The sequence below is a fragment of the Pipistrellus hanaki genome (assembly GCF_964339955.1).
Source record: "Pipistrellus hanaki genome assembly, chromosome: 7".
Taxonomy (NCBI): Eukaryota; Metazoa; Chordata; class Mammalia; order Chiroptera; family Vespertilionidae; genus Pipistrellus; species Pipistrellus hanaki.
The window spans coordinates 11,054,176-11,115,123 of NC_140509.1; the positions used below are offsets into that span (position 1 = coordinate 11,054,176).

The window sequence follows — 60,948 nt, forward strand, 5'->3', positions numbered from 1 at the left end:
AGTTCTCACCGGGAGAGAAAAGAAACATCAATACGGAGAGGAAGAGCCCGTGGTGTTGGATTTAAATTGGAAGTCTCAAAGCCAATTAAAGATTTGCTTTTTTAAAGAAAGCATTTCCCAGCGCTGCCCACTGAAAGGCCTAAAACAACAATACCCCAACAATAATAAGCACACGGAGTCCCCAGGTCTTGGTTTTGTAAAAACCATCCACCATTCAAAAAAACCAGGCAGGGCTCCTTGGAGAAATGGCAGATTCAATTCTGCAGCAAAAGTACAAAGTGGGCCTAGAACATCAAGTTATACTAAAAATCAAAAAAAAATGCTTAGATTCTAATGAAGACATGTCAAAGGAACACAGGAGCCAACTTGAAGGGGCTCCCACTGGCAAAATTTAGGACAATTTGAGCTTTTATATGAGTGATAAATTATGACATATTGAATTTTTTAAAGTTCATGGTGATATTCAAAAGGATGGAGAGACTCCTTTTTTACAGAAGAAAATGTTATAAAGTAGGAAAAATAGTAGAATTGGGAAAATTACCATATTTCAATCTAATAATCTACTCAGCTGAGGATCATCAGTGTACTTACTCTCTTGCCACTGGGGTAGAGGTTGGTAAGATATTCATACAGTCAACATGTAATCCCCTGAGTTTACTTATTCAATAAAAGGATACAATACAATGGAAAAATATAGTGGACACTACTTAACTGAGTAATCAGCTTGGCATAACTAATAGTAGTACCAATGAAATGCAATGGCTCCCAATGGGCTGCATGGGAAGTGCACCCACCCGTGCAGTGTTCTGACCAGGGTTTAACCGAAGCTCAATCCAAGGAAGCAACCAGGGTGGCCCAGACTGTGGGACACCCCACAACAGAAGTAGCATGGATTCCTCCAAAATGGCAATGTTAAGAAAAGCCAAAATATTGGAGACAACTATTCTACAATAGATTCAAGGATTTAAAAAAAGAGCCATTTAATATAGGATTCTTGATTGGAGGAGGGTTGGGATGGGAGTTATAATTATAGGGCAATTTGAATATGGATGGTATGTTAAATAATATAATGTCAACATTCCATTTCTTGGGTATAACACTGTGTTGTAGTTATGTGGAGGGGTATCTTTAGAAGAGGCATGCTGAAGTATTTCCAGGGAAGTATTATGATATCTACAAATGAACTCAAATAATTCTGATTAAAATATATATTGAAACAGAAAGTGATTGACATTGTGTGGCAAATATACACAAAAGATACTAGGTGTTCATCACACTCTTCTTTCAACTTATCTATAGACTTGAATTTTTTCTAAATTAGAAGTTGAAGTAGAGGTGTCTGGCCCCCACCTCAACCATTAAATTAAAATCTCTAGTTCTCTAATAATGTCTGCAGAGCTAGCAATGAGAACCTCAACCTACATTATTCACGATGGCATCCTTCACCCACACCATCTGTCTCGGCCTCCCAGGGCTCCAGAAATAGGTCCTTAAAGGTCATGGGGGCCTCTCATCTCCAGTGGCCTCTGCAGCTTTGACTCAGAAGCTCGGGCAGAGGAGGAGAAAGAGCCCTTCTAGAAGCTTCTACCTTGCACAGGAAGCCTGACCACATTTAGACCCTTCAGGCTCCCTCTAGTGGAAGGCCTCTCTCATCAAGAAAACAACCCCTCCCCCACCCTCCCACTCCCTCATGCTGCCCCTAGGGCTGCCTTGCAGAACCCAAAGCCAGGGGTTGTGTCTTCCTCCCGCTGTGCTCACACTGCCTTGGCCAGGGTCTTGCCTGACACCCCTTCAGGAAACATGTACCTCACTCACACTGCATCCCCCATCCCCATGCAGGGGAGAGGTGAAAGGGTACATGTTCTAAATGGAAAGGTTTTACTTTGTTCAGAAAAGCCCAGAGGCAGAAGTTCAAAGAAGAAAAGAGAGAAAAGTGGGAGGGGAGAGAGACTTGTCCAGGGAGCAGTCCCCTCACTCCCACTGGGCCCTTTCCAAGTGCAGGCCCTGCAGTAGTGCTCTACTTGTGGTGTCACATGAAATCCACCCAAGGACCCAGCCTCATGAGGTAGATGCCACTGTCATCCTCACAAAAGGCCGCAAAAGATGAGTCTCAGAAATGTTAATTAACTTGTCCAGCATCACACAGCTTCAACCCTAGCAATCTGGGGCCAAAGCCTGCTGTTTTAACCACTATGCTATACCTTCCTGCCTATGCAGGGAGCTTTAAGGGAAGGGAAAGAAAGCAAGGAGCTAATCTTTATCAAGCACCTACTACGTCAGTATCCTGTTGAATTCCCTCTATAGCTCCATGAAGTTGCTCTTATCTTCTTTTGAGGAAGCTCAGCAAATGGACTGTGAGATGAAGTAGATAAAGTGATTCAATTCTGTCCTGTTGTGAGACTAAAAGGACCCACTGTTTGCATTGTGCTCTGTGTGAACAGCACCCAGAGTCTGTTATAGGACCAGACACCACCGGAATTGTGCAATGCAGGACCCAGAGCGACTTGTTGCCCAGGATTACACTGCCAATGACAGTCCCCGGATTTGAAACCAGGACCTCTGGGACCCCAGCCCCTTTCCACTATACTGCACCTGTCCTGGAAAAGTCCCATCCTTCCCCTCCCCACCCCACCCCCGGCTCCCGCCCCACCATCACCAAGTGCTATGTGTGGTCAGACATCTCTCTGCAAGGATCAGAGCCCCCTGTGTGCAGGAACTGTGTGTGCCCCAGAGAGGGTCTTCTACCCAGACCTCAGCATTAGAAGGGTGAGAACTTGGCCTTCTTGGGAGTAAGGAGGTGTGGGAGGGGTTGAGAAAGGAGAGGCAGAAAAGTCTGAGACATACCTCCCCCACCTCAGCACTCCATGGCTAGTGGTACAAATAGCTAGGGCAAGCCCGGGTCCCGTTGACCTAAGGTTTTCAGTGACAGTCCTACATCCTGGGAAACCCTCATTCCTGGCAAATGAAGGTGATCAATGTCTTAGCTCGGGCGGGCTTCCATAACAACAGTCAGGAACTTATTTCTCACAGTCTGGAGGCTGGGGCATCCAAGATCAAGATGCTGGCCAATGTGGTTTCTGGTGAGAACTCTTCCTGGCTTGCAGGGGGCTGCCTTCTTTCTGTGTGCTCACATGGCTCTTCCTTGCTGCATTCACACAGGGTAAGTGGCGGGTGGGGGATGTGGAGGTATCAGGGGGGAGGGGTGCACTCTGGTGTCTCTTCTTATAAGAACAACAATCCTTTCATGAGTTCATCTAACCCTAATCCCTAATTACGTCTTAAAGACCCCAGCTTCAGACAGTCACACTGAAGGTAAGACTTCAACACCTGAGTTTCAGGGGGGGTGGGAGGGACACAATTTAGTCCATAGCAGGTGAACTCTCTACCTTTAGCCAGGCCTCTCTGCTCACTCCCCCGCCTTCAAAATGCCCAGGGACAGGCTATCTATTCTATCAGATACCCCTTTCCCCAGCTTAGGCACCTACTGAAGAAGAGCCTCTCGCTGGAGTTTCCAGTCTTTGCCAGCTTCCAGGCCTGAGAAAAGGAGCTCCAAGTGGCCAGTGCCTGGCGGTGTTTTCCAAGGCAGGATCTACGAAGAGTGGGCTGGGCAGATAGGGTGGCCCTCAGAACTCCTGTAGCTATGGATGTTGCTCATCGGTACACAAGTGCACACAGCAAGAGCAGAGCAGATTTTTCAACACCTTTAACAATCCAATATGGAGTTACTGTCATCCATGACAGCTGTGTCAAGTGCTATGTCAAGGCTGAGGCAACAGTGGGTATCAGTAAATGGTAGCAATCTTGACTGCTCTCCTGACTTCCTATAGCTTCTCTTGCTCTCCCTCTTTTGTTCTTTCATCCATTCAGTAAGTATTTATTGCATCACTACTATATTTAGGCATTGGAGATGCAGAGTAAATAAAACAAAGTTTCTGCCTCCATGAAGTTTATGCTGTAGTCTGAGGGGGCAAAGAAAAAAAAAAAGACAGGCAAGAAAATATATTATAGCCACAAAATATTGTCAGAAGGTGACTGAGATTAGGAAGCAGCTGCATGGATGAGTCTGAAGTTCAGCCCAGAGAGAAAGGAGGGCAGGGATCATGAACTTGAGAAAGATGAACTTGAGAGTCAAGGTAGCCTTTAGATCCACAGGACTAGATGAGATCATTGATGGAGGAAATAAGGAGAAACCAGGCAAAGAAACTAAGAAAGGGCTGCCTCTATTAGGAAGGAAGTCCAGGGAGAGGGTGTTCTAGAAGCCTAGCTGGACAGGGCCCAAGAGAAAATGAGAAGAGAGGATTGGATATGAGTGCAGACAGCTCCCAGTGTTACGGTTGTTTACCTCCGCGAAGTATCCCAAATGCAATGAGAAGCCCCAAACGGCATGTTCATGGTTTATTTGTTTTTTGTCTCTGCGTCTCCCCAACACATAATGTGTTCTCAGCCAAAATCTATTGAATTGAAATCAGTTAAAATATTCTTCTGGATCTAGGAAGGCCATTCGGTACATGAAGAGATGCTCAATACCAGGAATCATTAGGGAAATACTCATTAAAGCCACTCCTGTTAGAATGGCCATCGTCAAAAACACAAGATGTAACAAATGCTGGAGAGGATGTGGAGGAAAGGGAACCCTTGTGCACTGTTGGTGGGAGCGTAAATTGGAACAGACACTGTGGAAAACAGTAGGGAGGTTCCTCAAAAAATTGAAAATATAACTCCCATATGATCCAGCAATTCCACTTCTGGGACTATATCCAAAGGAAACAAAAACACCAACTCTAAAAGAGATCTGCACCCTCATGTTCATTTCAGCATTGTTTCTAACAGCCAAGGCACAGAAACAACCTAAGTGACCGTAGATCAATACACACACACAGATCTTTAAGGCATGCTAAGTGAAGTAAGGCAGACACAGACAAAGATAATTTACTGTATATCTCTTATATGTGGAAGCTGGAAAATAAAAAAGCAAAACTTATAGGAAAAGAGATCAGACTTGTGGTTACCAGAGGAAGAGGGTAGGGGAGGAGAATTAGAGGAAGGTGGTCTAAAGGTACAAACTTCCAATTATGATTTAAGTAAGTACTAGGAGTGTGATGTACAACATGATGATTAGAGCTAATACTACAGTATGATAGGTAGAAAAGTGTTGCAAGTTCTCATGACAAGAGGAATTTTTTTTTCTTTTTTTTTTTCTTTTTTTTATCTGTATGAGATGATGGATGTTAGCTGAACCTATTGTGGTGATCATTTCACAATGGATGTAAATCTAACAATCATGTGTGCATGTCAATTATTTTCAGTGAAATTGGGGAGGGGGTCCTTTTTTTATGACGAGGGCCAGGGCTGGGTATTTCTCTGCTCCTTTAGCCCTGGCTGCAGCTCTAGAGGCTCCAGGGATAGTGACCACCATCCTCCCAGAGCCCTTCTCTCTTGGAAATGTCAGCACAAGTGACCAGTGAGGTTTATTCCAGGGAATTGTGGGCATTCCAGGACCCCTGGCTAACCAAAGGGAAGAAAAGAAGAACTGAATATTCATGAGTAGGGGAAGGACTTGGCTGAAATGGAAGAAAAAAAAATCAAAGTCATTGAACAAAATAATAGCAACAATAACAACCATTTATTGAGCTTTGGTCAGTACCAGGCACTGGGCCAAATGCAGTGCATGTGCTGACATTGTCTTAGCTCAGCTCAGCTCAGCTCCATTCATCCTAGTCATCCTGTGAGGTTGGCATGATAAACCCCACTTTGCAATGAGTAATCCTTCTGCCAAAGGTCACATAGTAAGTTCCAAGGCTCACCTTTCGCAACCACCATGCAATGCTTTTATGTTATCATTGAAAGGAGGAAAGGATGGGTGCAGGAATATTGGAGGATAAAGACAAAGCGACCCCTGGCGTCACTGTTTCTTCCCATGTCTGCAGCTCCATTGCCACCAAGCTGACCTGGGCTTTCCCCTCTGCCCGATATTCAGGCCAATGGGTTGAAGGTTGGGGCTAGCAACTAGAGCACATGTGTCAAACACAAGGCCCGCAGGCCAAATCCAGCCCACCAGGCCTTGCAATATGGCCCGCACCGCGCTGTCATCACTGCACTCCGCTGTCAGTTTATGACACATGTGTCAAACACAAGGCCCACGGGCCAAATCCAGCCCGCCAGGCCTTGCAATGTGGCCCGCACCGCGCTGTCATCACTGCACTCCGCTGTCAGTTTATGACATTGTCAGTTTATGACTGTTCAGTAAACCATTCGGCCCGTGATTTAGGCTGGATTTTAGATTTTGGCCCCTTCTCTGATTGAGTTCGACACCCCTAAACTAGAGTGTTCTTTCTTAGAGAGTAGGGGTCCAGTGCATGAAATTCATGCACTCGGGGGAGGGTGGAGTCCCTTAGCCCAGCCTGCACCCTCTTACAATCCAGGAACCCGACAATCGATCTCCCCACAGAGGAAGGCCCTGCCCACCTGCTGTAGCGCCACCACTCAGGTGGCTTAGGCCTCCCGCTTTGGGGTGATTGCTCACAGGGCTCCACAATCTACTGCCCCAAGGAAGGAGGCCTTGCCCACCTGGCCAGGGCTCCACAATGGATCATCCCCACAGAGGGAGGCCCTGCCCACTCACCACAGCCCACCTGTTGGTGGCCTGGGCCTCCCTCTGCAGGGTGATCATGGGATGATGGCTGGGCCCCCAACCAATCACTTTGCACCTGCCTTGGCTGGTTTGGCACCAGTGGGTGTCATAGTGCTGTCATCTGGACGGTCGTTCCACTGTTCAGCCACTCGGTCAATTTGCATATTATCCTTTTATTATTATAGATTGCTGCTGCAGAGGCTTCCAAACTAACTCCTGACCCTGTCACTAGCCCCTAAGCCAGCCTCCTAACAATAGTAGCTGCTTACACAGTGTGATTTAAGAGTCCAGGACACTGTCCTGAGATGGCATGATGCAGAGGAAGGGCCCTGGGGAAACGGAAATTGGTATAACCGCTACATACTGCAAAGTGCCAAGAACGCTCAGATTTTCAAATGCTCATTCCCCTTTGACCCCAAAATTTCTCTTCTGTGATTTTTAAAATAAATATGCTACAAATGTGCAGAATGAGGTAAGCTCAAGGTTATTCACTGCAGTATTGTTAGTTATGGAAGAGATTGAAAACAATCTAAATATCCATTATTTTGTTCAAGAAATTATGGTCTCTCCGGACAATGGAATATTATGCAACTGGCCTTGGTTTTCAGTGTGTAAAGAATGAGAATGCTACCTGTGTTTCAGGGTCGTTGTGAGCATTCTCAGAGATGTGTCAGGGGAAAAAATACCCCTGTGGAAGTGGATACAACAAAGACAGCTTTTCATAAATGTGATGAATCTGAATTTATTTGCTCTTTTGTTTAGTTATAATTTCATTAACTTTATTCTGGTAACCTTGGTTAATAATATTATATAAATTTCAAGTGTACAACTTAAGATCTGTATGTTGTATTGAATTTTTCTCACCTGAAGTCTAGTCTCCTATCACCTTGTATTTGACCCCATTTACCCTCATTGCCCTCCATGTCCCCCTTCCCCTCTGGTAACCCTCATTCTGTTGTCTGTAAGGTGCATTTGAATTTATTTTTTCCTACATGCAGGGTGAGGTTAGGGACTGGCAATGGATGGAATAAAAGAGAAGAAAAAGTACAAAGTATCTATCCTGCAAGTAGTGGAGGACAGCAGTTCCCTTCTGCATACGTGCTGTTCACAGTGCCATGGAATGCAGTGGGCGGTCCCTGTATCACAGGTCATTGGATCCTCACTAGGGATCCCGTGACATGAGCAGGACAGAGACACATAGCACCACTGAATAGATGACACTGTCCCCAGGAGCTGCCCTGGGCTTTCATGCTGTTAATCAAGCAGACATCAGTGGAGAGGTGGCATGTCCAAGTGCAGAGTGCATCTGATCCTGGGGAGAAAACAGACCAGGTCCTGGCTGGCTGTGCAACCAAATGGAGCCTCTGTTCCTGCATCATTATAATGCCCACTTTGCAAGACATTATATAAATTAGAGCTTTAAGAAATCAGACAAGGACCTGGGAGGGGCTCAGCCAATGAAAGCTATCATTATTTGTATGGGATTAGTTGAGGGGGTTAGCATCATGGGTATTCAGAAGTGACTCAACAACTCAAATAGAGACTCTTTGTCTTCAAAGAGCTCTCAGTCTAAGGAGCGATGTTGATATGAATACAGTAATCTCTCTCCAACCAAGTTCTCCTTAAATAAAATCCTGATTTGCACACGTGTATTTCTGTGTATTACAGTTTCATATGTGCAATTTGAGTTGCTCCCATTGGCCACCTTTTAAAAATAAGAAGGTGGGGGTAAGGAGTGAGGAAAGGTGATGAGGCAGATGCAAAACAGAGGTACAGTTTTACAAAGATCCTTGGGAAAATAAAGAAATGTGGGGAAGAGCCTAAGGAGGCCTCTGAGGAGCTTCCTTTTCATGGCATCTGTGAGGAGGAGCAGGATGTGACATGCATCACCCAGGCTGATGGCAGGGACCATGGCCTGGGGTTACCAGGGCGGGGAGACAAGTGTCTCTGGGAGGCATAACCCCGAGGTGCTGAGTACATCATATGCAGGTTCTCCCACTTTTTCTTTTTCTTATGAACCTTAATTATCTCCGATGCTGAGTCAACAACCCTGAGTCATAAGTCAAAAGGCACTGACCCCAGCTCCTGATAAAGCAGAGCACAGGGCTTGTCCTCTGCTGGGAACCATCTCGCCTAATATCCTGCCAGCCCAGAGAGCAGGTGCCGCTTTTATCACCCCCCTTCTCCAGGGGAAACCGGCTCAGAAAGATGCAGTTACCATTCTGTCCAAGGTCACGCGGCCACCCAGAGGAGAACAGAACTCAAACCCAGATCTGACTGAGGATGAAGCCCGTGCTCTTCTACACTGCATGGTCGGTGTTCAACACACTTGCTACTATTAAGCGAAAGGCATGGAGATGTAGGGGTGATAGAGGAATTCAGGAATGTGATAAAATGTCAGAATTATGCACAAAGACATAATAAACATGAGAACTTCCAAAAACGAGTGAGACCCCAGTGAGGTCTGTGGGTTGGTTGAGTGTACTTTGCGAATGTTAATTCTCTGGTTTGGTGATGTACTGTAGTTAGTCAGGTGCCTCCACTAGGGAGTGGGAGAAATCAGAGTGCTCTGGACTTGTTTTTTGTTTGTTTTTTTCTTTTTTTATTCCAGAGAGGAAGGAAGAGGGAGAGAGAGATAGAAACATCAATGATGAGAGAGAATTATTGATCATTTGCCTCTTGCACACCCCCTACTAGGGATAGAGCCTGCAACCTGGGCATGTGCCCTGATCAGGAATCAAAGAGTGACCTCCTGGTTCTTAGGTCGATGCTCAACCAATGAGCCACACCAGCTGGGCTGCTCTGGACTCTTTATGCAACTTCTTATGAATCTACAATTCCTTCAAAGTGAAAAAATAAAAAATAAAACAAACATAGAAATGCCCTATTGAAAATACAGGCCAGGGTTAGGGTGGGGAGATTCTGAATAGTTCCTAGCAAGTAAAAATTAGCACAAAACATTGATCATGCAGAGGAGCCCTCATTCCAAACATCTATAATAATAAAAGCATAATATGCTAATTAGACCGGACAGTGGAACAACCTTCTGGACATCCTTCCGGATGAAGCCGGACCTGTGAGGACCGAGACAAGCTGCCAAGGCTGCAAGGGCCAAGTCCCTTGCACGAATTTCATGCATCAGGCCCCTAGTAAGAAGTATAAGAGTTCATAGCTGCCCCTTGACTTTGTAAACTCTTTTATTTTAGGGTAACCCACATTTTCCAGCTGTACCTATCTGCAGAGGGCTCAGAATAACAGACATCAGTCATGTTTGCCCCTACTCACTATTGCAGAGCTCCTACTTCACCCCAAATCTCACCCCGTTATTACTGGGGACCTCTGGAGGCTTCTAGCACAAGCCCACCTATTGTCCGCTAAACTCTTCTGCTAGCTGCTGTCCTACCTGTGCATCTCCGTGTTCTCAGGCACTCCAGGGTTTTGCCTCACCCAGGTCCCTCTACTAGGCATGGAGGTCACTAGGGCATGGATTCAAAAAGCTCCTTTCTGAAGCAGAGTCCACTGGGCTCCCCTAGCCTGGAGCCTCTCAACATTCCATGCAGTAGGAGGGCAGATGCCCACTCCAGGCCATGCTTGGTCACCTGGGCTCAGGAGCAGCAGGCCAGGGCAGCCCATGTTCAACTCTTGTAAAAACTGCTCCTGAATTCTCCACTCAGAGACTCTGAGACGAATGCAGAGTTCTGATATACAAATAGAGCCATAATGAGAGCAAATATTTACTGAATATTTACTATGTGCCAGGCCCCATGCCAAGCAGTTCATGTGGGTAAATTCATCTAATTCTGACAGATAGGTAGGCTGCTCTCATAAAGAGACCCAACAATAACCCAATGGCTTAAAGAAGTTTGAAGTTCATTTGCCCCTCATGTAACACCTGAGGGAGTCTGCCTGGCCAGCAGACAGCTGTACTCCAGGCAGAGTCAGAGACCCAGGCTCTCTCCAGCTTGTCTCTCTGCCATCTCCGGAGATGTGGTCCTTGTCTTCATGGCAGATGTTCAGTCACTGCCATGTCTGTGTTCAGCCAGTGGGAAGCAGAAAAGGAACATGGAGGAGGCATGCTGATTGCCCCGAGGCACTGGGCCTGGAAGTCTCTTACATCACCCCACTCTCTCTTTTTTTTTTTTTTTTAATATATTTTATTGATTTTTTACAGAGAGGAAGAGAAAGGGATAGAGAGTTAGAAACATTGATGAGAGAGAATCATCGACCAGCTGCCTCTTGCACACCCCCTACTGGGGATGTGCCCACAGCCAAGGTACATGCCTTTGACTAGAATCGAACCTTGACTAGAATCGAATCTGGGACCTTTCAGTCCGCAGGCTGACGCTCTATCCACTGAGCCAAACCTGTCTTGGCATCACCCCACTCTCTTGATAAGAACTTCATCACATGGCCTCACCTAACTGCAGGGACTCTGGGAAATGCGTGCCCAATACAATGCTTCTACCCTGAGGAAGAGGGAAAGGTATTCTGGTGGACACTGTCAGCCTCCCCTCAGTCACACCCGAACGTGATCATCCTAGATAACAGCTACCTCATCTGACAATGTTAGCCATTGATGTAGGGCTGGATCCCCATCAGATAAGATGTGTGTGTTTTGCGTGTCTTATTAACAGGCATCTAATGGAGATGCAGGGCTTAGCTCTCTAAAAGGGGTGAGAATTTGGGCAGACTTTTCAAGAGGCATCATTGTCCAGGGTTCAGAACAGAGAGGCTTGGGTTTGGGACCAGGGCCTTCACTTGAGGAAAAAATATCACTAAACCTTTCTCACAGCCCTCAGTTCTCTGTAGAAGAGAATCCAGGAAAATAATGGCTGTGGCATGGACTATTAAACTGAGAAGTGTTGTCACATGTTGAAGAGATTATTTTTGGTCTGAGGGAACCTGCACAAATCTGTCCCTTGGAAAGGCCGCGGGTGGCGCTGTCCAAGGTCTGGGCTTCAGATGAGCAGGTTTCCGCAGGTAAGCATGGAGGAGCTTGGCAGGAGTGTGCGTGTGGGCTGTTCCGCCAGCTGGGCAGCTAATCATTTATCCACACGGATGACTTGATTTTTGATTGAGTTAACAAGTACTTATTGAACACAGTTTCCTGAAGGCCTGCAGTAAATTGGATGCTACACAGGAACCCTATAAATTTTTACAACCCCACATTCTTCAAAATTGGGATAGTATAAAAGACAACTGAGGGGGAAGGGGAGGGAAAGAGGGGTCATGAGGAGGTGGGTGAGATGAGAAGGAGGGGAGCTGATTGTCTTTTCTTATTTCTAAGCATCAAAGGGTATGTTCACCAATGAGAACAAACCAACCCATTGTTGAAAGTTACCAAAATACAAAATCTGGCCCAGTCTGAGCTAATATTCATGACAACACCTCACATTTGCTGAATGCATAATAAGTGCCAGACACTACGTTAATTGTTTTATATATGCTGTCTCATTTAACCCTGACAACCCTGAAGACTGACACCTTTGTTGTGGCACCATTGTTAGCCCCATTTTACAGACACAGAAATGGAGGCAGACAGATATATTAAGCAATTCACTCAAGGTCATAGGCAGGCTCAGGTTTTAAATGCAGGCCTATCTCTTTTCTGACCCTGTGCCCTTAATCTCTATGACTAACCAACACCTGTGAGTCATAGGTTTGTCTCATTTGTGAAGTGGGGTCCCTACATCCAGCCCTGCTTGCCCCATAGGGTTGTCCTGAGGATTTGCTGAGAAATGATTGCCCAGGAGTACTGCAAACTTTCAAAGCCTCCTGAAAAAGGCTACACAGCACTGCTCCAAGATTTGCTAAGAGGATCCTGCTTTAGGCAGCTGGAGAACAAAACAGTTTGGATTAACCAAGATTAAAATAAGCCTCCTCTGTGTAGAAACACTTTCAGAGGAAGAATGTTGTTGACTTGCCTGGCACAGAACAGTTCCAAGCCCCAGAGGTCACGGTTGTTTTTACCCATGACCACCTCATCAGAACATCGGGAGTCAACAACATAGCCACCATGCTGTAAAGGTCCTCAGGAAGTTTTACAAGAGCCCCATGTGCCGAGGAACTGAGACCCCTGCCCAACAACCTGCCTCAACCTCCCAGCCTTGTGAATGGGTCCCTGTGGATGTGGATCATCCAGCCCCAGCCAAACCTTCCCTTGACCCATAAAAACTGTGAGAGCTAATAAATGATGATTATTGTTGTTAAGCCACTAAATTTGTGGGTAATATGTTATACGGTGACAGAGAACTAATGCAGAGTCTAGGCTATTTCATAGCTTGAGTATAAGGTTAAGGGGGATTATACTGGGATCTTGGTTCCAAAAGAAACCAATGCCAGCAATATATGCCAACGGGAAGTTTCTGGGAGGGGTCCTGGCAACCTGGGCAACAGAGAGAGGCACACCCAGGTAGGCACACCTCGATGGCTCTGAAGAGCCACAACCATTCCACACACCCTGTTAGCTCAGGCTGCAATAATAGAATACCATAGACTGGGAGGCCAGGAGCATTGAATTCTTGCAGTTCTATGGGAAGCCCAAGATCAAGGTGCAAGAAATCTGGTGTCAGGTGAGAGCTCTCTTCCAGGTTTCATATGAGCGTCTTCTTACATCCTCACATGCAGAGAGCAGAACAGGGAGGGGGGAAGCTAAGACCCCTGATGTCTCTTCTCAGAAGGGCCCTACTCCCATTTATGAGAGTTCCACCCTCACGGCCTAATTCCTCAAAGGCCCCATTTCCTAATCCCTTCATATTGCATGTTCATATTTTAAATTATGAATTATAAACATCATAGCAAATCCTCAATATACTATCCCAGGATTCGGTGTCTGGAGTGACAATGACATGGAAGGAAAGAAAGACTACTCCCAGTGAAGAAAGATGATTCCTGAAAGGAAATTAGGGTGATATTGGAGAGAGGGATGGGATGTTCTACAGCCAAAATCAATACATGTCCAAGCCAGGGATCACTGCATATGTTAGAAAGAGAGATACTTCAAATGCTATTGAACCAGACCAACTGCAGGCAATGGGCTGAGTGTCTTACTTTCATGGTCTCATTTACCCTCACAACAGTCTGTCAAGGAGGGTGTTATTATCCCCATCACCCAGACAGGGAGATGGAACCTCACACACGTTAAGTAACTTGCCCAGGTCTTAATAAAAAGAGAAATTCTAGTCTGTGGAACTTCAGAGTCCTTACGTTATCCCATATAATCAGGCTTCCAAGACAGGACCTCAAAGGAATGTAATAACATTCTGCTTTGATGAAATCAAATAAAGTAAAAGGAGTTCATTAAGAGAAATAGACAAAGGCTGAAGTTAGAGAGTCACCTGCTCTGCTCCCTTGGGGAAATGTACCAGAGTCACATCTGACCAGCTTGTCCCAGAAAGAAGGGGTCATGGGCAAACAGAACAGCACAGACACACAAAGAAGGAGAGTTTCCAGAAATGGGGGCTTCCCAAGAGCTCAGACCATGTGCACTGAAAGTGATCCACTTCTGCCACCTAGCCATGGGTGGACTCTGCAGCCCAACTCAAGAAGCCCAACTTTGGGTAGATACACAATGAGATAAACAGATGTGAAGGTTTTCCTGATAGATCTCTGAGATGACTAATGCCACTGTCACACATGCTTCTTGTGTTTTTCTGGGATTCCCAGGGACAGGGCAGCCAGCTCCTCCTCAGATCAGATGTTAGGTCCTTCCCCATCCCATCTCTTCTCTACCCCACTAAAGAAGTTTTCTAAAATCCCATCTTCACCCACTTCAGCATTTCCTAAATATTATTCTTAATTTTTTCATTGCATCTTTCCTAGTTTATTTGAAAAACAAATCTATTCCTACCTGAAGGCTGCTAGCTAATATAAAACATATTCCTATCCTTGGGCTAATGTCTTTATGACACTAACCAGCTAGTATTGATGCTAGCTTTCTGTTGGCCAGGAGCCATAACATCCCCGCCAACAAGAAACCAGTATAGGCTAGAATTAAGACAGCATGAGAAAGATTATTTAAAGATAAGAAAATAAATGAGGGGACACCATGATTCTAAGCACATAATATTCAAATATATGCTGAGTAGATGAATAAACTTACTTGTGTAAGGCTTTATAAAAGATGAGTAAGGAAAGCAGATCTCATAAAAGAGTATTCTCAGGTTTTTATATTTTAAAGACCAATCATTGATTTTGGTTTTGAATTTGGGAAGGAGAAAGTCAACACAGGATTACTAATTTTTTATTTTATCCCATAAAAAACATTTTAATAAAACTGTCATCTCTAGATATATATATATATATATATATGCCTAAGCGACCATCGAAATTGAATGGATGACCAAACAGGCTTTGTGGAGTGATGAGGCCAGCAGAAGGATTAGGGAGGGGCAACCAAACCACCAAGCAGCGTGCTGTATGGAGCAACCAGGACCACAGGGAGGGGCAGTTGGGGGTGACCAGGATGGTGGGGAAGGGGGGACAGTTGGGGGTGACCAGGCTGGGGGGGGGGCAGTAAGCAGCAGGGGGGCAGTAAAGGGTGAACAGGCCAGCAGGGGCTCAGCTAGAGGCAATCAGGCAGGCAGGCAGGTGAACAGTTGGTTCCAGATTATGAGAGGGTGTGGCTGGGCTGAGGGCACCCCAACACACGCATGAATTTTGTGCACTGGGCCTCTAGTATGTTCATAAGATAATAGACCCTTTGACACCAACAAAGAAGGAAGAGTAGCCGAAACCGGTTTGGCTCAGTGGATAGAGCGTCAGCCTGTGGACTGAAGGGTCCTGGGTTCGATTCCGGTCAAGGGCATGTACCTTGGTTGCGGGCACATCCCCAGTAGGAGGTGTGCAAGAGGCAGCTGATCGATGACTCTCTCTCATCGATGTTTCTAACTCTCTATCTCTCTCCCTTCCTCTCTGTAAAAAAATCAATTTAAAAAAAAAAAGGAAGAGTATAAACATAGAATAAGAGACAGTCTTTTCAAAGAAAGAATTCAAGAATCCTGAGCACATTGGTTAGGGATCTTCATTGTACATTATAGAACACCCACTCTAGCTAGTTTAATCACAAAACACTATATTACGAAATGTAGATAGTTCATGGATACTTGGAAGGGCTGAAGGAACAGACTCTAAGCAAAACTTCCCCAAACCAAACCACAGAACCAGGGCACTGAGGAAGCTGCCATCTCTGGAAGATACTGCCACAGCTGCTGGCTCCTGGACTTCAGCTCCTTGAAGCAAGCACCAGTCTCATGCCCTGCTCAACCCCCACACTATGTAATGTCAAATCAAGGTCCTACATGAGTCCAGCTCAGCAGAACCTAAATAAATCTAGATCCCCAGGAGCCTGTGAATGTGGGTTTTCAGCCTCTGCAGTACAGGAAGGCATGTGGGGCTGGAGAAGGCACTGATCAAATCAGTTCACTGCTGTTGGTGAGCTTTCGCTGCACTGATCCTGCTGGATTGTACAGGGATCAAAGGGATGTCCTGAGGGATCTATGCAGTCATGCTTTATTGAGATGACTCTGAAGGTCATGGAATAACACTAACACCTGCTGATGTCATGGCTCTTTTTGTGAAGAGACTTTGCTGTGTGGGGCCGCAGCATTAACTACACCCGGGCTGTGGTGGAAATCTCATATTCGTGGCTGTCCACCAACTTTTGAATATGTTTCCATATTTGGGAATATTTGCATGTAATGAATCCTAGTCAGAATTCAAATTTCCAGACTCCTTTGCAGCTAGGATTTGGCATGCAATCAGGGAGCTGACAATCTGATGCCCATACTTGAGATGGATTCAGAAATAAATAGGGTGATGAAGTAGGCAGTACAGTGCTTGGAGTCCCCATGTTGGTTGACATAGATGGCAGCAGAGACCTTCGCTTTCAGAGGTGGTGGTGAGGTCTGGTTCCCAACTTGGAAGTGGCAGCCATAGAAACACCAGTTTCTTCCCCGTGAGCTAGTTGTACAGTTTAGGGCATCATCACTAGAAACTTTACCTCAGTTTTATTTCTCAGCCTTCCAAATTAATATTCGTCCTTCAGAGTAAAGTCTCCCAACTGCCTTAGCCAGGAAGAACGAATTGTGTTGTCAGCAACCAAGAACCCACCTGATGTGCTGGGTAAAGCAGGAACACCTGACCCAGTCCTTGGTCTCTCCATCCCACTGCAGTGGGAGCCATTCCTGCAGCAGAGAGGGTCTTCCTGGACCTCCTCCATGTCCTCCTTGAGTCAGGTTTGGAGAGGGATGGAGGAAAAGTGTCCTTCTCTCTGACTGCCACCATTCCAGGAGCTCCTATAGAACAGGGGTGCTTTTCTTCATTGAACTTTTATCACCCACACTTTGTGCAGGGTGGGTAGCAAGCAAGTATTGGATGGATGAATGAATGAATGGTCAAGCACACCATAAATTATGCCCAGTGGGATCCATAATCCACACCTGCGCTGTCCATCACAGTACCCACTAGCCATAGAGCTGCTGAACACTAGAAAGTAGCTAGTACAATTGAAGCACTTTTATTTTATTCCAACTGGTTGAAATTTTTAAGTGTATACCTAATTTTATTTTTGAAACACTTTTAGCATAACTTCTGTATGTAAATGTACTTTTTCCGCTATAAATTTTATGAAAGCTAAATACAGATCAAATATTTCCAATATAAATTTAGCACATTTTCAATATAAATTGTGTGTAAAATACACACAATTCCCAAATACTTTATGAAGAAAATAATTTAAAATATGCCATTAATAATTTTATATTGATTACATGTAGGAATTATAATACTCTGGATATATTAGATTAAATAAAATACATTATTAAAACTGACTTCACAAAAAAAAATAAACATGAATGATTTGTAAAAAACAAAACTGACTTTACCTGTTTCCCTTTACACTCTTTGATATGACTGCTAGAAAATATAGAATTAAATATGTGGCTTTATTCTATTTCTGTTGGACAGCATGGATCTGGACACTGGCATGCATGTCACTCAGCAGGCAGATGGGGTGCTGAGGACATGTTTCCCATGGATCCTCCCAGGGGTGGGGAATCTTTCTTTGCCAGGGGCTGTTTGGATATTTATAACATCACTCACGGGCCATAAAAATTATCGACTTAAAAGTTAGCGTGCTATATTTGGTCAAACATTTAATTAACTCACCCCTAATGCCTTGGCAGGGTCAGACCACATGATTTCATGGGCCTTAAGTGGGCTGGGTATTCCCACCCCTGAATCTAACCCTGCAGATCGAGACCTGGCCTCTCCTGCACATCCCCTCCCAGCTCTAACCCTAACTGGAAGACATTGAGGCACGCACGGGCTTCCACAGCAGGCTTAAAAGCAGAGACACAAATTTAGTGTTATTAGGGACCCAGCAGATAACTTACCAGTAAAAGGCTGGCGGTAAGGTAACAGGCAGTGACAAATTGTTCTATTTAAAGCCAATACACAGCCCTAGCCAGCTTGGCTCAGTAGATAGAGCATCAGTCTGGGTACCTAAGGTCCCGGGTTCATTCCTGTCAAGGACATATACCTCAGTTGCAGACTCCTCCCCGGCCTGGGCTCTAGTCTGGGTGTGTGCAGGAGGCAATCATTTCTCTCACATCCATATTTCTCTCTGTCTTTCTCTCTCTCTTCCACTCTCCCTAAAAATCAATGGAAAAATATCTTCGGTTGAGGATTAAAAAATAACTAATATAAAATAAATAAAGGCAATACACAAAGAAAATCCCCAAGGATATGTCGCTTAGGTCACCATCATGGAATCAAAAGAAGACACTTGGAGAGCCTGGGACATAGTTGCTCCATTCTAAGGGTAAATAGACTGAGGCCAAAGGGATGAGAGCTTTTCTAATAAGGGCTCCAGCCAGGGCTAATGCTGTCTCCATACGCTCCCAGAACGTCTCAGCTTTGGATGTCAGCAAATATTGTACATGCCAATTAGGTTTGACTTGGGAAAGGCAGGACCCACACTATAGGGATCAGGCAGCCTGCCACCTACCCCAAGATGCCCAAGCCTCCTTTGGGTCCATTCTGACTACCAGGACAGAGAGGAGGCAGAAGGCACTAACCCCGTCACAGAAACCCTCACCGCCTCTCTTCACATTTCCAGGCGGCTTGGAACTCTTCAAATGATCTGTTCCGGGGTACAGAGGAACACAAAATAAAGATGCTTTTTGGCTGGGGTGGAAAGCAAGGAAGAGCTGATAGGAGAAAATGGGAGGGGGGAAAATTGTGCTGGGGTTCCAGAGGAGAATGTTCTTATTAGACGGATCCCAAGCCAGGTACAAGGGAAGGAGGCTAAGGCATAGAGCTGGAATAGTGGCTCCCAGTGGGGTGGGAGGCCTAATGAGGAGGGTGGGAGAGGTTGGGTGGGGCGAAGGGAAGAGGGAGATGGTGGAAGGGCCCCACTTGCTTCTAACAAAAAGGGCCTGATCTACCATGCTGGACCCAGACAATTTTCACACTAGAAGCACACCATCTACAAAACGCTTCTTCTAACCTGCCCCCATTAGTATAAGTTTACCAATGAGAACCATGCATACCCACAACCAAATGTACCAATCTGAGCAAAATACAGTTAGTAACAAAGAAAGGCAATTTTCATATTTTATTATACAACATTGTTCATCGTGGAAAAAGGCTCAACTTTTTTTAATTAAATACAGAAGCAAACTGTTTCGTTTTGCCAGAGATTGTTCGCCTGCCCTTAAAAAATTAACACCTGTTTGCAATCAAAAGCATTGCCAGAGTCAAACCCTTTGTTCTCTTTTCAGAACCCAGCTGTTAATCTCTTGAACACATAGTAGGTACTGAATAAGCATTTGTTGGACTGGCGGAGGTGTTCTTTAATCCCTATCCTTTATTTCCTGACCCTAAACTGCATCTTGACTCATGAGGTAAAATCCCCACCCATCCATTCCTAGCATAGCCCAGTGTCTTTCAATCGCCTTTGATCTATAACACTGGTTTAGAGACACTTGCCTGAGGGGAGTGACCGAGGGTTTCAGAGAAAGAAACAAAGGCAGGCACAGCAATGAAGTAGAGACAAAAAGATGTTAATGCATAGAATATCAGGGATGGATAGTGACCGCAAAATGAAGTCACTTAACGCTACACAGTTCGAAATAAAGAGATAAAAAGGTTGGGCAAGAATGATAATCTTGAAGTTTCTGTTCAGTTTTGATGTTTTATAGCAGACGTAATGGCAAAGGGAGAGAGATAAGGTACGTATAAGAAGACAAAGGAAGGCGAAGGAGACAGATAGACAGCCAGGTAGGACTTGCCCACCTGTAGATCTGGCCTTGAACTCCTATGGACCCTCACCTCCCACCCATTAGGCCAGGCTGCTTAATGCCTCAGCACTCCACACTCACTCCTGGCTCCTCCTCTCCAGTCACTCCCCACCCCCATCCTTACCCCTACCCCTATCCCTACCCCTACCTAAACATGTCCCAACCACTCTGCACGTTCAAGTCTCTCTGCAGCATCCTCGCTGCACCAGCCCATGCTCAGCTCCCTCTCTTTTCCACTCCTGAAGCATACAGTTCACACCACACTCACATCCCTAACCACAGGAGATGCAGGGTGGGTGGAAGTCGGTTTACAGTTGTTCATATGGAAAATAATACAATAATTAATAAATAATACAAGAATAAACTCTGTTTCCCATGCTCACAACTATAGACCTACATTTGCCCACCCTTACCCACTGTTTTAGAGTTTGCCCTTTGCTCATATGAGTAATCTTGACTCCCACACGAGAACTGTATGCTTGTCAAGACTCCAAAATCCCCCATATGTTCTAGGATTCCGCATGATGCCCATTCCAGTGCTGGGTACCACCAAGTGCTCAGTGAATACTGTGGACTGACCAGTCCCCAAGATGTGCCAGCACAGCAACCTAACAGTCTTTTTGGTCTATGAAATAGCTTCTCAGAGGCCTAATATGCGGGTCCATCTCCTGGGCTCCTGCGCCCCCTGCCGTCCAGGAGGGGATCTGCAGGCAGAACAAAGCCAGTCACAAGGTAGTCCTGATCCCAGGCAGGCTGGCAATGGCAGCCCAGCCTCACAGTGGCCTGAGACATGGTCTGAGGGTTCTGATGAGGTCGGTGGGCACACCAAGGAACCTATGTTCCTCCTAGGTGTCCAGGCAAACCGCACTGCAGACCGTGCCCCACCCTGCCCCACTCCAGGGGGGACTCAGAGCTTCACGTCCAGCTCCAGCTCCAGGCCCTGGTTCTCCCAGGCGCCCATACGGATGGGGGCCGGGCTGCCCATGTAGTTCTGGATGGCAGAGGCGCAGTCCAGCCGCTCCATGAGGGTCATGAGGTAATGCAGCTCCTGCAGGCTGCCGTTCTGCTCCTCAAACAGCTCCAGGATGGCCGCAGCAGGGCTGCTCTGGCAGGACAGGAAGCTGGCCCACAGACATAGAGAGGAAGGGAGGAGAAGAAGGGGTGCTCGGTGAGAGCCCTACCCTCCCCAGCTCTGGTTCTCATCCTGCTCCTGTCTACCTTCAAGGCGGTGGGAGGGAGGCCCAAGACTTGGAAATCTGAGCTTGCTCTGGCTCAAAAGTCACTCCTCTCTAAGCCTCAGTTTCTCTCCTGACACCCAGGGCTTGGATGAGATTACCTCTAAGGTGATTATTGTCCCCTCTACACCCCTTCCCTTTCCCCACCTCCAACACACTATCCCCCTTCCCTCCTCTGTCCAGGTCACAACATCCTGCCTTCCACTGGGGAAACAGTTTTTCCTGCTCAGAAACCTTCCAGTGTCTCTTCTGCCTGTGAACCCAGCCCACGTCCCTGACTCTCTGCCTGGCCCTGTTTTGTTGTGTGTGTGTGTGTGTGTATGTGTGTGTGTGTGTGTAGTTTTTTTGTTTTTTGGTTTTTGGGTTTTTTTTATTTTGGGGGGTTGTTTTTTTTGTTTATTGATTTGTTTTTTGGTTTGTTTGGTTGTTTTGTTGTTGTTGTTGTTGTTGTTGTTGTTTCCAGAACTTTCCTTCCTGCTCCCATCCTGAGCCTTCCTTCTTCAGGCTATCCACTTACCACTGTGCACACAGCACACCCACACCCCTTGCTGCTCCCGCCAAACAGCATGGCGGGTCCCCCTTCCCTCCTCCCTGAAGCTGTGAGCAAGGAGACCATTCTGCACCCCACAGTTCAGACTTCTGATCATAACTTTCACAAGTCGTTATTATTCCTGCTTTAGCTATTTGGTGCCTCTGTTTTCAACTTGCTCTGAAATATAGGGCGCATGCATGAAGGCACAAGGAATTCTTGCCTTTATTCTGTTAAGCTCTTTGTATCCCTATTAGACTGTGAGCTCCTGGGGGCTGGGACCCTTCATCTTGTGTCCCAAAGCTGAGCACAGTTTCCCAGGACACAGCAGGCACCGGGCGAATGCTTACTGAATGGGTGATTTACAAAGCCACCCTGTCTTCAGCTGGGCCCCGCTCCAAGCCCATCTCCCGGGCGAAGGAAATCTTCCCTGAGCACTGCCCTCAGAGTCTGGGCTCCGGGGCTTAGCTCAGCCTGGTCCTCCCATTGGTTTCTCTGGACAGGGACCACGCCAGCATGGCCTCCTGACTGCCAACACTCATTAACACGTGCCAGGCACTCAGTACATGCTTCACACACATGACCTTATAGCCTGGGGCACAGGATGTCAGGCACTCAATGTGTAATCTACATGTTAGTTGGCTTCTTTTTTAGCATTGATGGAGGACCTACTTGGAGCCAGGCATCATTCTAGGTACTGACAATACCGTGGTAACTAGAAAGAGCTGCCCCTTTTATGGGCGATAGGGTGGGAGTAGCCATTCTCTCTCTTATCTGTGGTCTAAACCACCACCACCACCACCACCCCACCCCCCGCCTCCCCTGGGCAGATCTCATCCCTCTTACCGGATCTTCATGCCGCAGAGCCCAAGGTGGGAGGCCAGTCTCCGCCAGTCGTTGCCTGTGATGCTGTTCGGCTCCAGCAACATCTGCAGCTGCTTAAAGAGCTCGGGGGGCAGCCTGAGGCCAGGTGGGGGGAGATGGTACTCTCAGAGGGGAGGACCAGAGACCAGTCTGGTTGTACACACCCCAAATGCTGCCCTCATCTAGAGGCACTGGGGTGAATCCCGAACACCCCCCAGGCAACCTCCCAAGCAGCCCCACCTCACCTATTGCATGGGGGAGCCTGGGAGACAGGGGGCGGCGCGGCCCAGGCTTCTTCCTCTGAGGCCTGAAACCTGAGGATTTCCATGTACTTGGTCTCCAAGCCCTGTGCCAGCAGAGGGGCCAGAAACACACTTAGGGACAAAGAAGCCGGGGAACCGACCTCCGTTTCTTAAATCGTCCTCCAGCCTGACACGCAGAGCACGTTTCCAGGAGGTGCCGCCCTCCCCAACCCAGGGCCTCGATCCGCTGCTTCAGCCTTCAGCCTTCAGTTTGCCTGCTGAACTCTTTGGGACCTGGGACTTGAGGGTCAAACAGGGTGCTCCCTAAGACACTAGAAGTCCTGGGTACGTTCATCCAGAAATAGAGACGCTGAGCTCAGCCATACGTGTCCCCTTCCCTCCATTCCTGCTTTCCTAGGTTCCTTCCCCACTCACACCCCTGAGGGGCATCTGCCTTCTCTCCACTAGGAAGCCGCCATGGCTCCCCCAAGACTCTCAACCCTGCCTTCTTCACACCTTCCCTTGAGAGAGTGGGATATGTCGCTCCCACCCATGCACCAATGACCCCCCTGCTGGCCACACTCCATGCTGGAGAGGCTCAGCAGCATCTCTCGGGTGGAGACCATCAGCCTGGAAAGAAACCACTTCTCTTTGACGCCCACGTGCCCCTGGGCTGAGAGAAGGTTTGGTCTTTTTACTCTCCTACTAGATTCGTCCATGAACAGACAAGAGAGAGCCCGGGACGAAGGGTAACTCAGAGGCCAGGTGCCATCTTACCTGCTTGATCAGGTACTGGGCACCAGACCCCTCTCCCACTTTGCTAGCACTCCTCCCAGGCCCTGCCCCTGCCCCTGCCCTCAGCTGCCACTCACATCCTGGAAGGTGTGCATGGTGACGATGATCTCATTGGCTAGTGCTGAGCAGTCCTCGTTCTCATTGGCTACAAAAGGGAGCAGACAGGGCAGGTGAGAGAGGAAACGGCCCGGCATGAAAGAGCAGGAAATCTGAAGGACAATGAGGCTTTGGAAATCAGAAGCTGGGCAGGACCCTCCAGGTTTCCCTCTGCAAAGAGCGGGTGGCTCCTCGCCTTGAGCAGGCCTGGAGCATGGCCGGATGCAGAACGGCTGAGCTCCAGAGTGACCCGTGGGGAGGGGAGGGGAGGAGAGGGAAGAGGGAGGACAGGAAGTGGACCGGCGCCTGACTACCTGCTTTCCTCCGGAAGCAGAAGGAGCGGAAAGGGCACTTCCCATGCCAGATGTGGAGATGGGGAACCACCTGGCAACTGCTGTCATCCACGTTCTCCCAACCTGGGGAGGGGACCGAGAGCGGAGGCCTCAGAGAGCAGGGCCTCCCACAGTGTTTACGGAAACCGTACATGTGGCAGGTGCCATGCAGGGTGCGGTGAGGAGGGACCAGGAGCAGCAAAACCAAATGAGTGGGAGTCCCGGAGCCTGGGCAGGGGACCCTGTGAGTGGTCTTCCTTCGACCACCACACACAGCTCACAGATCCCTCGCTCTTATAACCTCCCACCCTCTCATCCACGACCCCCCGAAGCAGCCATGCATCTGTGCCCATACAAATGCCCTAGGTCCCAGGGGCAATTCCCAGAGCCCATGCCACCCAGGAAAGAGACCCAAGCAGAGAAGACGGGGACCCCACCCTCCACACCACTCCATCCAGGTGGAACAATGAAAGCCTCCCCATTGGGGGTGCCAGGCCTCTCCTCCCCTCCTCCCACCCTGCCTCACCCTGTCTTCCCAAGGAGGGACCAGGGCTGAGTGAGCCACAGACAAAGGAAGCGGGCAGAGCCTGGGGACCCTCAAGTTATCAGTGGAGACCAGAAGGCCCCCCTGGAGCCTGCCCAAGAGTCTCTGAAAGGAGCCTGAGGCCCCCCCATTTCCACCCCAGGGGAGACCCAAACCCCTTGCTCGAGTGGGGCTCCCTCCTGTCCTGTCCAGGCCTCACTCACCCTCAGAGATGTACTTGAGCTTGAGGCACTGGTCCCCGCGGGCCCCGGTGAAGTCAAAGAGCTGACAGGGCCCACGCAGGCGCCCGCCGTGGGGCTGCTCGTTGGTCAGGGCCCACTGCAGGGCGCAGGGCGTGTTGTTGAGGAAGTAGACACGCAGCTGCAGGTGGGTCTGCCCTGGCGCCAGCGGCGAGCAGAACACGGCCAGCTGCAGCCACTTGCGAGCTTCCTGGACTGTGGGTGCCTCCAGCACACACGTGTAGAGGCTGTGGAGTAGAGGGAGACGGTGCAGGGACTGGTGTAGGGGATTCTGGGATGCCAGCACACTAGCCACCCAGCTCCTGTGCCAGAGGCCTCCTTGGGGGCCTCCACAGAACCGAGAGAGCAGGCCAGGGTGTGCATAGAGAGGATGTGAGCAGGCAGAGTTGGTGGGAGGAGGAAAAGTGAGGCACGTGCAGTGACCATCACAGTGTGGAGAAGAGCCAGCAAATATCTCGGCATAGGACAGGGGGACACCGGGCTCAGGGCCGCCGTGCTTTGGAAGGGCCCACAGATGGCTGTTCCCATTCTGGTTAATGGTGGCAAGGAGAATGAGAGGAAGAAGGGCCTAAGATTCTAGAAAGACAGAGCTGCCCTAGCTGGGTGCTCCATGGTTAGAGAATTAGCCTGCTGACGGAATGATCCTGGGTTCGATTCCCATCAAAGGCATGTGCCTCGGTTGCAGGCTAGATCCCTGGCCCTGGTTGGAGCACATGCGGGAGGCAACCAATAGATGTATCTCTCTCTCACAGATGTTATTCTCTCTGTGTCTCTCCCTCTCCCTTCCACTCTTTAAAATAAACAAATAAACAAACAAACAAACAAATAAATAAATAAATAAAAATTCAATAGAAAACCTCGGGTGAGGATTAACCAAAAGAAAGACAGAACTAAGGACAGACAAGAGATGAGATAGTGCTTAGGGCATTAGAGGGGACAAACTTGCCTAGGCAGTTGGGGGACAGCCCTGAACACGGGCACAGACATAGACAATCTTAGAGAGGCAAAGGTGGGGACAGAACAGGGCCCCTCCAGAAAGAGGGTGGGGGAAGCCAGGCCTCCTAAACAGGCAGAGAGACCAGAGGGGATGTACAGTCCTGGACAGGGTTGGAGTGACACGAACTGTCCTAGACATTAGGACAGAGGAACCAAGAAGGGACACGGGGAAATAAGGGGTTTGCAGGCCACTGGAACTGATAAAGGAGCAGATCCATGCAGAGATGAGGATGGGGCAGGCAGAAAAGGGGGGGCAGAAAGGAGGGGCCGAGGGGCCGGTGCCCACCTGAAGTGGGAGAGCTGGATGCGACACTCGTCCAGGGAGGTGTGGACGTCCCGCTTCCCCAAGGGCTTCCAGTCTTTAGCGTCGAGCAGGTTGGTGTTGCTGCTGTAGGCGCGGGCGTGGCTGGGCACCTGGGCGCAGTGCTTGAAGGTGAGGGTGCAGGGCTTCAGGAAGGAGGCCCCATGGGGTCCGCATGCCACCACTGGGCTCACCAGCCCCTGGGCTCGGGACAATGACGGGCCATCCGACAGGTCCCACACCAGGACCAGTGACACCCGCTCCTGGCGGCCTAAGGCCACGGCGCCTGGGGAGACAGAGAGCTGGGATGGGCCGGACAAGCAGACACACCCTGCCCCAGGGGAGGCCAGGCCAGCCTGGGAGGGAGGTGGGGCAGGAGTCCAGGTGCCCACAGGGAAGGCAGTACGGATGGAGAGCAAGACAACTGAGCTGAGTGTGGTGTAACCCTGGGCCAGTCACCCTCAGAGCAGGGTGACCCTGGTCCATGCAGGGCCTGAGTGAATGTGCACAAAGAGCTCCTCCCCCACTTCCCGTTTCCTTTATTGGAGGGACTGTTCACTAGAGCAAGCACCTTAACCCCACCTGCTGGGAAGTTGTCTTTGAGGTCAATAAACCCATACTCAAAATGTGGACAATTTTCAGCATGGCTCTGTGGTTGAGCATCTAACTATGCACAGTTCAATTCCTGGTCAGGACACATGTCCAGGTTGTGGGCTCGATCCTCATTGGGTAAGGTGACCAGACGTCCCGCTTTTGGCGGGACAGTCCGATTTTTAACAATTTGTCCCGCATCCCGCGGCATTTTTAAAAAGTTCCGATTTTTGGAAAGAATCTGGAAAGGAAAGAATCATTCCAAAAATCGGGACTTTTTAAAAACACATTGGGTCTCAGAACAAATTGTTAAAAATCGGGACTGTCCCACCAAAATTGGGACATCTGGTCACCTAACCATTGGAGGGTGTGTAGGAGGCAGCCAATCAATGATTCTCTCTCATCATTGATGTTTTTATCTCTCTCTCTCCCTCTCTGATATCAATAAAAACGTATTTTTTTTAAATTTAAACAATTTTCAAAATTAGGAAGGTGTCTGACTGCTCCCTTCCATGAAGGACCCTGTGCAGCCCGCTGTCTGAGCAGCTGCACGCCGCAAAGTGAGCCCACGCTGTTACCTGGCGGGATGAGCAGCGAGATGCCCGTGTCCCGCAGGATCAGGCAGCCGCCGCGGTGATCCACCTCCCGAGCCGCAAACACCAGCAGCTTGTGCATCAGCAGCCGGGTGACGGTCTGGCCCTGGGTGGGCGTGTGCAGCTCCTGGTAGAAGGCGGCCATCTCCGACAGGGCGGCCGGCGGGCCCTGGTGTGGGGACTCATCTTCAGGGAGGGGAGTGGGATGGGGCACTGGCTCCGCTTGCCTGTCCGACTTCCAGCTGGCCCGCAGCCAGCGGGGACAGTGCCATCGCAGGCACTGGACCAGAAGGAGGACACTTGCCACCGGAATGCCCACTAGCAGCAGGAACGGGGCAGGTTGGAAGGAATTCTCACCGGAGCTCATCTGTCTGGTCACTGGATGATGCCAGCTCCCCTGCACCCCTGCAACAGCCAAGGCCAAGGGCAGGGGTTAAAGAAGTCAGTGCCAGGCTAACCCTCTGCAACATCGTAGAGGCCAAGACTCAACATCCAAATGCCTGCGGTGATAGAGCAGACTGTCTATATTCCAGCACCCCACACCCCTCAGTCACGGCAGTTCCTCTAACAGAACATCACCATCTCTCTTACTTAAGAGCCCACGGCAACTGAAACCGGTTTGGCTCAGTGTATAGACTCTATACTATAGAGTAGGGGTGTCGAACTCAATCAGAGAAGGGGCCAAAATCTAAAATCCAGCCTAAATCGCGGGCCGAATGGTTTACTGAACAGTCATAAACTGACAATGTCATAAACTGACAGCGGAGTGCAGTGATGACAGCGCGGTGAGGGCCACATTGCAAGTCCTGGCGGGCTGAATTTGGCCCGCGGGCCTTGTGTTTGACACATGTGCTATAGAGCATCAGTCTGCGGACTTAAAGATCCCAGGTTCGATTCCTGTCAAGAGCATGTACGTTGGTTGTGGGCACATCCCCAGTGGGAGGTGTGCAGGAGGCAGCTGGTCGATGTTTCTCTCTCATCGATGTTTCTAGCTCTCTGTCCCTCTCCCTTCCTCTCAGTAAAAAATCAATAAAATATATTTTTTAAAAAGAGCCCACGTCAGCTTCTCATGACCTACACTTCAAACTAAACTCCCCTGAGGCAGAGAGAGCTGGTCTTCAGGGCATGTGAGCTCAAATGCACATTGGTCCCTGGCTGAGAGCGCTTGTCATATTACTTAATGTGCCTTCATTTCCTCACCTATCAGAATGCCTACCTTGATCTACACGTGCTGATACAGAAAAAACCTTTGTGGAGAAAAGCAATTCCCAGGGAGGAGACACCCCCTGATTTCATTCTTGTAAATAACAAAACTATATAGAGGTGTAGATACATATTTATGAGTGTGTATACAGGAGTGGGCAAAAGCAGGTTTGCGTAATACGGTAACGAATAAATAACACAAGAATGAACTCCTTTGCGTACTCACAGCTGCACACCTCCTTTTGCCAAGCCCGAGTATGAATTGTAGAGGAAGGTCTGGAGCAGAGCTGTGCAATAAAAACGTAACGTGAGCCACGTATATAATTTTAAACATTTTAGTGGCTACAGTCAGAGAGCACAAAGAAACAGGAGAAATTAATTTTAATAATGGATTTCTCATCTTACCCACTATATTCAAAATAGTATCATGTTGGCAGGTAATCGATGTAAAATGATTAGGGCGACAGTTCACATCCTTCCTTCCCCATCAGTCTGTGTTCTCTGCGCCCAGTGCACATCACAGTCGGGGCTTGCTCTGTGTCGAGTGCTGGTGATTCTTGTCTTGGACGGGCAGATCTGGGAGGACACAACCTTCCCCGGGCAGTCACTGAAAGAGGAGAAATTGAGGGGTGGAAGGTGTGAACCAGGACTTTCAATTTCTTATAACTCTTTTTCCAGTTTCCTTTGAGTTTTTCACACCAGGCGTGGATTTTATATTAACTTTGCAGTCTCTTTAAAAGCCATTACAAGTGGGGGGTGACGGGGGGTGAAGGGAGAGAAGGGACAATTATTTCTCAGAGTGATTGCCAGGCCGGCCTGAGCTCATGTGGAAAGCATTCAGAGGTGATAAAGGACTATCCAAACATGCTTGTTTATTTATGCCCCTCCTTCCTACCCAAAAGGTCCTTCGGGAGTAACAAAAGTTAAAAGTGAAAACAAAAAGAGAAAGAAAAGCACAGGTGGGGCCTCCAGGGAGGCTGGAATGAGGCGGGGCTGGAGCCTGCACTGGCCCCCGGCTCACCAGGCGGCCGGCTGCCCAGCATGGCTACACCCCCTATGGCCAGGCTGCCATAGGCCACTCTGGCAGCAGGGCCTTGGATTGGAACCGCCTTCCAGCACCTCCTGCATAGACACCCACGATTCCGAGGCCCCCCAGAAGCCATGCCTCCCCATCCTCCTTTCCCTCTTCCTCCTTGATTTCCAACACTCTCCATTCCAGCCAGACTGCACTCCTCACACCTCGTTAATTCTCAGTTCTCGCCTCTGGCTTTTGCTCATGCTGTTGCCTTTCACCCCTCACCTCACCTGTGCTCCCCGCCTGCCTCTTCGTCCCACCTGGACCCCTCCCTTCCAGCTCAACTACCCTTCCAACCCCTGTCACTGGCCCTACATAGTCCTGTGCCTCCAAAATCTCCCTCTGCTGGTCTCCCCATTCAGATGAACATTTCGGAGGGCCAGCTGTGTACCAGGCACTGAGAGAAGCTGTCTTGGCAAAGATGGCATCATATTCAGCTCTCAAGTACCTTCTGGGGGAATGGGACTCATTCACTCCTCGGTTGACTCACTGGGGTCTGACCTCCATTCCTCCCCATTCCTGCACTCAAACCATCCACCTCGCTCCAGCCTCTGCTCCTTCACTGCCCACCTCTTCCTTCCTTCCACCTCGCCCTTAGAGCATAAGCCTCCTACCTACCTCCTCCGGACTGGAGGCAAAGCTCCTCTATCCTGAGCATTGAGGACTGGGCGGATCTCCCTGGGTTCTCCTTGTGGACCGGGCAGGAGGGTGGGGCACTGTTCCCTCTGCCTGAGGACCCAGCTGAGCAGCGAGCGCTGCAGGCCTCTCGCCGGGCACACAAGGGAGCCAGCCGTACCAAGCCAGTGGGAATGGGTCCTGGGCCGCAAGCTTCCCATGATGCCCCGCCCCTGCCTTTGGGGTCCTCTGCATCAGAGGTGATTGGAACTATCACCGCAGCAATAAGGGCTTCGCTCTGCACACGGCGTTAACGCGCTCTGCGTGGCCTCCTCGTCCGCAGCCTTACGAGCCAGTGTTATTTTTATTTCCCTCTCAGAGATGAGGAAGCCAACTTCTCTCCCCGTAGTGAGGACGATGGGAGATTATTGAGCCACAACTGGAGGCAGGAGGGAGGATGTGGGGGGATGACAGGACAGTGAGTTAACCAAGGAGTGAATGAGTCTCATTCCCCCAGAAGGTCCTCCAGAAACACTCCCTCTCTCTTCCCGCTCCTTGTGGTTCCCCAGCCTCTTTTCCATTTCTAGTAGAGATGACGTTGGAAGAGGAAGAAATGAAAATAAAGTACAGCTAACAGAAGACCTAAAGGCACATCCTCGGTTCCACCCCCGCACCCCTACCCATCGAGGTGCCAGTGGCAGGGGCTGGGCCGGCCAGAGTGGAAGAAAGGCGAGGCTCTGCTGTTTTATTTTATTTTTTAAATATATTTTATTCATTTTTTTACAGAGAGGCAGGGAAAAAGATAGAGAGTTAGAAACATCGATGAGAGAGAGTCATCAATCAGCTGCCTCTTGCATGTCCCCTACTGGGGGGACAACCAAGGTACATGCCCTTGGCCGGAATCGGACCTGGGACCCTTCAGTCTGCAGGCTGACGCTCTATCCACTGAGCCAAACCGGTTTCGGCAAGGCTCTCCTGTTTTATAGCAACCACCTTCCTGGGACCTCCAAAGACCAGAGTCCATGTCCTCTGCACCCCACTGCAGTGCAGCAGAGGCCTCCGCCTGGCCTCCCCACCTGGGGCAGGCAGTATGTACGGACCCCCAAGGCCCCTTGGGCTTCCCACATGGATCCCATGCACTGCCTGGCCCGGAGCGGGTGAACTCCTCCCCAGCTGAGCCCCCGTCTCCCAGGTGGACAGCTGTCTCCAGGCCTCGGCCCTCTCTCCATCCTCCTTGCCCCAGGAGGGTCCTGAATGGACAGCATGACAAACAGCTCCATGTAGCCTGGAGCTTCCCAGCCTCAAGCCTGACTCCTTATTACCCTGGCCTCCAGAGTCTAGCCCCAGACCCAGTTTCCCAAGACGAAGATCCTTGGAATGCTACCGTGGCCTGTCCCTAGGGAGTCACTCCTCCGGCGCAAAGATCTGGGCCCCTGCTGCAAAGCTTGCTCCTCTCCTCTGAGGAAACTCTCAGCCCATCTCGCACGGCACCCTGATAGATCTCAGTACTGAAGGACACACTGTTCCAACGGGGATGGGTCCAAGACTCAGTCATGGGCAGCATTCACCAGCAGAGCACACCTGTCCACAGCGCATAGCATCATCCCCGTGGTCCTCATACCCACTGGGCAGTGGCCATCTCCCAAGCCCCTCCATCCTCTCCTCCTCCGGCAGCGGGTCTCAACTCTGCAGGTTTGGCTGATTTGGCCTGACTCCTCCAGTGAGCCCTCAGGGGCCCCATTAAATGCCCACCCAACCCCAGCTGCCCCAGCGGGGTGCTCACCTTGCCAGGCAGGTGCGCCCAGAAGCTGCCAGCGTATCTGGGAACAGTAGATTCTTCTCTGAGAAAAGGAGAGGTCGGCCAGACCCTGTCACCATGCCAGGAGACCAGTGCGGTGGGCGGGGAATCAGGCAGGAGTGGCCCAGTGCTTCCCGGCAGAGGCCTCCCTCCCCGTCGCCCCCCCACCCCCCCGCCTTTGGAGTGTGGGAGCCTGTCCCTGTCTGTTGGCAAAGTCCAGCCGAGGTCAGGGAGTAGCCCAGGATCCGAGAAGTCAGGGGACTTGCCAGTTACGTCTGGATGGGAGGGGACAGAGAGGTGATAACCTGGGTGTAGGTGCAACCCTTGGTGCAGGAGAACGCCCTCCCTACAGTGCCCTCTGCTGGTGAGTGCCCTGCCCCAGCTAGAGGCTCTTGAAATGGCAGAGGATTAGAGGGGGGAACCTGAACCAGAGCCCCTCAAACTATAATGTGCACATGAACCACCTAAGGACCTTTTTTAAAATATATGTTTATTGATTTTTTTTTTAGAGATAGAGAAAGGGAGAGTGATAGAGAGATGGAAACATTAATGAGAGAGAAACATCAGTGGGCTGCCTCCTGTACACCCATTACTGGGAATCAAGGCTGCAATCCGGGCATGTGCCCTGACCAGGAATCGAACCTATGACATCTTGGTTCATGGGTTGATGCTCAACCATTGAGCCACACCAGCCAGGCCCACCTAGGGATCTTGTTAAAATTCAGGTTCTGGTCCCATAGGTTGGGGATAGGGGGGAGAGGGTGAGATTCTGCATCTCTAAGGAGCTCCCAGGTGCTGTCAGTGGGATGACAGAGAGAGAGGCACAGAGTGACAGCGGGGCACAGAAGGTTAGTGAATCGCAATTAGCTGGTGGCATTGGGGCAGACCCATATCTGCTCCCTAGTCAGTGCTGCTCTTCCCCCCGCCCCCATCCATCCACAGTCTGTGCTGGCAGGGACTCAGGGAGAGCGGAACCTCAGGCCGTTTGCCACCAGAGTCCTTCCTGAGAAACTCTGTCTAGGGAAGATGGTGCCACTGGAATGAAAGCTCCTGTGAAAAGGGATGTTTTTAAAGCTATTTGCTGCTGTATCCTCAGCTCCTGGTGCAGCCTGACCCCGAGCAAGTGTTGCATAAAGACCCCCTGGCTGAATGAGTGGACCAGCTAAGAGAAAAGATGCATTTTTGATCCAGACTGCCAACACCGAAGCCAGGTGACCCACCTGCCAGCTAGGTCATCGCAGGCCAGTAGCTCAACCTCTCTGAGCACCTTGTCTGTCAAATGCAGACAATGTCTCTCTTGTGAGGGATGATCATTGTCATTATTGAGCTAATAAATCTATAGCGCTCAGCACAAAGCGGGTGCTCGGTGAGTGGTAACTGTTATTGCCATGGCTTGGTCTCCTGCAGTTGAGGAACCATTGCAAACCTCCCCAAAACCACAGATATTATCTCCCCTAAAAAATAAGTAACTGCCACTGCTTTCACCTCAGTTAATGATTCTCTAGCTTCTGACTGCAACTCCACCCCTCTGCTGCCTTCCCTGGCAGGGTGGGGCGGGGGCTGGGAGGAGGGAGGTGAGAGCGTGGGATAAACAGCTCCCAGGGTCCCCCAAGTCGAGAGGTGGTCAAAGGAAGGTGGAGAGCGGCCAGCCTGGAAGGAGACCTCACGCCTAAAGCACAAGCAAGGGGCAGTGAGTGATCAGAACACTGTTGGGGATGGAGAGGGCAGGTGTCTGTCTTTCCCGGGAAGAGCTCTGTCTGAGCCACACGAAAGGCTGTCTTCTCCTTGGAGTCACAAAGCTCTAGGGGCTTGTGGATGACTGGTCAAGCTTGACGTCCAAGCCAGGAAAAGTTCTGCCGACCAACAGCTACAGCCAGGGTGCCGTGTCCATGCATCATGAATTCATTTCCAAAAAGAATCCTTGAGGTCAATGTCAGTTACAGGAAGGTTCTAGAGACATCTGAGGGTCCCTTCCACCCCTGTGGACCCAGAGCTGGTTCTCGGGATGCAGCTTGGGACCGATCTGTCTCAGGAGATCGGGCTCTCACAAAGCCAAAGCTTCAATCACCCACAAGGGGCCCCTCCAGAGGCCTCAGCCAAGCAGATCAGGGGCCCCCGGTCTGAGAGAGCCCTTCAGGGCCATGCAGGCTGCAACCTGGGCTCCTCAGCCAAAACCGCCACCCTTGTCACTGGAGAAAGGCGGGCCACTGGGAGCCCTACTCTGCCCTTTTCCCCTCCCCCACCCGCCTCTGCCTCTCACACATCATACATCATCGGGTACCCAGCCTGGGAGGTGCTGCCTGAGGTAAGGGGAACACAGGCCTGAGAATGAGGGTGCACTGGGAATGGTGGAGAGCAGGAGAAAAGAGGATGGGGGTGGGAGGGGGGTGGGCCTCCAACGCTGGAGAGAACAATAGAAAACACAGAGAAACAGGGACAGCAAGGCAGGAGATGAACAAGTAGAGAATGAGGAGCAAAAACAGATCAGTCAAGGGATGCCCAGGCAGGCAGGCTGGTCAGTCTTGTCCCCGGAACCTCCAGGATATGGTCAGGGCCCTTGACAGGAGAGTATGGAGCAGGCAGTCAGTCACCTCAGAACGCTGAGAATAGCCATCGGTTTTTCCCTTTCAATCCTGTCCATCATGGGGGGAGGGAGGGACGCGGGGGGGGGGGGGGGGGGGGGGCGGGGCTGACATATCAGATACAAATGAGATGACAGGGTTGGGGGAGGGTCTGTTCATCATCCCATGTGGGGATGGCATCACAGCAACATGCAAATGAGCATGCAGCTTAATAAACAATCAGGGGGTTGTTTCCTTGTGAAGTCAGGCCACGGAAACCTGGGCGTGGGTGTTTGTGGCACAGAACCTCTGGAAGAGGATGGATGTAGGGACCCTCCCCCAGCTCCTGAGTGGGAGGTGAGACCTAAGGCTTCAGAGAAGAGATCCCACAGCATCACTCTGCTGAGTGGCATTCAGGCCGGAGCTCAGGCTGGGCGGGCCCTGCATGGGCCAGTCTGGCACAGGAAGATAAGCCCGGCAGATGGGCCGGCCCACTGTGGACTAGAAAAGACCCTCAGGGATCTCAGGCTCCCGCCTTCCAAACGTGGTCCTCTCAGGCCGGTTGTGTCAGCTGGTTGAGTTCAGTCTAAGACACTGTCCCTGTCGAGGGCCTGGCCAAGAGCCACCTGCTGTGGGAGGCACAAAATATGGTCATGCATGGGCCTGAGCTCCAGGATTCAGATCCACATTGCAGGAGAGGAGCTTTTAACTCAGAAGCCGTTATCAACACCAGACAGTGTCCTCCGAGCGCCTGCTGAGAGGGTGGGAAAAACAAGCCCATGGAAACCAGAAGAGCAGCTGGGCAGTAAGGGCTCCCGGGAGAAGGATGGGAGGTGGTCTAAGCAGGGGCGATGGCCTAGACCAGTGGTCGGCAAACGGCGGCTCGAGAGCCACATGCTCCTGCAGTACTCTTTGGCCCCTTGAGTTTTTAGCAAAGGCCAGCTTAGGAATACCCTAATTAAGTTAATAACAATATACCTACCTATATAGTTTAAGATTAAAAAGTTTGGCTCTCAAAAGAAATTTCAGTCATTGTACTGTTGATATTTGGCTCTGTTGACTAATGAGTTTGCCAACCACTGGCCTAGACCTCCTATGGGAGATGGGAGGAGGGGGCGCTCAGGCCAGGGAATGGTGTCAGATGGAGGAGGAAGCAGATGAGGGACACAAGAAAAGGACTAAGGGGAAGGCTCACCATTAGCATGTTCTCTGTCCCCCACCTGTCCCCTAGATTTTGCCTCCTGGAGGAGAATGTGGCCTCAAGGGGCCATCTTTGTGGCCCTCCCCCTCCTGGGGCCCATCGTGGTCTGGCTCTTCGGTCTGCATAGGATGTCTGGTTGGTGTGACCACCTGAGGAAACTGCCCTGGTGCCCACCCTACAAAATCTTGCTGCTTGTGTGGACAGCCATCTACTCCATCATGGGGTGAGCACCCGTTTCTCATGCTCTGGGCTTGGTACCTGACCTGCAAAGGGATGTCACCCCAGCTTGCCTCTTATGTGGGTCCCTCTATGCCTGCCTAGAATTCCAGTCAGTCCTCTCCAAGTCTCCCCAGCCTCACCCACCTCACCATGACCAACTGCCCCCGCCGTCTCCTCCCAGCCACCAAATGATGCCTAGACATACTTGCCGTCATTTCAGCCCACAGGGGGTCTCTCTTTGTACCCAGGAGCCCTGAAGGCAGAGGGCTTCCTCCATTTGCCATGGAACATCCTCCCTGTGAGCTTTCCTGCCGCCATCTCTTCACAGCTATGCCTCCTACCTGGTGTGGAAGGACCTCGGAGGGGGCTTCGGGCGGCACCTGACCCTGCCTCTCGGCCTCTATGCTGTGCAGCTCGCCATCAGCTGGACCGCCCTGACCCTCTTTTTCGCAGCCTACTCCCCTGGTCTGGTAAGGTGCACAGAGCTCAGCAGTGGGAGCACTACAGGAGCAGGTCAATCAGGGGCAGGCAGTTCAGGTGGGCAGACTGTGAGCTCCGGTGGAGTGCACAAAGCCCCAGGAACTTGGCTCAGGGGGTCTAGGGTGCTACAGGAAGCACCTGGGTCTCAGGCCAGCCTGCCTGACCACCCTGCCCCCTGCCCAGGCCCTGCTGCACCTGCTGCTGCTCTACGGGCTGGTGGTGACCATGGCGCTGATCTGGCACCCCATCAACAAGCTGGCCGCCTTGCTCCTGCTGCCCTACCTGGCCTGGCTCACTGTCTCTGCTTCCATCACCTACCGCCTGTGGAGGGACAGTCATTGTCCAGGGCACCAGCCTCCGCCTGAGGGGGAGAAGAGCGACTGAGGCACCGGGGCGCAGGGAAGGAGGGGGAAGGCCAGGGAGGGGTGGAAGAGACTGCAGGCAGGCTGGGGGGGGGGGGGGGGGGCGCGGATCTGGGGAGTGGGAGGTGGCCAGGCATTGAGGAGTCCCTGAAGGTAATTCACCCCAATGTGGCCATTGTCCTGGCTCCCTTGGTGCCAGTTTTTATTAGAATTCAGAGACATGGGAAAGAGGAAAGAAACTTATTTTATACTTAATATAAGTTAATAAATCCTATATTAATAAATATTAATTTAGTAATATCAATTAATAAAACCCTGAGACTAACTTTTGGGATATGATATGAAGGACATGTTTGAGCGAATGATGTCTAGGACCACAGAGTGGAATAAAAGTGTGTGCATGTGTGTAAGTGTGCACATGTGAAGGAATGTATGAATGTATGTATGAGGAGGGTGACATGCCATCTCTACTTCATTCCTGTGCCCTCCCAAATATGGCCCCAAAATGTAGACTTTGGTTTTTAATGACCTGAAAAACAAAATCTTTTTGAAAAGTTGAATAAAAGCAAAACAGAAAAGTAAAAAATAATAATAATTGTACATGTCAAGTTTATATATTTTATTAAATATTAATTATATATTAGATTAAATATCTCATAATAATAATTTTACTTAATAACTTATTTTAATTAGGATATTATATTAATTTTGATAATTATATTAATGTCCATATCCTATATAATAAAAGCCTAATATGCTAAGTGTCCAACCATTCGTTAGGCCATTCAACCAGTCCCTATGACATGCACTGACCACCAGGGGGCAGATGCTCCAACCAGTAGGTTAGCTTGCCGCTGGGGTCTGGCCAATTGGGACTGGGTGAGATGGACCAGACACACCCTGGAACCCTCCTAGGGTCTCTTCCCAGCCCCAATCATGCACCAGTGGGGTCCCTCAGCCTAGTCTGCACCCTCTTGCAATCTGGGACCCCTTGGGGGATGTTGGAGAGCCAGTTTTGGTTTCGGCCCAATCCCCACAGGCCAGGCTGAGGAATGCCACCAGTGCACGAATCCGTGCACCAGGCCTCTGGTTTAATATATAATTAAAGAGTTATAAGATCTATTATATATTACATTATACTAGAAGCCCGAGGCACAAAGATTCGTGCCAGAATAGGCCTTCCTTTCCCTGGCTGCCGGCGGCACCGCTTTCGCTCTGGCCAAAGCCACCTTTCCATCTTCCTATGCTGCTCAGAGGCCCAGAGCTGCAGGGGCGGGGCGGAATGCCTGCGTCATCACCATCTTTATTGGGTTAATTTGCATACTCACTCTTAATTGGCATGCTTGTCTATCATTAGGCAAGATATGCCATACTAAGGCCTTTTGTGATTAATATAATATTATAGATCCTTTTTTTTTCATATACTCATATTGTTAGTTTTTTACATTAGTTAATAACTATTATAATAAATAAATGTTTAAAAAAGAGACAGAGAGAAAGAAACAAGGGTGTGATGTGAGCATGGGGAAGCAAAAGAAAACCAGGAAGTATGCAACCATGAAGCAAATGCTTAGTCTCAGAGATCAGAGGCTTAAAGAAAAGGATAGATTAAAACCTAAAAAGAAAGAAAAGAAAGATCCCAGTGCACTCAATGTAAGAGAAGTCCCCCAACACCCTTCTTGCTTATTCTTTCAATATAACACACAGCTAGGCCCACCTTACCACATCCTGGTTGATACCAACGTTTTCAACTTTTCCATTAAGGCCAAACTGGGCTTAGTGCAATCAATGATGGAGTGTCTCTATGCCAAGTGTATCCCTTGTATAACTGACTGTGTAATGGCTGAAACTGAGAAGTTGGAGCAGAAGTATCGAGTAGCTCTAAGGATCACCAAGGATCCAAGATTTGAACGATTACCATGCGCACACAAAGGACCTTTGCAGATGACTGCTTAGTACAGAGAGTAACTCAGCACAAGTGTTATCTTGTGGCCACAGTTGACAGGGACCTTAAACGAAGAATCAGGAAGATCCCTGTACATTTCTAACCATAGGTACAACATTGAGCAGATACCAGATGATTATGGAGCCCCTCAGTTCTAATACTTGAAAGAAAACGTTTCTCTGCTTTCCTTCAAACAACTTTCTCTACTGCAGATTTACTAACCATGCTACAACATGCGTTATTGCTCCACTCACACATTTGCTGTTATGAATTGAGAACAGTTAAATACACTCACTTTTTGATAATGTTTTGGCAATGATACCGATGTTGTTTTGAAAATGATATTTTGTGTCATTTAAAATTTTGTTACATCATTTTATAAATCAGATGACTGCTGAGAGAGAGAGACAGAGAGAGAGAGAGAGAGAGAGGTAAGGCTCTGGGATGAGGAGTGAATTCAATAGGAGCTTCTTATCCAGCCTTCTCTCTTGCTTTTCTCTTTCTACAGCTTCTCATTGGCATTTTTATTTTCATCTTTCCTGCCTCTTGTTTTCAAAGCTCTAATGGTAGTATGTGACTGCCCTGTGGCTATCTGCCCAAATCCTAAATAAGGCCCATGGGGAGGAGCCTTACGAACATTGCCCCTGCTCTCTAGGGATGGGCCTGAGCACTAGTGTTGTTAAACCTTCCTGGGGAGTGCAGGACCCTGAGAGTGTGTACCTGAGCCATCTGGAAGGTTATTAAAAACACGTATTTCTTGGACCCAACAGGAGATCTAGGAATCAAAATCTTGGGCCTGGGCTTCAGGTATCTTCAGACTGAACGAGCGCCCAGCACTTTGGTCAGCTGCTTGCTGCCATTTGAGAGCTCCAGACATGGAGGGAGCCTTGGGGCCCTGTTCTCTTTGGCAACCTGTGTTTCTGTCACCTGGGTAACTATATCTTCTCAGAGGACATCACCATCTGGGGAGTCTGGCTCTTTCTGGAGCTCACCAAGGGAGAACAGGAGAGAAAGAGTCTGCACCCTCCCACCTCCACACATTGGACATGCTCTGCCCAGCAGGCAGGTTGGTCACCTGCACTCCTGGAGGGCACACGCAGTGTTTCCACCCCCACCCCATCTTTGCATCTTCAGCCCCAGGGCAACACAGGGCCCAACAGAGCAGGTGGCCATACATCTTTGTTGATTGACTATTTGGCTGATTGGTTGATTGATTAAATGAAGACACTGTCCCATTAAAAGAAAATGCTTTACCTGCACCCCATCAACCATTACCCAACTCTGGACCAAATCGCCTCTCTTTGGGGAAGGGCTGGGCACTAATAGTTTTTGAAACTTCTCAGGTAGTCCTAATGCACAGCCAGACTGAGTACAGCTGCCACAGGGCATGGCTTCTCAAAGTGGCCAGGGACCTCCTAAGTCACTTGTTCAAGGCCTGGACTCCAGACCCACAGACTCACATCATCTGAGGGCCACAGTGTGGTTTGTAGTTCTGACCCCAGAAACCAACAGACCAGGGATTGGATACTGACTCTGTCATTTACTCACTGGTCACTGGTGCACCTTCAGTGCCTGTGCTTTATTCTCCTCGTCTGTAACATGGGAACCTCCTCGAATTGTTGGGAAAAATAAATGAGATAACGATAGAAAGATGGCTGACACAGAGGAAGTGCTTGACAAACGTTAGCTGTTCTAGGAGGGGAACCTCAGAGGCCACCAGTTTAAAAAGCACACACGGTTCTGAGTCACGAGACAATTGGAGACCCACCTTGCTTTAAGACCCAACTGTACTCCCAAACTTCCCCGAGCCAGGAGGGAAATGCCTGTCCCTTACTTCTGGGACTGGCCTCACCAGTGACAGACACACAAAATCCCTGGCCCCTTACCTTACACGTTCATGTGGACTGTGCCTTCGCCTCATTCACATTTTTTAAATATTTTATTGAGTTTTTATAGAGAGGAAAAGAGAGGGATAGAGAGTTAGAAACATCGATGGGAGAGAAACATTGATCAGCTGCCTCCTGCACACCCCCCAATGGGGATGTGTCCGCAACCAAGGTACATGCCCTTGACCAGAATCGAACTTGGGACCCTTCAGTCTGCAGGCTGATGCTCTATCCATTGAGCCAGACTGGTTTCGGCCTCAATCATATTTTTAAAGCTGTTGTAGTTGAATGTATAACTCCACATATACATGTAACTGTTTAAAATTTATAAGGGTAATCTATAAAGATTGACTGAGAATGGTTTGGGAGCCACACTGAGTGGACTCTTATCCTGCTTCTACTATTGCTGGGTGAGCTTAGACAAGTGACACCTTCAAGTATTTGTCATTATTATTATCAACGTCTCATGTAAGCATTACAAATATGTGCTGTCAAGTTTATTCATGGTACCAACTAAATCTAGAAGTTAAACTCACCCTCAGGAAGATGCACCATGCCTACCACATGACTTTGACCTCTCCAGGGTGAGCTCATCCACAAATTCAGAGGACTGGAGGACTCTAGTTTTAGGGACTTGGCCCTGGAAGGAAGCTTGATTTGGGCAGCGTCCCAAGCCCTGGGATGGCCTGGCTATCTGGCATGGCAATGAGCCAAACAAAAGGGCTTCCTGGCTTTGTGCAGGGACCCAAGGCAGGATCCCAACCCCAACCTCTCATGCTCTGACCCCAAAGTCATCCTTAAAATCCTCGTCTGCACCAGCTCCTGGATTCCTGGATGGGAGCCTCTATCCCCAGTCTCCCGCCCACCTGGGCCTCTTGCTCTACCCACCTCCCATGCTGAACCTGACCTGGAACACGCTGCCCTCAGCCCTCCTCTCTAGTTACCTAAAGCTGTGCTTAAATAGGGTCAGAGCTGCCTTCTGTCCTTGCCAGATGTGTCCCAGGATTCTGCCACCCCAATCATGTGGGTGCTCTGTCCTTGGGCAGTGTTTTTCTGTTTGCCTCTGAGTGTCCACATGGTATCTAAAGAGGGCGGGGGAGACTCCTCTCCCATGTACAGCTGTCCCACCCAATGTCTGAAAGGTGGGGGAATGGCACCAGGTAAAATAGGGGCAGACTGTCCCCTTCTAGTATATTCTAGCCCCTCTTTTCCTCCCCTGAGCCCTTCATTCCTCCTCCCTTTGCCAGTGTCTGCAGAATGGAAATGCCCAGAGGTCAGGTGAGGAGGTCAGACTGATGGGGTTATGTGCAGGACAAAGGTCGGGGAGCTGAGAGGGGGCAGAGGGCAGGAAGTGTTTTCTCTGTGCATCCCTGGCCTCTCCTGCCTGCGGGCAGGTAGAGGGGATGCTGTGGTAGAAGGTGAGACCCCACTTTGTGTTGTTAGGCCTGGGCCAGGGCTCCCAAGTCTGTCTTCCTTTGTGGTGGTGACCAGCCATTCTATCCCCTAGGGTCCCCCTGAATCCCAAGCCCCAGGTCAGTCTTCCCAGAGTTCCCCTTTCTTGTAGTTCCAGACAGTAAGCACAGGACCCTTTGGCTCTAAGGATTTACTGCTGACCCTTCACTGTGGCTCACAGTTACCCTTCCAAACACAGCCTGGCTTTGGAGGGGGCACCTCGGATCTGGACTCCCTCTTTCATCATCAGGAGTCCCCAGAGGCCCCTTCCCCTTCTGCTCCCAGTGACCCTTCACACACGTGGGCCCCTCATCCAGCCTGCAGGCCCGGAAAAGCCCTCTGTCACACCAGGAGCGCCAATGGGTCTACTCAGCTTCATTCATCCCTCCAGTGTCAATATGTCCGAGGTCCCCAGCACCCCCAGACGTGATCTGCTCAGGGAGCACAGAAAAACCCTCTCCCTTCCACCTGCACCAACTCCAGCACATTGCTATGGCAGAAATTCCTCTCCCAAAGGTTGTTAAGTTTCTCATTTTTCCCCAGTAGGTTCTTTGACCCTGCAAACACCACTTCGAAGAGGAAAGAGAATTAGTCACCCTAATGTGTGTGGTTCTTATCAGAATACTTTCTTCAAAGACACCGCAAAAGGAGCGGCCACTGGAACGGAGGACCCAGGTGACCAGGACTGAAGTCCTGGGTGTCACCCTTTGGCTCACAGCAGTGTGTCCTGCATAGCAAGCCAAGCGTTGTGTCCTGCAGGGGAGGACAATGGAAATCCTGGCCTCTCCTGTGATCCCAACCCTGCGGGGAGACCCTTCGCCCCCTCCGCTTACCCAGCCAAAGCTCTGGACATCCCCATGTTTATGTCAACAGAGCGGTTGCTAGAGGGGCAGGCCCCCGTCCGGCAGGGGGTGTCTAGCCCGTTGTTTGTATACCTCGTCTCGGTAGTGACCGAGGGGCTGGCACTCTCAAGCTGGGTTTCTGGGGCAACGCGCTGTTGGGTCCCAGCTGTTCCTGCACATAAAGCACCCACACCACTGAGCTGCTCCGGTGTCTTGTTGCACCAAGTGAGAATTTAAACCTTCCCCTGGTGGGGCTATTTTCCACCGCCTCCTCCTGGCCTCTCTCCTCCCTTCCTTGTGAGGGCAGCTCGGCACCCAGCCGAGACCCAAGGAGTGGCTGAGCCTGGCCCTGGTCCCTCCTCCTCTGCCACCTCCCAGCTCCTCCGAATGTTTCCTGAAATGACCATGGGAAACGGGACCAGGAGAGGCAAGCTGTGGCTTCCCCTGGGCCTAACCCAGCTCCTTCCAGCTTCTGCCACCTGGAGAGAGGCAGGGCCCACGGGGGCAGACTGGGAGAGGCCCTTTTGGTTTCCATCCCCACTTGCCAGCTGCCTGTCTCTACCCTACACACATTTACTAAGTGCTTCCAGAGCCCAGTCTCCCTGAGAACCCTTTATCCCCCAGTCCCCTTTTTGCCTTCCTCCTTCAGAGCCTGACCTCCCAAGTCCTGGCAGCAGTAGGGATTGCATAAAGGGGTTGAGAGCATCTGTTTGGGAGCACAGAGTTCTCACTAGCTATTATACATGACCTTGGGCAAGTCACTTAACTCTCTGGTCTCAATTTTCTCACCAAAACAATGAGGACAATACTACTACCTACCCGATGTCCTTGTGAGGAGTTCATTTATGGGACCTGTGTAGACTAGAGTCCGCTCTCACTGTAACTGAATTCCAGGCAGGATAGCACAGTGGGAAAAGCATGGGACTTGGAGGCTGACACAACTGGGTTCAAATCCCAGCATCCCATTAACTCCTGGAATGATCTTAAAGTAGAAGCCATACCTCCCAATGTCCTCCTTGCAAGAGGGCCATATTGATAGAAACTTACTCAGCAGTGCTAACATGGGGGTGGGAATGCCTGCCCTAAAAACAGGGTAGTGGCAGCTGCAGGAGGAGGAGGAGTCAGGCTCCTGGTATCTGATCCCCAGATTAGCTGCCACATTCCAGGGCCACAGGGGAAGCTGTTCTGACTTGGAAAGAAGAGCTAAGGACCAGCCAGGAATCCAGGCCCCAGGCCCCCAGGAGGTGCCATAAATAGCCAGAGCTGTCCAGGGCCTCCAGAGATGGGGAGGGGAGGTGGGGAGAGGAGGGTCAGGGGAAGGCTGGAAAGGAGCAGTGGAAAAAGGAAGCTGTCAGTCATCAGTCCAGGGGAAGGTCTGGGGAGCTCACTCAGTATCAAAGGAAAAACAGTGCATGGGTGGTGGAAGTCAGGGGACAAGCCAGGGACCACCTCTGCTCCTCCCAACATCATTGGTCAGAACATTTGCACCACACTGTTCGTCTCCACCCTGCAGTGCTTGGGAGCCAGCCCTCCTCTTGTTTCCTGTCTTTTGGCCTTCCTGGAAAAGAAAGGTGCAAACAGGGAAGCCCAGAGGTGCTAAGTGATTTGGCCAAAACCACACAGTGAATCAAGGGCTGAGATGGGGATTAAACATAGATTTCTTTCCCCCCTCCCAATTGAGGGTTACACATGACAGACAAAATATAAGAACCTGTCCTCAGGCAAGAAGTCAGGGGGAAGGGGAACCGAGAGGACTCTTCCTCCCTCCATCCGAGCACATCACTGTAGCTGCGGTGTTGATAACGGTATGGAGAGCTAGCTGGGTGCAGTCCTGGAACTAGGAACTTGGGCTCAGAAGACTGGACTTACCTGTGTAATCTTGCACAAATCGCTTCACCTTTCTGAGCCTCAGATCCCGAACTCCCAGAACAAGGCCCATGATTCACGCTGTGTGGAAGGGTGAGAAGACTAAGTGAGATAATGCACAACGCACTGCTTGATGGTGCCCAAAGGTTACAGAGACTGGGAGCACCTGGTGAGCAGCTCCGTGTTCCTCTCTGTGTTCCTGGTATTTGCACAGTGCCTGGCCCTCCATAAATGTGGATCAATGGAAGAATGAGGTCAATCTTTGCATTTCAATGCTGTGTGTTTGTGTGATGGCAATAATAATAATAATGTGTGCTTGCTGTTTATCAGCTAGTGCTTCCTTTCCTTTGTGGACACAGGCACTCCCATTACTATCCCATGCTTTTAACCCTGAAAAAAATGCCTGAAAAAAATTAATCTCTGGATCAGAATGCCTTTAGTAATAAACCCAATAGGCAGAGTGACCATATAGTTTTTGGTCTACATTGGAACAATTTGGGAGTGAAAGGCACACTAGGAGAATTATGCCTGGACAACAGGTATAAACCATGACTAGCCCAGGCAAACAAAACTACCCGGGCACCTTTGGGCACCATGCTGCTCAGCGCTCTCTGGAGAAGAGAGCCCCAAATCCTCCCAACCACCCTGACACCTATTATCTAGTCAGACCGTGGACGGGGTCCCCCACCTTCTTCTCTCCACCAGCCAAACCTATTGAGAGCTGTGTTCAGCCCAGTTTCCCACCCTTCCATTGCCCCGAAAGTGTTCTAGAATGTTTGTACTGTTCCAAACATGAAAATCTGTGGCACCTGTTAAGGACCTGTCGTGAGCACTACAAAAAATATCCATCCATCCATCTTCCGACACTGTGCCAGCTCAGGGATTTCTCGAGGGGCCCCATCTCTCATTAGTTTCAATAGGCCTATGACTGGTCCCTCTGCTTCTGCTCTTTCCCACTTTTGGTCTACTCTCAAGCAAGCAGCCTGAGAGATTCTGGAAGAAACATAAGTCAGCTCTAACCAGTTTGGCTCAGTGGATAGAGTGTCGGCCTGAGGACTGAAGGGTCCCAGGTTCGATTCCGGTCAAGGGCATGTACCTTGGTTGAAGGCATATCCCCAGTAGGGAGTGTGCAGGATGCAGCTGATTGATGTTTCTCTCTCATCTATGTTTCTAGTTCTCTATCCCTCTCCCTTCCTCTATAAAAAATCAATAAAATATATTTTTTAAAAACATAAGTCAGATTATGCATCTCATCTGTTCAAAGACAGTGGCTCCCAGACAAAAACACTCAGACAAAAACAGCCCAGAAGGCCCCAGCCTGTTTAGCCCTTAATTATCTCTCTGGCCTCATCTCCTAGGATTCTCCAAACACACAGGTGTTCTGGCGTGTGCCCACCTGAGGGCCTTTGCACCTGCTCTTCTCCTTGAAACACTTGCCCCTTCGATATTCATATTATTTTTTCCCTCATTTCCTTCATATCTTTTCTCAATTCTCTCCTTTTCAAAGTCCTTCCCTGGCCATCCTATAAGAACGGAACACTCTCTTTTGTCACTCTGTCCCCCTTCCTACTTTCTTCCTTAGCACTTAGCTCGCCAAATAGATCCTATGTATTACTTATGGTGTTTATTGCCCAACCCCATCAATCTCTGTGAGAGCAGGGTTTTCGTTTTTGTTCTTTACTATATCCCTGGTATCTGAAACAGCACCTGGCACATCGTATATGCTCAATAAATATGTTAAGTGAATAAAGAACTGACTGAGGAAACATAGCATTGTGGTTAATGTTTGGCCCCTGGAGTAAAAATCCCTGGTTTTAATAAAATACATAGGAGAAGACTTAGGTACTCAACTTATAGATCTTGGCTTCAGGGAGGGTTTATGACTTTGACCCCAACGGCAAGGGGAGTAAAAGCAAAAATAAATGAATGAAATATATCAAACTAAAAACCTTCAAAACAAAAGAAACATCAACAAACAAAAAGGTTTCCAACTGAATGGGAAAAGATATTTGCAAACAATATTTCTGATAAGGTGCTAATATCCAAATTATAGAAAGAACTCATACAACTCAACAACAATAACAAAAAACCCAGCCAATTCAATTAAAAATAGGCAGAGAACCTGATTAGACACTTTTCCCAAGAATACATACAAAAGGGCAACAGACATGAAAAGATACTCAATTCCACTAGCTATAAGGGAAATGCAAATCAAAACCACAATGAAATACTACCTTACACCTTTCAGAATGGCTGTTATCAATAAGACAAGAAACAGTAAGTGTTGGAGAAGATGTGGAGAAATGGGAATCCTCATACACTGCTGGAGGGAATATAAATTGATACAACTACTATTGAAAATAGTATGAAGTTTCTTCAAAACAGTAAGAGTAGAACTACCATATCACTAGCAATGCCTCTTCTGAGTACCAGAAAAATTTGAAAACATCTATAATGATCAAGTTGACTGAATGGCCAAACAGCAGAACAACTGTCTGGATGATCTTCCAGACAAAGCCTGGGCTGTGAGGGCTGGGGCAGCTGGAGTTGCAAGGGCTTACTCTTGCACAAATTTCATACATCAGGCCTCTAGTCCTATCTAATAAAGGAGTAATATGCAAATTGACCATACTCCAACACACAAGATGGCTGTCCCCATGTGGTCAAAAATGTCTTCCACAAGATGGCCAGTAGGAGAGGGTAGTTGGGAGGGACCAGGCCTGCAAGGGAGGACAGTTGGTGGCAATCAAGCATAAGGGGAGGGCAGTTAGGGGTGACCAGGTTGGCAGAGGAGGGAAGTTGGGGGCGACCGGGCCTGTAGTGAAGGACAGTTGTGGGGGACCCAGGCCTGCAGGGGAGAGCATTTGGGGGGGGAGGGAGAAATACCAGGCCAGCAGGGGAGGACAGTTATGGGTAATCAGACTGGCAGGGGAATACTTTAGCACCAGTCAGGCTTGCAGGGGAGTGGTTAGGGGGTGATCAGGCTAGCAGGCAGAAGTGGTTAGGAACAATCAGGAATTCTAGTAGGATCAGGCCTAAACAGGCAGTCGGACATCCCTGGAGGGGTCCCAGATTGGAGAGGGTGCAGGCTTGGCTGAGGGACACGCACACACACACACACACTGTACACGGATTTCATGTACCAGGCCTCTAGTTTATCCATAAGGATATATGTACCCCTCTGTTCATTACATCATTATTATCAGGGGCCAAGATATGGGAACAACCTAAATGTCCTCCAATGGGTGACTGGATGAAGAGGATGTGGTACATACATACAGTGGAATACTTCTCAGCCATAAAAAAAAAGGTAAAATACTGATAATTGCAATAATATGGATGGATCTTGAAAGTATCATGCTAAGTGAAATAAGTCAGACAGGAAAGGACAAGAACCATATGATTTCACTCATGTGGAATATAAAACAAAGCAACAAAAGAAAGAAAAAACAACAACAAGAAAACCCTTACAGACACAGACAACAGTATGGTGCTTACCAAGGGGTTGTATCTGAATGTATACGCCAGCCAGCTGGGGAAGGGAGAGAGTAGGTGAAGTATTCCCCACCTGCCAGCTTCCTGTCTTTGCCTACTGATAAATAGGGAATGCTCATGGCCAGATTTTCCATTCCTCCCCATCCTGGCGCCCTCTGTCACTCAATTAAAAAAAGATAGGAGAGGTCCTGGGGGAGGGGCAGGTGGCCTCTGCTTATAAAGCCTGTAGCTGTTGCAGGGGGAGCACACTCAGCTGGCCTGCCCAGTCCTCTGCCTAGCATCCCAGCAGATTTAGCTGCTGACAGCTGCCTGGGACTTTGCTGCCAGGCCCTGGCCCAGTCTGCTTTCTCTCCTCTGTCTCAGTGACTCCCCAGCCACAGCGCCGCCATGGCCCAGAAAGAAGAGGCTGCCGAGGCGTCTGCACCCGCCTCCCAGAATGGCGAGGAGCTGGAGAACCTGGACGACCCCGAGAAGCTGAAGGAGCTGATCCAGCTGCCCCCCTTTGAGATCGTCACAGGGTGAGAGCTGGTGTGGCCTGGGTCCTCCTCCCTAGAGGAGCACAGGCTGGGGACAGGCTGGGGGATTGGGGACGGTAATAGCAGGCATCAGGGCCAAACTGTGAGAGTGTGCAGGTGTGCAAGGTAGGGGCTGCAGGGGACATAGCAGCAATCTCGCTTGGCTTCTTGGGGTGACACCAGGAACCCTCTAGTCAGGGGAGGTAGAAGGAGCTCCTTAGCGGCAGTGAAACCACCGCTGAGGACTCCTGGTTTTGGGACATCACCTGCCTCTCTGTTCAGTCCCAGGGAACCTGGTAAGGACACTGTCACACATTTAAATGTGGCCCCAGTCATAGGGCCTCCTCCCTCCCTTCTCTCTGCTTCCGAGTGGGCCTCTCCTCTATCTGCATGTCTCCCTCTTTCCTTTAGAGCCTCCCTCAGGTGGAGAAGATCCTAAAACAGGATCATTCTTCCCCAGGCCTGAGTGAGAAGCAGTTTTGTCCTTGTTCAGTCTTTCCTGAGTTTCCCCAGGGAAACAGGTCACAGCACAGATAACTCAGCCTAGACCAGGGGCTTCTGGACAGAGGAGGGATCCCACCCCTGTAGCCACAGCCCAGCCCAGAGGAACCAGTCCCCAGAGCAAAGGGTGAAGAGGCCCCCATGCTTACAGGGTCCTTCTGTCTTGTCCATATGGTGCATCTCTAGGAATAGCACCAAGTGGTCTTCCTCCTCTTCCCTCTGTGTCCCTTTAAGAGAAGACCCTGCTATATTTCTAAGCAAAGAGTAAGAGGGGGATATGTGGGGTCATATTTCCTCCTGAGCCAAGGTTTCCTCCCCTGGGGCCCAGCAGTGCCCACAGGCGGAGGAGTGGTCACACTAAGGGTGGAGGCGTGGCGCCTTCAAGGGGCAGAAGGATCCCTGGGTGGCAATGTGACCTGCCATTTTCAGCTTGGCGAGGGGCTTTCCAGTCCTGCCTCCGTTTTTTCATTAGTAGCATGAGCAGGTTACGCTAGCTGCTTTCTAAGCTCCCTTCCAGCTCAGGTATTTTCCAATTTCTAAGCGAACCTGAGGGAAATGCATCCTAATTCCGGAGGCAGGAGTTCAGGGTAGAGTGTTCACCCATGCCCAACCAAAGCTGCCCTCAACCAACGATTTAAAAAGCAATAGGCACAGATATAGACATAGGGGCCACGGAGAGCCGCGGGCCAGCAGAGTCTTCAGTTCCAGGAGCTCACTATGGAAAGAGACCCTTTTCCTGCCCCCTAGGCCCGCTGTCCGGGTCACGCAGACGAGGACGCATGTACCCACTCTGTGCAGGCTGTGATCTTCCTACACAGGGACAGGGTAGGCTCTGAACAGACTCAGACTGTGTTTGTTGAGTTAAACAGGCTTTGGAGTCCCAAGGTGGCAGGTCCTAAAGGGTTAAGTCCTCTCACGTAATTTACATTGGGCCAGGTCTTTATAAGCATGGCAAACGTTCACATGCATGAGCTCATTCAACCCTCAGCACAGTGCTAGGAGAGGGAGCTATAGTACTGCCACTCTCAGACGGGGAAACTGAGTGAGGGAGATTGAGTGACTTGTCCAGGACCTCAGAACCAGTAAGTGGCAGGTCGTCTGACTCCAGCCAAGTGACCTTTCCACTGTTGTCTTATTCATTCTGGTTTCCAGGTTTACCAAGCAGAGCTCCACCTGTCTCCATTTGCAGGGCAGCGTAGTTCAGAGGCTTTCCCTGACCCGTAGCTCAGAAAAAGGGTCACAGGTCGGGCAGCTTTCTGGGCAGCTCAGGGGGGAGGTGGAGCCCTGAGTGTTTCCTGGCCACAAGTGACAGCTGTGGAGAGCTGTCTCCTGGGCCCCGGGGGTAAACAGGCAGCTTAAAATAGCCCAGAGGTGTGGCTATGTCTATGCAGGGGCAAAATGAGGGAGTGACTTTCCTCTCCTTCCTTCTCCAGATGCCCTAGAGTCAAAGGGGTCCCAAGCAGGTCCTCTCCTAGCCTGGACTCCCATAGGGGTGGGTCTGTCCATACTGCTCTTTAGAAGGATCTCAAACTAGCCGAGAGCAGGTGGCTTTTCAGCAAACAGTTTGAGGTGAAAAAGGAGTAGTGGATAGGAATAGAGAGAGATATCCTGCTTGTCATGATTCTGGTTTAAAGGGCACTCAGGATAGAAGCAGACCTAAGACCATCCTATATAACAAAAGCCTAATATGCTAAATGTCTGGTCAACCAGTTGGCTGTTCAACCAATAAAAGAGTAATATGCTAATGATATGCTAAGGTCTCTCAACCATTTGCTATTATGTGCACTGACCACCAGGGGGCAGACAGTTGACTGGTTGGCCAGTTACTATGACATACACTGACCACCTGGGGGCAGATGGTCCAACTCATAGTTTAGCTTGCTGCTGGGGTCTGGCCTACCAGGACTGAGCAAGAAGGGCCAGACACACCCTGGAGCCTTCCTGCAGTCCCTACCTGGCTGGCCAACCACCTGTGTCCCTCCCCAGCCCTGATCATGCACCAGTGGGATCCCTCGGCCTGGCCTGTGCCCTTTCATAACCCAGGACCCTTTGGGGGTTGTCGGAGAGCCAATTTCAACCCTATCCCATAGGCCAGGGACACGACTGGTGCACAAATTCATGCACCCGGCCTCTAATTATCAATAACATGAAGGAAAGTGTTAGAAGGGGGTCTAAAGCTGCAGTGTTGGGCCCCTGCCAGCTCACAATGGCTGAGATTCGACTGCCATTTCTCTTCCCAGCTCCAAGTTCTTGAAATCGCAGTAATGCAAGTATTTACAAAAGTCAGCAAAGTTAGAAGTGAGGGTCTTTTCACTTTCTCTCAGTTTGCTGGGTGCTAAGCTAGCACACCACTGAAAGACAAGAGCCTCTGACAGTGAGAGGAAGAGTAGAAAAGGGCTGAGGTTGGTAGTGCTAAAGATGGGCTCTAAGGGATAAGAATTGAGGCCATAAAAAGGCCCCATCCATCAGTGATAGGTCTCATTTCTTGAGCAGCAGCAGTTGTTCACACCCGAGGGGTTCAGTTACTCAACCTATCTTTCAGATGAGGAAACCAAGCCTTGGAGGGATGAGTAATTTGCCAAAAGCTAGTGGATGAAGGGGGGCGTGCACCCAGGACTGACTCCAAATCACACTGTCTAAAAAAAACATAAAAAGTCTTTTATAGTCAACAAATATTTACTGACTAGGAATCATTTATTTGCTGCCCATTTCCACCACTACTATTTAACTTCCATAAGGATAGGGATGTTGCCTTTTACTGGTAACTGCTTTGTCCCTAGCACCAAGAATAGTACCAGCTCCTATTGTTTTTGAATAGAAGGGTCAACCAATGAGGAGCACCTATTGTGTGCTGGGCTCTCTGCCAGACATAGGGATAGGGGATTAATTGCAGGGGAACTTCTCGAGGAGAGAAATTCAGGATGTATGAAGACCCAGCAGCGGTAGGCCCAGAGAGGATTTCACTGGTGCCTGGCTGCCTCTGGACTCAGCATGCTCTAGGGAAGCACTGGGCCACCAAGACTGGCTGTGTTCTCTCTCCATCCAGTGATGGATGACTGACTGTGGCTTAGCCTGGCAGCACCTGTTTGTCTGTCTTTGCCTCTAGTTATTTGTGTATGATTTTGCATGAAGCTGAACTTGCTATTAGAGGGGTTATTATGGAACAGAGATGAATGTCACATTGCAATGATTTCCCTTCTGGACACTGCTTTAGCTTCCAGTAGTTTACCCTGGCAGTGGGACAAAAGGAAAGGGACAGGCAAGGAGGGGCCTTCATACCATTGTTAATGCCACAAGCCCTTCACTCCTTCCCCTGGACTCTGGAGCATGCTGAGAACATTTGGTCCATAAAGGATAGAAGACAGGATGGTATGGCTCAGTGGCTCAGTGTAGACCTTTGAACTAGGAGGTCACCATTTGATTCCTGGTCAGGGCACATGCCTGGGTTGCAGGCTTGACCCCCAGTAAGAGGGTGTGCAGGAGGCAGCCAATCAATGATTCTCTTTCATCACTGATGTTTCTATCTCCCTCTCCCGCTCCCTTCCTCTCTGGAATCAATTAAAATATATATATATATTTTTTAAAAGAAAGCACTGACTCTGACCACCCTGGTCTCCTCTCCAATGAGGGACAGTGGGAGGTCAGGGCTCATTGTAAAGATGGTGCTGCTCAGGGATAAGGGGTGGACTCAGGGCCTGCCTTGGCCAGAGTCCTATCTAGAACTGCCAATCAGGAGCAGGCAGCCCAACACACCCCTTGTCAGCGCTAGGAAGGCAGTCTGTTCCAACTCTCAGCTTCTCTCCACTCCTCCTTCAGTTGAGGCCCACTTTAGCATTCATTTTGAAAGTTGACTGAAAATGGAAAAGGAACCTGAGACTGGCAATTCTGCATCTTTTGAGCAGGTCTAGTGAAAGAAAGATGAAATGAGTCAACAGTTACCAGTGAGTGGACTTTCCACTTCATGGATTATCTTGGAGCAAATATTTAACTCAGACCAGCATCTATTGCCCTCCAGGCTGCTGTGTGTGTGTATAGATTTTTATTTAGGAAACACAAATGTTTTCAAATGTGAACATGGGAATACACACACACACACACACACACACACACACACACACACACTCTAGAGGCCCAATGCATGAAATTCGTTCAAGGGTTTTGACCCCTACCACCGTGGCTTCATCCAGAAGGTTGTCCAGAAGATGTCAGGTCTATTTAGCATATTATGCTTTTATTATTATAGAGACTGGTGCACAAAATTTGTGCACTGGGTGAGGGTTTGTCCCTCAGCCCAGCATGCACCCTCTCCAATCTGGGACCCCTCGGGAGATATCCAACTGCTAGTTTATTGAGCCTAAACTGGCAGTTGAATATTCCTCTCACAATCTGGGACTGCTGGTTCCTAACCACTCGCCTTCCTGGTTGCCCAGTTGCCCCTAACCACTCTGCCTGCCAGCCTGATAGCCCCTAATTACTCCCCTGCTGGCTTGATACCTCACTGCTCCCCTGCAAGCCCAATCACCCCCAACTGCCCTCTCCTGCAGCCCTGGTCCCCCCAAAATGCCCTTCCCTGCAGGCCTGGTTGCCACCAACTGCCCTCTCCTGCTTGCCATCTTGTGACAATGTGGGGATGGCCATCTTGTGGCAGCCATCTAGTGATAATGTAGGGGTGGCCATCTTGTGATGGCATGGGGTGGCCACCTTGTGACACGAGGGTGTGAGGATCAACTTGCATATTACTTATTATATAGGGTATGTATACGTGTATATTAGTATATATACATATATGTGTATATACAAACATACATATGTGTATATATGTATACAAGAACACATATGTATATATACACACATTTACTCACATCCCTTCCCCTCCACCAAGCAGACCATCATCCAAATTTTTTCTAGATATCTGGAGTCTCAGTTTCCTGCCTAGAGAATTACAATGCCCAGTCCAGTAGCCTGGATCTAAGCAGATGCAGTGTGAATGGCCTTGACTGCAGAAAGTATGAGAAAGTGGTTCTTAAAGAGGCTGGGGGTGGGAATAATGCAGTTGTTTTCTGTGCCTGAAGAAGCACCTAAGCCCAGGTAAAAAATTCTACTATCTGCATCTCTCTCCTGACCACCACTGCAACACACACACACACACACACACACACACACACACACACACCACTTTAGCAGTAACATATATGCTAGGGTTCAGAGTACAAGTAAATGTGATACACAGGTATGTCATACTACTTAGAAAAAAATGTTTGTGATAATTAAGAAGTGTCACTGTCTCCCACTTCTACCAGTGGGCATAATAGTGTTGGCTTATTTTGTGATTCTGTAATGTCACCCAAGATAACCATGTTGTCTTAGCTCCCTGGGGAACTTTCAGAGCTCTACCAACTCTGTCCCCTGCTTTCCCTAAAGGGCCCAGCTCTTTCAGGCTGTGGGAATTCCCAATGAACATCACTTAATCTTCATGCTCCTTCCAGAAGACCAGAAAGGAGAAGCCAAGCAAACCCAGGACCTCCCCTGACTATTCTTTTTCCCTTGAAAGCACTTCCTTCCCTTGAGGCATCTCTTTTTTTAAATTAATTTCTTTATTGATTAAAGTATCACATATTTGTCCTCAAACCCCCATTCTAATCCCGCACACCCTATTGTCCTTGACCACTGGTTAGGCTCATATGTGTGCACATAAGTCCTTTGGTTGATCTCTCCCTTTTATGAGGCATCTATTTTATCTTTCTATTGTCTCTGCTGAGAGGCAGGGTAGATCATGAGCCTGCTGGCCAGATGGGTTGGAAAATGATATTTATAGAAGTGAACTTTCCTCCTCTCCCCTGGGTTTCACATTTCTCTCCGTCCTCTCCCCTTGCCCAGGGAAGGAAGAGGGAAAACACCAGAGCTTAAGAGAGGCTGAGAAAGCAGCAGTCTCAGACCATTGGGCCAACTGGCAATTGCACGCTGGGCCACATTCATACTCTCGGCTGGGCTGTACTGGGCCAAGTTGGTGCAATATCTCTGGGGGTTCCGGAAGGAAACCTGAGGGACCATGACAGCCATTGCTGAAGCCCCCAAGCCAATCACAAAGTCATGAATACAGCAGGTCCTCCAATAACCACGTCTTCTTCAGCAACATTTCATTGTAACATTGATGCCATCAGAACTTAAATCTTGTTTATATCACTTAGCCTATGGTAACATGGATTTCTTATATGTTGTTCTGTTTAAAGTCGCAGAATTTATTGACAACATGAAGTGAGGACTTCTGAGAATCTATCATCAGATGGCTCTGGATTAGACTTGGGGTGGGGTGATCTGGCAAAAGGTTTTGAAGAGCAAAAAGGATTTGGGCAGGGAAGGTAAGCTCTGAGCTCCTTGGAAGGGAAAGGCCACTCCAGAAGAGCAGGGGTCATTTAGCAACAGCAAAGTTCAGGAGCGATCTGGTGGGGTGAGTTTATTAGAGAGAGCTAATCCCAGCAGGGGCTGAAAGAGGAGAGGGGCAGCATCAGGTCACCTGTTCTCCCAGAATATTAGATAAATAATAAACACATCCAGCAAGGGGCCGAGGGGGCTTAGAGAGCTAAGTATAGCTCCCAAAGGAATCCCTGAGCTGGGTCCTCAAACACATCCATCTCCGAAGTGGAAACTTAACTTGCCAGCAAGGGACATGGAAACTTGGGGAGAATCAAGTTGGTGATGGGAGGAAGGGAACACTGCAGGGCAACAGCTCAAGTTCACTCAGCTCTTTGGCACCTACTGCTTACCCCAAACAAGCCAGGGCCCTGGGATGCCAGGGATTCCCCGGCGGCCTCTCTGGGGAATCAGAAGGCAGGGAGAGAGGCAATGGCGAAGTTAACAGTTGCCTTAGGATATCTTCTGGGGCAGCCAGAGACATTGCATTTTTGTTTTTATTTTTATTTTGAGAATTGTTGAGTTTATTTGAGCCAAACTGACAACATCTGCTGGGGAGCAAGATCTCCAATGCTCCCCAGAGATGACATTTTTTAAAAAGAAAACATTCAACCTGACCAGCTGGTGCCACTCACCCCCTGCTCTCCCTCCGGCATTTTCACGCTCTCCTGTTACAGCCTCCTTGGCCTTCAAACCTGCACAGATCTTCCTCTCTTAGAAAAACACCCCCCACACATACACATAGAAACAACTTCAACTCCGATGCACACCTCACTCCAAATTCTCCTTCCTCTCCAGAGAAACCTTCTGGGATGCTTTCATGCTGTTTTGCCCCTCATGCTGAACTCATCATTCTCTCTTCTTCCCTGTCCCTTTGTCTTCTCGACCCCACAGAGAGCGGCTGCCCGTTAACTACTTCAAGTTCCAGTTCCGGAATGTGGAGTACAGTTCCGGGCGGAACAAGACCTTCCTCTGCTATGTGATTGAGGTGCAGGACAAGGGAGGCCAAGTGCAGGCATCCCGGGGGTACCTAGAGGACGAGCATGCCACTGCCCACGCGGAGGAAGCCTTCTTCAACAAGATCGTGCCGACCTTCGACGCGGCCCTGCGCTACAATGTCACCTGGTACGTGTCCTCCAGCCCCTGCGTGGCTTGCGCTGACCGCATCGTCAAAACCCTTAGCAAGACCAAGAACCTGCGCCTGCTCATCCTGGTGGGGCGCCTCTTCATGTGGGAGGAGCCCGAGATCCAGGCTGCTCTGAAGAAGCTGAAGGAGGCTGGCTGCAGGCTGCGCATCATGAAGCCGCAGGACTTCGAGTACATCTGGCAGAATTTCGTGGAGCAGGAAGAGGGCGAATCCAAGACCTTTGAGCCCTGGGAGGACATTCAGGAGAACTTCCTGTACTACGAGGAAAAGCTGGCCGACATCCTGAAGTAGGCGCTGCGCTCAGCCTCACGTGAGTCATGGCACCATTACCCCATTAACTGGGCAGGAGGCTGGAGGGCAGGTGGAACCAGTGGCGTTAGATTTTCCTTGGGAAAGAGTTTTCTGTTTTGGGTTTACTGTAAAAACATTTTGGAAGATCCAACCTCCTTTTATTTCCTCTAAATTCCTCTCCCTAAATCCTTTTCCCTCCTACTCTTTTATATCAGACTGACATTCCCTTATAACAGGGAATCATAGGGGTGACAGGATCTGAAAGGGTTCCTGAGACATGGCTTTCTGTAGCAAGGGTTAGATGGTGTGAGAGCCCACTACTGGAAAACAGCCTAGAATATCTTTCAGCCCCTACATTGCCCCCATGGAAGTATATCCAGAATTAGTCATGTAGATGCTTTGCTCCTACCTCCATTTGCAATCCTACCATTCCATTTTTTCCTCTAAAGCACGTGTTTTATTCTATTGGGAATAATTTTTTTTTTCATTTTTGATACTTTTGAAATTTTTGGCCAGAGCAGCTTTCATGTTTTCAAACAAATGACTCTGCTTTGAGGGAGACCATTACTTGCTGTGTGGAAGTATAATGCAAGAACATTTTTCCAATGTTGAAAAGCCCTCAGCAGAACTCAGAAAAAATGCTGAATGCGAGGATGGGGATAATATAGCAACATGTTCTTCCATGCAGGAATGTTTAAAGGGTTAAAAAGATGTTTGTAAATTAGGCAGCCGCTCAGAAATAGCTTCCTACAGATATCAAGATGTGATAGGAGAACTGGAGGTAAAAATTAGCCATTTAAGCAAATAATTAGGACCCAATTAAGGCCGATTTGGCTTCTTGCTGAGGGTAAATTAGACTCTTACAGAAACAGGACAATTACCCTCAGGAAAGAGGGTAAATAATTCTTTACTACCTTTTTTTTTTTTAATTTGGTCTATTCTACATTGCTCCCACAGCAAAGCTATGTATGACTAAGTCCTAGGCCTGACTTACTGATCAAAGCATTCCAGTAACAGGGAATGTTAAATATTGAAGCCTAGTATATGCTTGCTACTTTGTAAAAGTACTATTTGAACACAGATTTTCAACCACCCTCTTTAAGCAACCTTATTACTAAAACACAAAAGAAGCATGCTTCCATGAAGTTATTCATTTTTGGTGTCTCTGTTCATATACTTAAGATGTACCTTATAAACATGCTTTGAAAATATCAATTTCTGGAGGTTGATGTTGGCAGGTGTTTGCTATCAGACATGCACTCAGGGTGCCTGGTCATCCTCCAGACCAGCGGTCACCATCCCAGTCTGTGAGGTCCAAAAAGTTGGTGACCGCTGCTCCAGATGGGCATTCGCCAACCATAAAGACAATTTTCAGCCATTTCTTACAAAATAAATTGAATTCAGTGAGACCATGGTCAGGTAATGTCACATGGGTACTCTTCCCATATAAGACACCACTTTCAGTAGTAATACAATCAGATTTATAAGGGTGACCTCTGAAGATACAAAATTAGCTTAGCTTTTAAATTCCTTGAAGATTTTATTAGGGTAATTATAAACCCTACACAGATTCTACAGAAAGACTAGTAGCTTAACTTTTAACCCTAGTATACTTCTTAAACATCTTTCAGAGTCATGGGCCACTTCTTCCAGCTGCCTAACTAGCAAGTCCTCAGGGATTTGTGTATGTTGTCGGTGTGTTTCCCCCATTAAGTCAAATGAGATAGCTAAGTCTGCTATAAAATTTAAGCATTTCAGGGAGGATTAAAGAGAACTATTAATTTTAGATAATTGAGGGTTGTACCTTATGCTAATCTAAACAGAAAGTAGATAAATCAGTTTGACTGAAAAAGTTCATTCCTAAGTCAAATTCTTCTTAATAAAACATGAGACATTTTTCACATTATAAGCTTCTTTCCATTAGCTGACATACCTATGTTATCTGGACCCATTATTAACATGCTGTACTCTACTTGAGTTGCTCATGTTCCTGAAGGAAAGGGTTAAAATGTACTAAGTTGTTTTTTTTTTAAAATGGCATGAAATCGTTATCTAAAAGACCAAAATAACAACTCTGCTTAACTAAAATACTCCCAAGAAATAGGCATTTGCTAAAGAAAAATTTCCTCATATTTCTTAACTCATTTTTTAAAAAAATGGCTGAGTAGGATTTAGCCATGTATTCAACTCAAAAGAACAGCGTTAGAGCAGATCTTTTCTGGGGTTTTTCTGTGTGAACCATACCAAACATGAATGGAACAAATCCAACCCCGGGTAAACCAGAAGTCACAGGACACAATGGAGGAATTCTGGGACTTGGGGAAGGCACACAGAAAACGTAATTAAAAAAGAAAATTCTTCATTGCTCGGGGCCAGCACGGCTCTCAGTAACATGTTTTCTGTTTTCTCAAGGTCTGACTGCGGTGACATGTATGGCCATCCAGGACATGCCTGACTTCCTAATACCACTTGGACCTGGACAACATTTAACACCAACCAATCCCACTGCACAAGGCCCTCTAAGAACTCAAAATATACTTCTCATGCTATCAATCATTTTAGCTGTGCCTCTCTCTCTAAGGCTGCTCTTGGGAAAGAAGAGAGTTGCAAGGAGAAATAGCAAACATATATGGGCACCAGGCATCATGGGTCTGAGGATCCTATTAATTCCCCCAAATGGGCTGCTTAAGGCAAAGAGCCTCAGACCCAAGATCTGTGCAGATTTCTTAAATATGTCCAGAAATGCATTCATGTTAAGTTGTTCTTTTTTTTAAAAAGGAAAAAAAAAAAAAGCAGCATTAATAAAAGTGGTGTGGTTTTTCTGTGACCAGGTTTTTAAAGAAATTTGGAAATTTAGTAGTTAACTATGTACAGTGATGAAGTCCCAGGAATAGGGATTTCCCAGGCTACATTTTCAGTGGGAGGGAAGCTTAAACCAGGACTTGTCTAGGCAACACAGGATACTAACTCTTACATGTAGACTTCTCATTCTGGTCTTGACCTTCATAAAATATTTCTTTCCAAGATCCCTTAGTAGAGGGTGAAACAAAAGGCATGGGAAATACTTACAAAATATCCATATTTTGTCCCAATAGCCAATAAGTAACTAGCCTCTTAATTAGAGGAGAGTAGGATTTTAATGTTCAAATACACAACGTGAGGAGTCAACATGTGGTACTTGATGGTGATGGCAGGATGATGTCAAAGACTCATTTCTTAAAAGAGTTGAGTCCTATGTAGAAGTAAAATTTGACATGTGAATTGCTGGGTAATTGCCAAACTCTAACTAGTATTCCAGGAATAATGTGCTCATTCTGATTATCAGGCAATGCCTTTCTCCAGGCTTTGAGTGTGATAAGTCATTGGAATTTGACCCCAAGACTATCTACAAATAACAAAACGTTTTATCACATCCCTGCTGAGTCCAGGAATTCCACTTACTGCCAATTCTCCACAAAACTGAGCTTTGTTAAAAGAATCATGAAGGTTCTTAATCCATGAGAAAAAATTGCCCTATGTAGAAGCAGCAATGTTTTGACCCAAGTGTTAAGATTTATGTGTATAGTTAGCAAAATATTTTAATTCTAAGTTTCCTCTTATCACCCATTCTCATTTTCAGCTTTGTGCATTGAGACATTCCTTCCCTTCTTTTCCCCTCAATTTTAATACTAATGATGAACAGAAGCAAAGCTTCTTTAAGAAAAGCCTTAGTCTAAAAGTTTGATCTTGAACTTGCTCCTGCACTACCCCACCCCAACTACATGGAGAACTTGTCTGTTCCACAAAGAGGTACA

General features: G+C 48.8%; 3 protein-coding genes and 1 pseudogene across 6 annotated transcripts; 3 read left to right on the forward strand and 1 right to left on the reverse strand.

The window, feature by feature from the left end:
* Window positions 1–19,237: 19,237 nt before the first annotated feature.
* Window positions 19,238–32,025, reverse strand: UNC5CL (unc-5 family C-terminal like). 2 transcript variants are annotated; one of them, XM_084890274.1, is made up of 12 exons: window positions 31,966–32,024; window positions 28,898–29,099; window positions 28,719–28,779; window positions 27,647–27,694; window positions 27,275–27,458; window positions 26,091–26,391; window positions 24,773–25,035; window positions 24,008–24,109; window positions 23,675–23,742; window positions 22,806–22,906; window positions 22,543–22,656; window positions 19,238–21,053 (listed from the first exon to the last, which is right to left on the reverse strand). In XM_084890274.1, the coding sequence occupies exons 5-12, from the start codon at window positions 27,432–27,434 to the stop codon at window positions 20,840–20,842; spliced, it is 1,323 nt and encodes a 440-aa protein (XP_084746400.1). In that variant the 5' UTR covers window positions 27,435–27,458; window positions 27,647–27,694; window positions 28,719–28,779; window positions 28,898–29,099; window positions 31,966–32,024; the 3' UTR covers window positions 19,238–20,839. The 2 variants fall into 2 exon arrangements, with proteins under 2 accessions (XP_084746400.1, XP_084746399.1); XM_084890273.1 differs by having other exon boundaries at window positions 27,275–27,694; window positions 31,966–32,025.
* Window positions 32,026–34,142: 2,117 nt separating this feature from the next.
* TSPO2 (translocator protein 2) lies at window positions 34,143–36,872 on the forward strand. Of its 2 annotated transcripts, none has more exons than XM_084890312.1 (4): window positions 34,143–34,285; window positions 35,773–35,965; window positions 36,290–36,431; window positions 36,625–36,871. In XM_084890312.1, exons 2-4 carry the CDS (start codon window positions 35,793–35,795, stop codon window positions 36,823–36,825), a joined length of 516 nt encoding a protein of 171 aa, XP_084746438.1. In that variant the 5' UTR covers window positions 34,143–34,285; window positions 35,773–35,792; the 3' UTR covers window positions 36,826–36,871. The 2 variants fall into 2 exon arrangements, with proteins under 2 accessions (XP_084746438.1, XP_084746437.1); XM_084890311.1 differs by lacking the exon at window positions 34,143–34,285 and adding an exon at window positions 34,810–35,346 and having other exon boundaries at window positions 36,625–36,872.
* Window positions 36,873–38,141: 1,269 nt separating this feature from the next.
* Window positions 38,142–39,029, forward strand: LOC311625754 (rRNA-processing protein FCF1 homolog; annotated as a pseudogene). The gene has a single exon. The product of its transcript is annotated as an rRNA-processing protein FCF1 homolog (transcript).
* A 9,357-nt stretch (window positions 39,030–48,386) lies between these two features.
* On the forward strand, window positions 48,387–59,981 carry APOBEC2 (apolipoprotein B mRNA editing enzyme catalytic subunit 2). Its single transcript, XM_084890313.1, has 3 exons — window positions 48,387–48,807; window positions 56,611–57,173; window positions 59,567–59,981. The coding sequence occupies exons 1-2, from the start codon at window positions 48,677–48,679 to the stop codon at window positions 57,152–57,154; spliced, it is 675 nt and encodes a 224-aa protein (XP_084746439.1). The 5' UTR covers window positions 48,387–48,676; the 3' UTR covers window positions 57,155–57,173; window positions 59,567–59,981.
* Window positions 59,982–60,948: the final 967 nt, after the last annotated feature.

What these genes read in the sequence shown, in the direction of transcription:
- UNC5CL (XM_084890273.1), bottom strand. Translation starts at nt 27,656, where the DNA reads ATGAGCTCCGGTGAGAATTCCTTCCAACCTGCCCCGTTCCTGCTGCTA. An exon ending in GCTCAAGTACATCTCTGAGG is followed by an intron (nt 24,110 to 24,772) that starts GTGAGTGAGGCC and finishes TCCCCTCCCCAG; the next exon opens with GTTGGGAGAACGTGGATGAC. An exon ending in CTCTGCGGCATGAAGATCCG is followed by an intron (nt 21,054 to 22,542) that starts GTAAGAGGGATG and finishes TCTGTGGGCCAG; the next exon opens with CTTCCTGTCCTGCCAGAGCA.
- TSPO2 (XM_084890311.1), top strand. Translation starts at nt 35,199, where the DNA reads ATGGGCCTGAGCTCCAGGATTCAGATCCACATTGCAGGAGAGGAGCTT. An exon ending in GCCATCTACTCCATCATGGG is followed by an intron (nt 35,966 to 36,289) that starts GTGAGCACCCGT and finishes ATCTCTTCACAG; the next exon opens with CTATGCCTCCTACCTGGTGT. An exon ending in CAGCCTACTCCCCTGGTCTG is followed by an intron (nt 36,432 to 36,624) that starts GTAAGGTGCACA and finishes CCCCCTGCCCAG; the next exon opens with GCCCTGCTGCACCTGCTGCT.
- APOBEC2 (XM_084890313.1), top strand. Translation starts at nt 48,677, where the DNA reads ATGGCCCAGAAAGAAGAGGCTGCCGAGGCGTCTGCACCCGCCTCCCAG. An exon ending in CCCTTTGAGATCGTCACAGG is followed by an intron (nt 48,808 to 56,610) that starts GTGAGAGCTGGT and finishes TCGACCCCACAG; the next exon opens with AGAGCGGCTGCCCGTTAACT.